This window comes from Zingiber officinale, chromosome 4B (assembly GCF_018446385.1).
Source record: "Zingiber officinale cultivar Zhangliang chromosome 4B, Zo_v1.1, whole genome shotgun sequence".
NCBI classification, from domain to species: domain Eukaryota; kingdom Viridiplantae; phylum Streptophyta; class Magnoliopsida; order Zingiberales; family Zingiberaceae; genus Zingiber; species Zingiber officinale.
In genome coordinates this window covers 124470794-124533772 of record NC_055993.1, presented here as the reverse complement: position 1 = coordinate 124533772, position 62979 = coordinate 124470794, and the positions used below count along the sequence as shown (strand labels likewise).

The window sequence follows — 62979 nt, the reverse complement described above, 5'->3', positions numbered from 1 at the left end:
GGATCGAACCGCGGGTGCCTGGGTGACAACCTGAATGTCCTACCGCGGCACCATGCCCCGGGGACACTAAGAGCTCTTTCACGATGGCATGGGTGGTGGTGTATGGTCGTTCTTAGTTGGTGAAGTGATTTATCTGGTTAATTTTGTTAACGAACGAGAACTCAGCCTGCTAAGTAGCTACACAGATGCATCCTTTCGTGGCTAGCTTCTTAGAGGGACTATGGCCTTTTCTTCCCTTTTTTGCATGCATGCATAACGTATGAATAATATTTTATAAGATTTAATTAATTTTTTATAACATTTTAATATATTTGGAGAAGTCAAAATAAATAACGGATAACATATTTGAACTCCTTGTAACACAAAAAATTCACAGGAACGGAAGTGGATGAAATCTGAGATCTCTAGGTTCATAAGTGAATTTTGACCGAAATCCACTGATGGACTTAAAGAACTCCGATTGCACCCATTTTAGTTCCTGTAGATTTTTGAGGTTACAAGGAATTCAAATATGCTATCCGTTATTTATTTTGGCTTCTCGGAGGTATTAAAATGTAATAAGGAAGAATCATAATAAATCTCTACGTTAAGTCTGATATGGAATTATATTAGACCTAATGTGGAGATTTTTGACGATTCTTCTTTATTATATTTTAACAACTTCGAAAAGTTAAAATAAATAATAGATAGCATATTTAAACTCCTTGTAACCCCAGAAATCTACAGGAACTGAAATGGGTGCAATCAGAGCTTTCTAAGTCCATTAGTGGATTTTGTTCAAAATTCATTGATGGACCTAGAGAGCTCCGATTGCACTCATTTCAGTTCTTATGAATTTTTAGGGTTGCAAGGAGTTTAAATATGCTATCCATTATTTATTTCGACTTCTCATATTTGTTTAAATGTAATAAAGAAGAATCACAAAAATTTTTCATGTTGGGCCTGATATGGAATCATATCAAACTCAACGTGAGTCTGCTATGGAATGATATCAAGTCCAACGTGACCATTTCAACTCTTTATTTTTTACTTTCAAATTGGTGCAAGGACGAGATAAGTGATGGAGGATTGCAGCAGAACTTGTTAACAATTAATAGCATGAAGTTCTCTGATCTTTTCTTCTTCCTCTTCTTTAATTTTCTACCCTAGGAATAAGGTTATGAAATATATAGATTTTGTCATCCCAAACAAAAAAAAAAAATGGTTCCAACTTAATTATATAGTATTATGAGATTTTGTAAATAAATTCCAACATTGTTAATGATGAATTAAAGTTGGAGTTATTGTTGATTCATTCACTTGCTGATCATTGTGCAGATAAATTCATAGTTATTGTTTTTGTTTTTTTTCATAAACAACTAGTTTTGGGAACTTTTAGTAAAAATTCTTGATTCTTATAAATATTTAATTTGGTATGGTAGAATTATTATTATATTATTAAATTAATGAAGAAAAATGTCAACTCTATTTTTAAATATTTTTTTAATATAATTCTTTAATTCATTGTCAACTTAATCATTGGACTAAATTTTATTATATTAAAAAATAGTGTTAATGCTTTATTTTTAGAAAATATCATTACTAATTTAGTATCAGATTTTGATATATAATCATTTAATAATTTATTTAATTGAAAGTGTTAATGGGTTAAAACAATAGTTCTGCTACTACTCGATAACAATATTTTATTAAAAATAGTTGTTGACAAATCGAATTACAATAATAAATAGCTATTAATACTTTTATTCCAATTAATTAATACATTAATGCTTAATTTATTTAAATATGATTATTAATTTTATTTAATTTATTCTTCATTAATTAAAATTGCATCCCATTTAATTAATTTACTCTCTTTTGTTGGTTGGTGTCAAGCATCAATGCAGTTGTGTGTGAATGTTTCAATTTCAACGTTAATATGTTTCATAAACACCGAATTTAAGTACCGTACGTGCTGATTGAGATTTAGACCAGTAAAAATATCGCCATGAAACAAACTCATGAGATGGAAGCTTCTCTGAGTTATTAAATGAAGATTGAATATAACACGGTTAATGGTCCCTTCAAAATTGATCCATGGGCCTGATATGTATCATATCAGACTCGCATGATATGATACATATCAGGCCCAACGTGAAGATTTTTTATGATTCTTGCTTATTACATTTTAACATCTTTGAGAAGTCGAAATAAATAATGGATAACATATTTAAATTCATTGCAATTCTATAAATCCACAAGAACAGAAATGAGTGCAATCAGAGCTCTCTAGGTCCATCAGTAGATTTTGATCAAAATCCACTGATAGACATAGAGAGTTCCGAGTGCCCATTTTAGTTTATATGGATTTCTGGGGTTGCAAGGAGTTCAAATATGTTATCCATTATTTATTTTGACTTCTCAGATGTGTTAAAATATAATAAGGAAAAATCGTCAAAGATTTTTACGTTGGGCCTGATATGATTTCATATCAGGTCGAACATCAAGCCTAAATTTTTTGCTTGATACATCTGGTGTATCTGTTAGTTTCAGAAAACTCTTAATTCTATAGGCCTTTTGCTCCAAAGGAGAAGAAGATTCTCTCTCATTTTATTTAGAGCAGGCACAAGAACAACCAAGAAAGATTGTGACTAGAGACATTAAGATAAATGCACTAAGTTGGCCTCAGATGTGTGTGATCCTGCTCATCAAAAACATCTCCTTCAGACCTCTGCAATGCCACAATCAATTGCAATAGTAGAACACCTATACATATTCCTGATGCAAGCTTATCTCATACTTCTAAAAAGTCGATTTCATCTCTTGGTATCAAATTATTTGAAGAGCACAATTACTACCCTTACCCTATCTAAGCATCTTTGTTGTAATCTGATAGTTGTTATGGATGAAATTGATTAAAACTTGTATAATTAATCAGCACTCCTTTGAACCATTATTCAAATTCGCTAAGATTCTTATATCTTGTTTTACAAAGCTAAGGGGGCGTTTGGTAGGCGCGTTTTCCGTTTTCATTTTCTGGAAAACACGCGTTTTCTGAAAAACGGTGTTTGGTTTGCGTTTTTCGCGCGCGTTTTCTAAAAAATTGGCTATCGTTTTCTAGAAAAATAGAGAATGACAAAAAGTTATTTTCTGTTTTCTAGAAAACGCGCGTTTTTTAGAAAATGAAAATGAAAACGGTGCAAACCAAACGCACCCTAAGTATTTGTGCTTTGTACTGCTACTTCACAATCTAGTGTGATATAGTTTTGAGACAATATGAGCTAAAAGGTAATTCCAATGAAGAATAGAGTTATACTTTGAGGTTCATTTTATGATTGAATGAATAAAACAGTGAGAGAATATAGGATTTATTACAATAGCCTATCTCCTGAGATTCAGTTTATAATAATCGAGGCTTGCTAGAAATAGTATAAATAAACAAATGAAATTGTTGCTAGTATTTGATTAAAAGTTAAAGTGATCAGTTGTCCATCCAAAGCCCTGCTGGATTGCTATGTACCATTAGGACAGACAAACATGAATGTTACGTTCTCCATGTTCATTTCAATTTCATATTGAAATGATTATGTACTTGGTTTGCTATGTGGAAATTGCACTTGTTCTTATGCCTCTTGATTCTAAAAACCTGCAAAATATGTAGGTATTTGATATGGCGAATCTGTCACATCCGCTAATCAAATTGTACAAATGTATATTTCACTGAACCCCTTAATTAAACAATAATGTTGTAGTAACGAGCCCAGGATCGATCCGAGGAACCAACGGTAGAATATAATTTAGGATTATCTTTTATTCCTATTTTTGGGGTTTTCAATATAAAAATGGAGTTGGGGGAGTTGAATACTTTGAATATAAATCTACAAAGGAAAACACAGCAGTAAAGAAATTAATCTAAAGCATAAGAGTGAACCCTAAACAAATGAAATCTACTTGTGTGCCAACAATCAAACCATAATGCATTGTCACCCTACATTATAATTAAATCATCAACACACATCAAACGAAGATTGAAATAACAAGACTCAAGTAAATCTGATCTACAGCAAAATGTAAACCCTAACTTAGAACTTAAACTCTAAACACTTAACCAAGCATCAAATTAAACTTAAACTAAGCTTCAATTAAGTAATGAAATACTAAATTACTGCTAAAAACATAGCAAACAATTAATGAATCCAATCTAAGCTGTAAAAAACAATAACAAAATGAAATAAACCCTAACCGATCCAACTCACAACCAATCTCACCAAACTTCACACTCAAGCCGTCACACAAGAGGCCGAAATCGTGACCACCCAATTTCGGACCTCAGTGGAGCATCTCAGCTGCGTCTCAGTTCAAGGTATACTCAGCAACGCCGACGGACCACCCCCGACGAGCTGGAAATAACCCAAAACCCCAAGAATGGTCGAAATCTGAAATATGGTCTCTAGATCTGATGGAAGGCTGTGGAACGCGGATGAACGTCGAGTGAAGCTCAGAAACACCGGAAGACCACCTCCGAATGTTGCTGATAGGAATTGGAGCCGTCGATTGGAAGACCACCTCCAAATCGAGCTGGAAAAGGGAGATGCCGCGAGCCAAATTCCACCGGAGAGAACACCCTCCAATGGCTCCAGAAGATCGGGATGATGCCGCCGTGAAGCTCTACAATGAAAGTTGAAGCTCGGGAAATTGATTGGAGAAGGAATGAGGCCGAAATCCGGAAGAAATGCGTCGCGGGACGAAGCTGCGCGTGGAGGAGTCTACGAAGAAGCTGGGCACTGTAGCTTCTCTGTTTTAAACAGATCTCAGATTTGAACGGACGGCTAGGAGCAATTTGGAGCTAAATCAACGGTAAAAGCTTGCCCAAAATCCGATCCGAAGGTACTGATCTTGATCTAGAGTCTGGATCTACCCTCCCTTAGGTCGGATCGATCAGTTCATCACTGGATGGCCCAGATCGGCCCAGTCTTCATTGAACGGCCCAGATTAATTCGGCTGGATCAATGGCTAGATGAACTCAGGTCTGGATCAAAACTTCTGGATATTCATCAATGGCTCATATCTGCTCCCCATTAGGTTGGATCGGCTTGATCTTCAACGGATGGTCCAGATCTGTCCTATTCTTGATAAACGGCCCAAATCGACCCAAAGCTTGATCTTGTCTTTTGAACTCCGATTCGAGCCCAATTTCGGTCCAAATAGATCCAAATCTAAGATCCTTTGATGCCTACAAAATAAGAATCAAATATTAGCATCAAATAACACCAAAAATAATATAATTTGCAATTAAGTCCAAAATATATGCAATGCACAAAAATGTAATGTAACCATGATTTAAACTATGAAACCAACATCAAAACCATGCATATATGAATCAAAATAATGCAGTAAAATCATGGTTATCAAATCCCCCACACTTAGCCTTGAACGTCCCGTGAAAGTAAAGAAAACTCAAAATCATCTCCATAGAAAATTCCCTAGCAATATCTAAAAGATAGTAAAAAGAATTTAACTAAGACCATCTAAAGATCACTAACAATCATGAATACAATCCAAACAATAATCAGTAGGTATGGTAGTTTCAATCCAATTGAAAAAATTAAGCAAGTTGCATCTCACAAGGAATTTACCTAATCTATCTCTAACACTCAAACATGTGTATAAGTGGAGCTCACTCAATGCAACTCACAACATTTCACTACCATAAGCTTGCTTATTTTCTAAATCTCCATCACTATAAACATAGCATACATGAATCAAAAGGATTTAATCATGAAGAATTTAAATAAAAGCAAAAAGAACAATTGAAATGGATGAAATAGGCAAAAGAAAAGTATTCAATGAAGAAAATGAGAAGATGAGAGTATTGGAGGAGTATACTTGATGAGTTGACCATTTTGATGTAAAAAGATGAATACCATTTGTCATTATCAATACAAGAGATCAAGCTAACCTCCCCTTCAATTTGATGGATATCCAAAAATTTTGATACTCTATCTTCACACTTGATACACTCTTGATTTGCCAATTTTTTTTCACTGTTTTTCCTCTTCAATTCTAACACTTGGAGACTAAAATAATCTCAATCAACTTATAAAGAAGAATAATTCCATCCCCCACACTTGAAACATTGGCCGTCTCGGACAATTCAACAATTTTTTTACTTGATACCAATCTTGCCACTGTTTTTTTCCTTCATTCTGCAGAATATCTTACTTGTTATGCTCCATTTTCAGCCATACATTCCCAGAAGCCAGCATCTTTATAAACAGAATTTCTACATTTCAATCAAATTCAGTAACTAGGCCAAAAAAAACTTAGAATTACAGATTTCAACAACTCTCGCTGGTTACAATCCATTTTCCAAATTGGCACATTATTCAGCAGAATTTTGGTAAATCTGAATTCTGAATTCTGGGAAGCCATTGCCAATGAGAAGATAAGAAGTTTGTGCAAGTGATATGAAGATATAGCTTCCTGGAGAAACTAAATTCAGAATACGGAAAGTTAAAGAATTTAAGCATTAACACTTATGCATTCTTGTTTCCAAAACTCAGTTCCAAATATTTGTTTATCTTGTCAAGTTTTAGGAACTTATCCAAAGGAATAAACACTAACAGCAACTTAATCGGTAAACCAACTGCTTCACTTCAGTATAAATTGTACAAAATTCAGCTTGGTCACGGATAGTATTTGATACTAAGCTAAACCAATGCAAGCTTCCAATTCAGAGCTCTTGTAGTTACAATTTCAGAATTCCTTTCTGAATTTGCAGATTGTAAATTTGCAAAAGTGTGAGAAAATACTGCTATGAATTCTGCACTTCTTAGTGCCAGATTGCAGATTGTACAAAATTTCAACAACAAAATCTAAATCCAGCAGCAACATTTTCAGGAATCTAAATTCAGTTAACACTATGCTATCAACAGCAGAATTGTTTTGATGCTGGATCACAATTTAGAAGGATATCATTAGCCAATGAATTCTGCAATTGTCAGAACTCGATCAGACCTCAAGTTTCTCAAACAGCAGTATTAATCACAGAATTCAGCAGCAACCAGCACAGCTCCAAAACCAGTAATTCAAATCTATATCTATACTCACAATTTTTCAAAGTTTGCCTATTGCAGGAACAAGCTGAAACAAGTGCAGCAAGGTGCAGATTTCAGCATTTTCTTTAGTCACAGAAAGGAAACCATTGTTTTCCTCGTATACATCATTGGCAAGATGATCATTACTAATGTTAGGCTTTCACACTCATTTCCATTGCTTCCTTATCAACATACAAGTTCAGTGTCATAGTTCCATCTGATAATCCCTACACTAACTTGTAAGCTCTGCTACTCATGAATTCAATTACCATATTTGGATAGAGCTCTTGGGATTTTAGTCTATTAAAAGTTCTCAGATATCCAGAATTCAAGTTTAGAAAACCGGCCAGAAGTGTTCAGAATTAAATCTGAAAGTTAATTCTGGTTTGAAATGCAAGATTTGTTTCATTCTGTTGCTTATTTAGCCCAACTTCTGATCTGCCCCTAACAACCTCATTTTAAAAACATGCTCCTCAAATTCTGGAATTCAGTTTATTAAATCAAGATTTCAAAGAAATTCCAGCTTAATCCATGAAGAGTCGAAATCAGGAAAAGTCTCATTCATCCTGTAATCTGGAATCATTGTTGCTAGCCAAGAACACCTTAGAGAACCAAGTAATTTCTGTAAATCATGGATTCATTAATCATGCTAAATTCATAAATACCACTGATTTCTGAACACAGGTTTCAAGATCCCAGTTCCAGACATTCACAGTTTTAGAACATGAGTATCATTGAGTTTCATGCATCTATTTACCTATAAATGGCATGGTAATGGTAAATCTGATCCTCTTGAACTCTTGCTGGTCAGCAGCTTGTAACAGAAATTTGGCACATACAGCTTGTAACAGAAGCTACCAAAGATGGTTACTAAAGCTTAGAAATCCAGTAATCTAGTTCTACTGCACTTATAAAACTTTCCAATTCCTTAACTGAATTTATCACATTTGCAAGGTTCAGCTGAAATCTGTGAATGGACTTTGATTTTTGCAATCTGCTGCTACAGATTCTAACATTACAAAATTTCAGCTCCATGAAGTACCAGTTCAACCCCATGCACTTGCAACAGCAAAGTAGAACCTGTTGTTCTATTAACAGCAGAATTCAGCTCAAAATTTCAGCTCCATGGATCCGAAATGTACAACAACAACTCCGCATGTAACAAGAACTGATTTTCTTAAGCAGTATTGAAGTTCAGTGAGCATACATAAACATCTCAGTTGCAATATCTGCAGGTCTCTGAATTTGTCATAAGACTTTTACTTACCAGCAACTTACATCAACAACTTGGCACACTAGAGACTTAAGTTAATCACTGATTCCAGCTCCAAAAACATAAAAATTCAGATTGGCACAACCTCCAAAATCCTATCAATTCTGTTTCTGTTTGAGTTCCAAAATAGCTCACAACAATGTCTCTCAACAAAACAATTTAGAAATTGGTAGACCTTGGTTAACTAGGATAGCACACTCACATCGTGTGATTGAAAATCCAAACAGAATTAATGCCCAACAGCAACACTCATAAATCCGCATATCTAATTCTGCACTTATTTTAGATTTTGGTAAATATAGATTCTGAATTATGGAAATACAGAAATAACATCTGAAACCATCAGTGACTTCTTCAGTTTTCAGCAATGCATATTGTTCAGAATTCAACACTGCCTATGTCTATATATCCAGTTGTTTTTGATCAGCAGCCACATAAAGAGACAACACTAAATAAGTTCCACTTCAGAATCCTAGAAATCCAATATATTCGTGCAAACTTTTGGTTCACAATTTGCCACATTTTGATATCTTGGAATTTAGGTAGCTCCCTTGAAGTTCTCGAACTCCTTTTCAATGAAACAATTCAGAAACATTTATTTGAAATTCAGATTGGGAGTTGTCTTTGTGCAGAAATTCCATAGAAGTTGGCACAAAATAATCTAAGTTGATACTTCAATTTCAGGAATGAACTTTACTGTTCTGATTCAGCATTCAGCTTCAAAACTTCATGATACACCAAACAATTTCTATTCCATACTCCATGTTCTCAACTTCACTGAAAACAATTCAGCTTTTACAATATCAAGAACTGCAAAATCTCTGAATTCCAACTTAAGCTCTGCACCCATTTCAGCAATCCATATTTCAGAATTTCAAAATCCGTACAGCTTTGATCTCTAAACAGATTCAACTTTTCATTTCTGAATTTCATCACTGTTTCTTCACTTATGAATCCAAAGATCACAAAAGGACATGTACTTCTTCCGAAGTATCATTAGAATAAAACGGCAATAGGGCTTGGCAAACATATGTTCAACTTGATACATACTTCACATCTCAAAAGTCTGAATCTGTTCATTCTAATTCGTTTGAGAATTACATTCAATGTAACAGGAATTGAAGTTCCATCTCTGAAGTCTTCCATTCCTTATCAACCATTAAAACACTAATAACCTGTAGCTTTGGCACAGTGGTATTATGAAACTGTTTTTAGTTTGCTCATACTAATTCTGCTTCAAGACATTTCATCCAAATTTCCCTAGCAAGTAAACCTTCGAAGATGGTTCATTTAATAATGGATCAAGATGGCTTAAACTCCATTCATTTTAGATTGGATTAGCTAGAAAACTTGGCACAAATCAGCAACTTTCCTATGACACCAAACTGTTCTGCATTTAAATCAGGACTTAGTTCCAATTGCATGTGCACACTTCTTTTACCTTAACATCCTCTTCAACAATTGCACGACTTCAAGACTCAACCTCTTCTCTTGCAATAACACAAAATTATAGCTCTAATTTTGACTTTCTCCTGCTGCAATAACAGTCCAAACCACTGCTGCAGTTTTGTTTCAGTTTCCAAATTTCAGCTTTGTTTCCCTGTTTGGTATCTAATTTCTCATCTAAAAATCTTGTAAACTCTGGAGAAGAAAGATAACCCTTTGTCAATACTGGATTAGTAGTTGAGTTTCAAAATTTTTAATGAACCAAATGCCTTGATTCCATTCTGCACAGCCACTGCTGATCCATTTCTGCACATTCTGGTATTTGTACCATTTGTCACTGTGTAGCCACAAGGAATTTCAATACTTCTTCATCTTGTCTCTTAAGGCCCTTTACAATGCATAACTGAGAAGTTTACAGGTTTCAGCAACTCTACATGCTACAATCCCTTTCCCAATTTGGCACAAAACTGTCATTTTTTTTCTGCAAATCTGCACTTTCTCAATTCCTGCACTATACTCATTCATGTCATTTCAGCAATCCTCCTCTTTGTTTTCATTGTTCAATTTCAGATCTGACACTACATTTCTTGGATTGAGTTTCAGAAACAGAATCAGAACATTGGCAGTGATACAAAATTTCCAGGCTTCTTGTTTCTGCTGTTGGAGTGTATACTGAAATCCTAAGCTTTGTAAATATTTATTATGAATAAAGAATCACATTTGGTCAAATTATCTACATTTGTTTGTAGTTGTTCAATTAATTTATATTGTAGATAACATAGTATGTGGTGTCACATACAGAAGATGATGTTATCAGTACCTTATAAATTATAAACAGTGGCTCACGACCAAAATGGAAAGGAACAAACCATTAGAAGGTCGTAGTGTAATTAAGTATCAGTTTATCTTGACTGTATAATTACACTAGTACACTCAGAGTGTATTGAGTAGGACCATTTGAGGTCGTTTCTTTTATACTGACTTTATAAAGAAACAAAGACCTCAGTTATTATGGAAGTGTGTGCTCTTAATCCTAATGTAATAACAAGCATATATATTTGATATTTATTTCTTTAATTTATCAATGGGTGAGATTTAGTTCGTTGAATCAATAAACCCGATAAGTTGAGAAATGATATCACTTATAGTGTGTGTTGTTGATTATAGAAGGAAACTGTGTCCTAGAGATACTAGGTTGATAATGTCCTCAAGAGGAGCTCATAAAGATTGTCATGTTAAACCCTGCAGGTGGACTTAGTCCGACATGATAATAAGGTTGAGTGGTACTACTCTTGGACTTAGATATTAATTAAATGAGTTGTCAGTAACTCACTTAATTAATGGACATTCGATATCTTAAACACAGGGAGACTAACACACTCATAATAAGAAGGAGTCCAAAAATGTAATTTGGGATTGGTGCGGTAGTTCAATGATAGTTCTCTAGTGGAATGAATTATCATTGATAAAATTAAGTTATGTGTTCGGGGCGAACACGGGATGCTTAATTTTATCGGGAGACCAAAACCAATTCCTCCTCTCGGTCCCTATCGTAGCCTCTTATTTGTAGAGTTCTATACCCACCTATACCCACCTTCTATACCCACCCAATAGGGGTCGGCCAAGCTAGCTTGGGAAACAAGCTAGGGCCGGCCTAGGTATAAGATTGGGTGGCCGGCCCTAGCTTGAACCCAAGCTAGTGGGGCCGGCCAAAATAAATTAAAAAGAATTTTAATTTTAATTTTTATTATGTGGAAGAAATAATTTATTAAAGAGAATTAAAATTAAATTATCTCTCTTGTAAAATTTACAAAAGATTAAAGGAAGAGATTAGATCTCTTTCCTTATTTGTAGATTGGTGAGATATTTTATTTCCTCTTTAAAAATTATTCACATGTTGATAAAATTAAAATTATAGAAATTTCTTTTATTAACCATGTAGAGATTTTTTAAGAGAAATTTTAATTTTAAAATTTCCGGAAACAAATTAGGAAGTTTTAATTGTTGATTAAAACTTGTCCAATTTGTTCTCCAATGATGTGGCCGGCCAATGTAGATTTAATTGGGAAATTTTATTTTATTTTTCTCAATTAAATCATGTCAAGGAAATTGAGGAAATTTTATTGTAATTAAATTTCCTAATTTGCCTAGGCCAAGGAATATAAAAGAAGGGGTGAGGGTGCCTTCAAGAGATACAATATCTATTATTTCTCTCCCTCTTTTGTTCCTTGGTGTGGCCGGTCATCCTCTCCCTCTCTTCCTCTTGTGGTGGCCGAATCTCCCTCTTCTATTGGAGCTCTTGTGGTGGCCGGATACTACTCGGAGAAGAAGAAGAAGAAGGAGAGAAAGCTAGCATCTCTTGGAGCTTGGTTAGTGCTTTGATTTTCTTCCTTGGTGAAGCTTTTCCTTTGTGGCCGAACCTAGCTAGGAGGAGAAGGTGGTTGGTGGTTTCTCATCTCGGAAGATCGTTGCCCACACAACGTCCGAGGTTAGAAGAGGAATACGGTAGAAGATCAAGAGGTTTTTCTACAAGGTATAACTAGTAATTTTTCTTTCCGCATCATACTAGTTATTTATGGAAATAATACCAAATACAAGAGGCTTACGTTCTAGAATTTCGAATATGTTTTTCGATGTTGTGTTCTTTTGTTTTTTATTTTCCTTGTGATTTGATTGTTCTCTTTGGTTAACCTAAAGTTATTTTAGGAAATTAAATATTAGATTTCTATAAAAGGTTTTGTCTAGTCGGTGGTGGTTGCTCCCATATCCAAGAAGGTCATGTGCCTCGCCACGTCAGTACTGGGAACCAATTATGGAAATTAATATTTAATGGAATTAATAACTTAAGGAGACTTGGGTCGAACGTGTTAAGTTCCGCAGGAGATCCAAGTCAAAACCTAAAAGAACAAATAGATTAAGTTTTGGATCAAACGTGTTAAGTTCCACAGGCGATCCAAAATTTAATTTAAAAGAACACATGGTAGCTAGTAAAATGTTCAGACATTTGTACAAAATTTTTGTACAGTGGAACCTATAGGTTTTCCAAGTAGCAACCAACAGCTGCAGTATTCTCTGCTGCACACTTTAACAGGTTCCATGTTCTACAAATTTTTAAAATTGAACTCAAGTTCAGAATTCACAATTCTAGGTGATGGATAGTTCCAGTATCCTGCTGCTCCAGAATTTCATAAACCCTTAAGTTGCTTAACTGACATTTCAGAGGGTGTTTTCGTGGTTCCAAATCCAGTCAATCCAACAAGTTAATAACCAAATCAGTTGATCAATTTGAAATCCTGTATAATTGATGCTAATTCTGAATTCTGAAGTTTGATTTCCATATTTCAGTATCAACTTTGGACTTAAAGAAAGATCTAGCTTAAGCCACGAAGAGTAAAACCCTGAAACAAGATGTCAATTGATACTAGGCTAGCAAGGGTTTAATTTGAAGTTACTGCTGATAAGAAAATTGCTAGATAGTTTGACATAATTCAGTTTGCAATTTGATTCCAGAATTCTTCTCTCAATTTCCCATTTCAGCAGCTACATAACTGTAGTGTCTATTTCTGCAGAATTCAACAAAACACAGCAACTCCAACAGAAAGTTGCATTTTGCATTTTTTCCACAGCAAAACCTAACAATACTCAGCTCAAATTATACCATCAATAATTACGGATTCAGCAATTTAACCAATCTGCAGAATGAGCAGCTTCTGTATCTGATTAAAGAACTGAAATCAGAATAGAAATCAAAACTGATTTTGGCACAAATAATCCATAAAATGGCACACACGCAACCCTTGTATTCTGATCTTCAAGTGCAGAATTTTTAGCTACATTCACATCTTCTTGACATGATAAATCATCCAGCAATTCCAATAAATCATACAAAGAAAACTCTTTTCACTTGCTCAAAAATCAAAGGTCTATTCTCATGAAGCCATCCAAAACCTTCAACATCTTCAAATGTATACCAATCCTCCCCCACATTTAAACCTTTACTCATCTTGCAAAATCTAACTCATCAAGAATTCAACCAAAACTCTAAATAAAATAGAGCAAGCAAAGATAATCAAAGGTTAAAAATGCTAGATGAGAATTAAAGAAAATTATGGGGAAAGAATTTGGAAATCATGAGGGAACAAGAATGAAGAATGTCCTTCATTTTCATGCATAATATGCTATTGTGACTTTAAAAAGAAATTAAGCAAGTTCTAGAGTTCAATTATTATGAGTACATGCCACACAAAAATATAATAGAGTTTAGGCTTGTGGTGGTCCTCACTAGGTATTTTATTGCAATCTACTTAATTAATCAAAATGGAATCCACCAATTTAACCAATATCATGTAAGTAGAGCATCAATCATATCCAATGACCTAAAATTGATGATCAAATTAAAGAGACTTTTACCATCTTAAAAGTATTACTTAGAAAATTTCTATGGAGATTTTTATTCAAATGACATGCTATGTATACTAAACAAAATGCAAAGTATGAAAATAAAATGCAAAATGCAAAGTATAAAACTAAAGAACGTATAAAGAATTTATTAGAGAAAAACTAAACATAAAGCATGAATTAAAATGCAAGAGCAAGCAAAATTGGAACTAACTCCCCTTTCATTCTCGGTGGTTGAAGAAGGTTTAGAAGAAGGAACCACCCCGGAAGTTGAATAATCATGGTTCCAATCAAATTCTTCTTATTACTCATTTTTCCTTTCAAAATTCTCTCTAGAGGTCTAAGTCGGTTCAGTGTAAGCATCCACTCCGGACGCTTATGTTCTCCTACAACATCAATCAAAGAAAACACCTCCCACAAGCATGTGGGATTAAAATAAAATAGGAGAAAATTAGTGTGGGTAAAACATATATCAAGAAATGCATCACATCTAATAAAATCAATAAATGGTACCTCTATGAAATTCTCTAATGAAAAATTACACAAAATTCTCACCTTGTCATCTTGAAAGGTACATGGAGTGGTGTTGGTTACCTCTTTCTCCTCAAATAAATGCTCATACTCCAGTTCTGGCAAATGTTCAACTTCATGTAGTGATTCTTGGGTGCTTGGCTCCATAGCACAAGTCCCTACACTTACATCCTCCATTCTTGGTGATTCTTGAGGTAATGCTTCCAGTAAGCACTCCCCTACACTTATATCATCTTCAACATTAATTCCTGCATCATTCACATCATCTAAAGCAACACTATTAGTAGAATCAGAAATCTGAACAACTACATCATCATCACAAATAAAACTAGATAATTCATGTGAATAAATGGGAATAGGGTCAGGCCTGACAAGAGCTCCACAATCCATCTCCTCACTGGCTCTTTGTTTTTGTAACTGATTAATGGATGATGCAATCTGATCTAACTGACTCTGAATATTCTGTATCCTTGCAAATTGTTGCTCTTGATGCTCTCTCATTTGTTGCATAACTTCATTGCATTTCCACATTGATTCTTCAATTTGTTCTTGTGCATCCTCATACCTATTCCGTTGCTCCATAGGTAGGTAGGACTGATATCCAAGCTGATAAAACTGAGTCTGAGGCTGAAAATAATAATTCTCCATCCCATCTCCAAAATACTGATAATATGGATCCATGGTTTCTGAATTTCCTGTTCGTACACTGAAACACTAACAAATAAAATCAGAAGACTCAGGAACAAATAAAATCAAACACATGGATATATAAACATGAAATCAATCAAAATAATCCTAAAATTACTAAACATTGCATTTTTTTCCCCGGCAACGGCGCCAAAATTTGATATGGCGAATCTGTCACATCCGCTAATCAAATTGTACAAATGTATATTTCACTGAACCCCTTAATTAAACAATAATGTTGTAGTAACGAGCCCAGGATCGATCCGAGGAACCAACGGTAGAATGTAATTTAGGATTGTCTTTTATTCCTATTTTTGGGGTTTTCGATATAAAAATGGAGTTGGGGGAGTTGAATGCTTTGAATATAAATCTACAAAGGAAAACACAACAGTAAAGAAATTAATCTAAAGCATAAGAGTGAACCCTAAACAAATGAAATCTACTTGTGTGCCAACAATCAAACCATAATGCATTGTCACCCTACATTATAATTAAATCATCAACACACATCAAACGAAGATTGAAATAACAAGACTCAAGTAAATCTGATCTACAGCAAAATGTAAACCCTAACTTAGAACTTAAACTCTAAACACTTAACCAAGCATCAAATTAAACTTAAACTAAGCTTCAATTAAGTAATGAAATACTAAATTACTGCTAAAAACATAGCAAACAATTAATGAATCCAATCTAAGCTGTAAAAAATAATAACAAACTGAAATAAACCCTAACCGATCCAATTCACAACCAATCTCACCAAACTTCACACTCAAGCCGTCACACAAGAGACCGAAATCGTGACCACCCAATTCCGGACCTCAGTGGAGCATCTCAGCTGCGTCTCAGTTCAAGGTATACTCAGCAACGCTGACAGACCACCCCTGACGAGCTGGAAATAACCCAAAACCCCAAGAATGGCCGAAATCTGAAATCTGGTCTCTGGATCTGATGGAAGGCTGTGGAACGCGGATGAACGTCGGGTGAAGCTCAGGAACACCGGAAGACCACCTCCGAATGTTGCTGATAGGAATCGGAGCCGTCGATTGGAAGACCACCTCCAAATCGAGCTGGAAAAGGGAGATGCCGCGAGCCAAATTCCACCGGAGAGAACACCCTCCAATGACTCCAGAAGATCGGGATGATGCCGCCGTGAAGCTCTACAATGAAGGTTGAAGCTCGGGAAATTGATTGGAGAAAGAATGGGGCTGAAATCTGGAAGAAATGCGTTGCGGGACGAAGCTGCACGTGGAGGAGTCGACGAAGAAGCTGGGCACTGTAGCTTCTCTATTTTAAACAGATCTCAGATTTGAATGGACGGCTAGGAGCAATTTGGAGCTAAATCAACGGTAAAAGCTTGCCCAAAATTCGATCCGAATGTACTGATCTTGATCTTGATCCAGAGTCTGGATCTACCCTCCCTTAGGTCGGATCGATCAGATCATCACTGGATGGCCCAGATCGGCCCAGTCTTCATTGAACGACCCAGATTAATTCGGCTGGATCAATGGCTAGATGAACTCAGGTCTGGATCAAAACTTCTGGATCTTCATCAATGGCTCATATCTGCTCCCCATTAGGTTGGATCGGCTAGATCTTCAACGGATGGTCTAGATCTGTCCTATTCTTGATAAACGGCCCAAATCGACCCAAAGCTTGATCTTGTCTTTTGAACTCCGATTCGAGCCCAATTCCGGTCCAAATAGATCCAAATCTAAGATCCTTTGATGCCTACAAAATAAGAATCAAATATTAGCATCAAATAACACCAAAAATAATATAATTTGTAATTAAGTCCAAAATCTATGCAATGCACAAAAATGTAATGTAACCATGATTTAAACTATGAAACCAACATCAAAATCATGCATATATGAATCAAAATAATACAATAAAATTATGATTATCAGTATTCCATTACAAAAGCTTACTGTGTTGCTTTTGTATTGACATTCTTAGTGTGCTTGACGTGCCCGTGTTTTGGCCTATTTTACTCCTTTACTAGTTAGTGCTGTTCGCAGCCACAATGAAGAGGTAAATTCTTCACATGGTTAAGTACAAATATGCCCCGTTAACCTTCGAGAAGCAAGTAAGCTTGAAACTTCCAACTATCGAAATCACTTTCATCTTTAGTTGTCTAATCAGTAGTCTTACTTATCTCAGCGTTACACTTGCAAGAAATCGGTTGAAGATGCATATCTTTCTAATAACTGAATACATGATTACTTTTGAAGACCATGTTAGAAGAGGACCCTTGTTTGAATCTTTCTATTTGACCATGCTCGAAGAGCTAATGCAGGTTTGCTGCCTCATACAAGGCTGAGTGAAAAAGATGCTTTTGATGTACATTAGCAACAAAAATTAATTATTATTTTTCCATATCAGGTCCATTTTGGATATCATGATATGATTATATATCAAGTCTATGTTGGGCACATATTAGGTTTAACATAGAGATTTTTGATGATTCTTCTTTATTATATTTTAACATTTTCGAAAAATCGAAATAAATAATTGATAGTATATTTAAACTCTTTGCAATCTCAGAAATCCATATGAAATGAAATGAATGCAATCGTAATTCTTTAGATCCATCAGTGAATTTCAATCAAAATCTACTAATGGACATAAAGATTTTAAATTGTACCTATTTTAGTTCCTATGAATTTTTGAGATTATAAAAAGTTTAAATATATTATCCAATATTTATTTCGATTTCTTCACATATATTAAAATGTTATAAAAAATCAATTAAATCTTATATAATGTTATCTATATTTTAGGCATGCATGCAAAAAAAAAAAAAAAAAAAAAAAAAAAAAAAATGAGAGGAAAAATAAGTGAGAAGTTGCATGCATAGGAGATAGGAAAATAAAAGAGAGAGATAAATGATAAAAAAAAAATTCAAAAAATTAAATTGGTTAGGTGGATAGAATAGGAACTACATTTGAAAAAGTGTACACTCTGATAAATACCAAATACTATGCGACTTTTAGTCAATTAAAAAATTTAGATGCGTCATGTGATATATTACTGAAAAAAAGTTACAAGATCAAATTTAAAAGCAACAAAGTAGCCCCAAATAAAAAATTCGTAAAATTGTTGTAAACGATCCCAAGCGGTCCCAATGATTGTGTTGACTACACCACAAAAGACGATTTCTAACCATCCAAAAGCAATTGAGTACTTCCAGATCACGATTTGCAAACCATGGAATCCACTGCACGTCACAACCAGGCTGAAGCAATAGCAAATGAACTGTATGTCAACCTCAACAATATGAAAAAACTTACATCAAAAACAATTTGAGGCAATAATTTACTTTACAGTTCTGAAAAAACTGTCGAGTTTATGCAAAAGCAATAATGGTTAATCATCAAAATGATCGTGTAAAACGAATGATATATTTTCAAAAGGAATATATTCTGTAGCAGATTAGTAGCAACACACTAAATAGTGCTAACTAATCTCTTGTTGGAGTCACGGGAGTTTCGCACTTTGCAGTCACTGTGAGCTTCATCTTCCAAGCCACTCTCTGACCTTGCTTGAGGAGATGAGAAATCTAGGCACATTCCATGTGTATCTAGTTCTTCGTCCGATGTCGATAGATCCTGAGATATCAATTTGTGATACTCGATCAGCTGGTGAAGGCACTGGTTCTCCCTCAGTAGATTAGCATTGTCATTTGCCAATCTGGACTTTTCAGCCAAAAGAGTCTCCAACTGCAGTCTAATCTACAAATGAGTAACATTACATGCTGAGAATAGAGCTCGAGATTTCATATGTCAGGACAGATACAACTGTTAATCGAGCATGGAAAGAAAAAAATTTAAGTATCAAAACCACATTGGGGATAGCACAGGGTTCTCCGATTTAGTCCAATAAAAAACACAAGCAAAACGCAGCAAAGTGATCTGGATCTTACCTCCATTAGATGCAACACGATACATTTATGTGACAGTGAGTAAAATTTGCATGAATACATTCAGTAATAAAGAAGAGTTCTTTCTTTCTGATTCTATGTAAGAAAAAGATTGACACAAATCCTCACCCACTAGAACATTAGCTCTTGCAAGGTCTCATCTTCTTACCATGTAGACCATTTAGGTCTCGCAAAGCCAAACTGTAGGTACACTCATTCCTCTCCCTATTGGTCTCCACTCCTTATGTTATCAGGCAAGTTGCTTATGCTCATCAAACTCGCTCCTCCTCTACCTAGCTTCAGTAATATCTAATTTTGTTTGAGATGGTATTGAACAAGCTTGAACATTTTTATGCTCAGTAAATAAACAAGTTTAACACAGAAACCAAACTCTGACTAATTAATTCATGAATGAACAATGTTGGGGAGTAAATCCATCTAAATTTGTCATTAGTTTGAAGATATATTTAGTAAGCATCTAGGATGTCATTTGAATGCTGAAAGCAAAGACATCTAGCATCCAATAAAGTCAATCAGTTGACCAGACTTTTCACAAACAGTAAGCAAAAGCCAGTGTGCTGGGTGAAGCCCTCCGTGATTGACCTCCTTGCCAAATCGCATGGGGCAATCTTGGAGGGCCCCCCGGGCGAGGGTTATCACCTTTTGCTGCAACAAATAGTAAGCAAAAAGACCAAGTTTCTATGCTTTCTACTTGGTATGCGATTCAACCAAGTAGGTTGATTAGGTGATCAGGCTGACATTGCCCTATATCAATTGTCTTTTGTGTGTGTCATATCTCCTTTTTTCTTAATCCTTTCAAAATTGTAAATTAGCATTTTGCTATGTTGTGCCTAGATATTATCATGGAGTTGCGTTTGCACTTAGATCAAGATGCAATAAGTTGACCTTTTGCTATACGTATAGCATCAAGCTGTTTTCTAGTATTTTTAAGTTCAAAGAGTTGTCATCATCATCAAGCCTCCGAGATTGAGTTCTATACAAAGCCATATCCACAGAATTCTATAATCTACCATTGAATTGGATCCAAATGGCATCACTTTCAATTTGGCCCATCTGACATTCCTAGTTACATGATGGTACGCTTTTGGGTTGGGTGCTTCATATTAGGCCAGTCGTATTTCATTTGGAAAACAAAGTTTGTGCTACATTTATCCTAATATAACCAAGAGTGTGAAACCTTATTTGGGTCAAAAGTAGGCCTTCCTATTTTACTTTAAAAGCATGCACAGAATTCGTTAATCCACAAAAGTTTGTAAAGCCTCCAATCATTTTGACCTATATATTTTAGATGTATGATTTCTGGGGATTTCACTTTATTGCTGAAAATTCTTAGGACCATGTTTGTTGATCTTATGGGAATTTTAATACCAAGAAATTTAATAGATGCAATAGAATGCAGTCTACAATAGCATGAATGGCAATATATTGTCTACCATCCTGACCATCAATATATTTTTTTCTTGTAATGCTACTAATGAAAAATGAAAGTAACGGGTTACTGTCTTACTGAGGATGATTTACAACATCGTCTACAGTAGCATGTATAGCAGTATATTGTCTACTATTCTGCAATATATTTTATTCTTGTACTGCTACTGAAAAATGAAAGTAATGGATTACTAAGGATGATTTACAATGAGCATTCACTGGTGCAGTTAAAGGCTCACAAGGCAAGATAATTAACTAGTGAAATTAAAGTAGAAATTGAGAGAGATATGCTGTCGTAATCAATCAAAGAAGTCAAATTAAAATGACTAAAATATGGGTGAATCTCCCAATCTTGTTGCCAAAGTTAAATTACAAAGTTAAAGCAAAGGAAATATCAGTGAAGTAGTACCAGGTCATCATCTTCAAGTCTAGCACCATTGTCAAATGACTCTCGGAGTCGTATATTCTCCTCTTCAAGCATATTGCATCTTTCCTGCATCAACCATAACTCCAACTTCATGTTTTTAAGTTCGCCCAAAAGGTATGATGTTTTAGTGACCATAGAAGTTGCAAGCTGCAAATGAGAAAAATCAAAAGAAGCTGATAAGAAGATGGTTCGTGAAGAATCTTTAAGACAAACTACACCAAAACTCAAATTATCTGTCCACTGACAGTTTTTGACTTGTCCAGTGCAGCAGTTTGGATTGCATTTGAAGAAATCTTGTCATCTTTCTCATCCAAAAATCCAGAAGAATCTCCTACTTTGTTGTTGTTGGCATAGCTTATCTCATCGCTTGATTTATTACAGGAAATAGCTTCACGCTTGTTCAAAAGTTTATCAGAACCACAAAGTCTCTTAGCCTTTGGCTCCTCACTTGTTGTCTTTCGACTCTCTCTTAGTTGTTTTTCTGAAACAGTGATTTTGGTAAGATCACTAGCTCTCTGTTGAACAAACACACTGGATTAGTCATGATTAAAAGAATTTGCATTCTATTGTCAATCTAAAGTAGCCAATCTCATTATGAAGAAATGTTTGACATCTAGATTGCAGAAATTAATATTCTGAAGTACCACAATAATAAATATATCTACATGACAGGAAGACAAAACTATAATATGCAGTTGGTAAACATGCATAACTACTGATTAAAATGAGAGAATAGTACTCTAGTGCATTGTGATTTTATCTCCTTAGTGAGAAGGCAGTGGATTAATAATCTCATGAATAGTAGTTTTCAAGAAAACTATTTAGTCATTTGTATAACTCGGTATCCATTTGTTACGTCCTAGTAGAGCTCTGCTAATGATAGACAAAGATTGTTATGTTGTCTAGAAGCCAACTGATCCTGTCTGAAATCGGAGAAGATGGTGCATTGAGCAGGTGACTTTGGTGTTGATCGTGAGAAGACTATGGGCTAGAACCAGAAGACGTGTTGATCGATCATGTGTGTCAAAAACAAAAAGTAGGGAAAAAAGTATCAGCAACCGGACCAGGGAAGGGTCCCCGACGCAGGTACTCCGACACTCAAGTCAAACAGGTGGCCGAGAGGAAATGCAATGAATAGTGGAATCCGAGTGCCTTAGGTTGCGTAGTGTTGCGTTGCCTGCGCCTGTAGATGGAGACCCCTTATATAGTATTACTTTTCTTTTCTGCATGAATCTCGATGTATTACAAAAATAAGATCAACCCCTATGACATTCTTAAACATTTCCAGAAAGGGACCCACCATGTTTGTGATTTGCAGAGTAGAAGCTTCCTTCATAAAGACAACACAAGAAATATTTATTTATTTCTCTGATAACCATTATGCAAATGCTAAAAGGGAATATTAAGCCATTGGATTGACGAGCCCTTAATATTCTTTGCTAGTAGACTGACCGAGTCCCCTTTGTAGCCCGATTGGCTCTTGTTTGCAGGCGTGATCGGGTCGGATAAAGGATGGATGTAACTCTTAAGGACTTGGTCTGCGCTCGGCCTCTACACTTGGATAAAGACTGGTCCGGTCAGGCCGTGTGTCTAGCATGTCTAATCAGACCTCCGGTCCAGGTCTGATCGATCAGATCACTGACTCAGTTCTGAATGACACTAATACACCTCAAGGTTTCATTGACTTTGAGGGACTCGAAATCCGATCGGACCAGGTCCGATCTGATAGATCACTTGTCCAAGACAAGTGATCGTTCTAGCCCCAACCTCCTTGACTTTGACCGCTAAGTCAGCCGACTTTATTGACTACGACCCCGACCACAAGGGCCCCACCTTATTCGCCATATCACCAACTGCTAGAGATGCAAGACTCTTTTTCATCTATATTAGGATGACAATTGATCAGTTTACACCTTGCAAAGGTTAGAAAAAAATAAAATGTTAAGAAGAGAAAACAAAAAAAAGGAATACAAGATTTTAGGTGGTTTGGTTAGCTTTGTTGTCAGTAGAAACACACAGATAAACACTTATTATATCATTGTATCTGAGATGGTTAACCTCCCCTTCTATAACCCCAGAACTCTAAGGCTCTTACACATAACAGATCCCGTGTATTTTGAATCATGCATATATCAAAGCATATACACTATAATTAAGACTGGTACTTAGCTTCTAGCTGATCAAGTTATCCAAGACTCCTGAGTACCAGGCTTAGTGAATATTGGATCGGTTCTTAAAAATCATATGACATCTTACATGGACCAATCATCTATGTTTCTTGTTGTCCTGCTCCGAGAAGCTCGAGGACGACTTCACTGGTGCACTGGCAAGAGAGTTGACATGACTGTAGCGATGCATGAACAAGTAAAGGTGGAGAGGAAGAAGAATAACCAAACACAAGGAGTAAAAAAAAAAAGGGCAGCTCGGTGCACGAAGCTTCCGCCATGCGAGGTCCCGGGAAGGATCCATTGTACACAGCCTTACCTTACTTTTTGCAAGAGGTTGTTTCCAGGATTCGAACCCGTGACCTTTTAGTCACAAAGCAACAACTTTACCATTGCACCAAGGCTCCCCTTCAACCAAATTTTATCTATCCTTTATCTTCTTATTACTATCCTTTTATAAATTTTTCCTGGACTTTTCATCTTCCTCCTCATTTACTAAGGCTATATTTATTAAAATGGAGTTAATGAACTGATGATTGGTATACTAATTACACAGGAACTTCGTTTTGTCTTCCTCTAGCTTTTAATGTAACCGCATTAATGAGAACATCCTAATTGAAGTAAATTCCCCTGATGATTCCTATTTCCCATGCATATACCTATGATGGGCATTTAATATGGGTGACACTGAGAATTTATTAAGGTAGGCAGCTTAAATGTTCGTTGAAGTGTTCCTCCCAAGCGATAGCTCCGTAGCTCATACACCTGAGCGATTATGTACTTAAGTGGGGATGTTGTCTGCCATAACCTATAAAGTGTACCCAAGCGGTATCCTAGAGGGTTGCCCAAGCAGTGCCATGAGGGCAAGGCAAATGAGTTCCCATTCTCGACTAGCTTGATTATCCCTCGAGTGGTACATCTTCCTTCACCGACCTTGACTTTGACTGACATACCACTTGCTACGTTGACCCTTAGACGCCACGTAACACCTTCTAGAAACGGTTACATAACAAGCCTCCCCCTTTGGTCCAGTCGAAGGAGGTGCCAAACTGGCTGACTAAGTAAAAAAGTGTTGAATGTTGTTGCCACGTGGAGGGAAAGAGAAGAGAAAATCTCTAGAATAATCTTCAGAGATTTGGTCATTTATAAGACGTGGCGCTCATTAATGATGCATTCCATGTTTGATGACGTGTACCCTGTTAGGATCTCTTCGTACGGCTAGAGAGGGGGGTGTGAATAGCCGACCCCAATTCGTCGCGTTTCTTTCTACAAATCAGGTTAGCGCAGCGGAAAATAAAACAAAGAAACAAAGCGGAGACTAGCAAACCTCAAACTCGTCGATGTAACGAGGTTCGGAGATGAAACTCCTACTCCTCGGCGTGTCCGTAAGGTGGACGAAGCCTACCAATCCGTCGGTGGATGAGACCCCGGAAACCCGGCTAATAATCACTCCTTCTGGGTGGAGAAACCTCACCACAATCTTTGCAACAGCAACAAGGAGTACAAGTAGAACAAGAAAACAAGAACAACAGGAATGTAAAAACACTTGCTTGCCTCTTATTGTCGATTGGAACCCAGGTGAAGCAGCAGCTTCTAGGATCCAACCTCAGCCAGAAAACCAGCAGGAAACTCACGCAGAGCTTCAGCAAACTGAGCTCAGCAAAGCTCGCAGAAGAACTCACAGCAGCAAGAAGAACAGCAGCTCCAGAAAAAAACGATCTCAAGAAAACGGTTCTCTTCTACATAGCCTTCGAACCTTTTATGTGTCCTGATATCCTCAGCCAACCTGCGAACCTGCAAGCAGAAAGAACAGAACACAGAAGCCCGAAATAGCCTAGCCGTTGTCTCACAACGGCTAGGGCCTGGACCGATCAGGCTTCAGCCCCAGTCTGATCGGTCCCTAGACCGATCAGACACTTTCACAGAGAGTTGTCCCAACTCTCTGTGCGTGTCCTGATTGGTCCCGGGGACCGATCAGGCTTCATTCTGATCGGTCCCTAGTCCGATCAGTAAACTTACAATGGTCTACTGATCGTTTTCTGATCGGTCTCCGGACCGATCAGGACCACTGTATCACTGGATCGGTCACCAGACCGATCCAGAGCTTGGTTTTTGTCCAAACCAAGTCCCAAACCTTCCAAACCAATATCCGGTCAACCTTGACCTATTGGTACATCATGCTTAGCATCCGGTCACTCCCTTGACCTGCTAAGACTCTCCACCAAGTGTCCGGTCAATCCCTTTGACCCACTTGGACTTTCCTCTTCGTGCCAAGTATCCGGTCACTCCTATGACCTACTTGGACTTCCCATCACCAGATGTCCGATCGCCCTTGATCCATCTGGATTTTCCCTTGCACGGCTTCACTCACCAGGACTTTCACCTAGCTTCACTCACTAGGGTTTTCACCTGGCTTCACTCACCAGGATTTTCCCGAATGCCTGGCTTCATTCACCAGGACTTTCACCTTCACCTAGCTTCACTCACTAGGATTTTCACCTGGATTCACTCACCAGGATTTCCCGACTGCCTGGCTTCACTCACCAGGACTTTCCACACTGCCTAACATCCCAGTTAGGACTTTTCCGTGCCAAGTCTCCATACTTGGACTTTTCCCGTGCCAAGTCTCCATACTTGGACTTTTCGCGTGCCAAGCTCCCTGCTTGGACTTTTCCAGTGCCAAGTCTCCATACTTGGACTTTTCTAGTGCCAAGCTCCCTGCTTGGACTTTTCCGTTGCCAAGTCTCCATACTTGGAGTCAGGTCAACCTTGACCTAAGGTTGCACCAACAATCTCCCAAACATCTATTCTCGTCCCATATCAAGAATACAACTCTTCCACGAGTGTCAAACATCAACATGCAACTCAACTAGGTCAACCTTGACCTAAGGTTGCACCAACAATCTTCCTAAGTCAAACATCAAAATACAACTCGAGTCAGGTCAACTCGAGTCAGGTCAACCAGGTCAACCTTGACCTAAGGTTGCACCAACATACCCATCGTTGGACTAATAGCATAATGAGCCGTCTCGTGTTGAGTTAAGGTCATATCGCTTGTTACATCAAGTGATGTGACCGGCTATTGCACATGCCACTCGGTGATTGTGCTAGATTCGACGGTTCAAACTAAATCCTGCCTTCCGTACCATCTTGCATCAGATGACTATTATAGAGGACTTGAAAGTATACCAGGGCTTCTTTTTTTTCTTCCTCCAACGTCCACCTTTGCCGTCTTTGTCTACATTTTCGTCGCACTCATCTTCTCTTTTACCTTCTGTGCTCTGTGTTTCCTCCCTCTCGTGTAAGTCCTCCTTTCTATTTACTCTTTTCTACCTGCCTCTTAGGATTTAGATTCCTCCTCAGCCCCAGTGTATCTATAACTCCCATGGCATTTGCTCCTTGGTATGAAATCATTCACTCGACTGTAACTGGAGAGCTTAGAAAAGAGCTTAGGATTGACTATGATATTTTAGACGATCATACAATCCGAGTACCCAGAAGGGATCAGGCACCTTCGATGCCTCCTTCCGGTTTTACCACTTTTTTCATAGCCAAATAGAGAGTGGTCTCCGATTTCCTATTCTTGAATTCTTCAGGGATATCTGCACCTATTTTGGGATTTCCCTACACCAACTAGCCTGAATGCCATTAAGATCCTGTGTGGGATGGCTGTGGTTTTCCGTCTATATAATATTCCTCTTACCCCCACTTGTTTTCATTACTTCTTTCATCCTAAGAGGGTCGAATTAGGAGCTTTCCATTTCATGTTCTGAGCGGGATGCAAGTTCTTAGAAGGCAACCCATCATCGCATAAAGGAGATGCCCTTCACATTCCCGACCGACTGAATAGGAGAGCTTTCGAATCCACCACCACTCAGGAAGTACAAGAAGAAGCCCGAGCATCTCCAGACCTTAGAGATACTCGTCGACATGTGCTTCAACTGTACCGCTATCATTCAAAATGAGGGTCTTCTATATCAACCCCGTCTAAGCCCCATCGCCGTCGAGCTGAAAAAGCCACTCGGCAAGTTCTTCTTTTTCTTCTTCTATGAAAGTTGACTTACCTTCTTGCTTGTTGGCAGAGGACACTATGTTGGGCACTTCAATGAGCAAGCTTCTGAAGGTAGATCGAGCAACCTTTTAGACTTTGACCACTCCCGAAGTTTCTTCAGACGTTGCTGGAGTGGCTTCTACTGAGGCTGATCTGCCACCCCCCGAGAATCCTTAGGTACCGTGATAGACATAAGCTCCTCCAGCCAAGTGATGTCAATAACTGAAGGAGCATCCCGAGCGACCTCTACTGCCACAGCAGTCGAGCGGGTTAACGATCTTGCTACTGTTGAGGATATGTCCAACACTTCGATCGGGGAGGCTACTAATGACCCGGTCGGGGAAGAAGAACCCGAGCCACCGACATCCCCTTTACGGATAAGGAGGCATAAATGCCCCGTGCCACCTATACTAGTAGGTCCTTTGCCGGAAAGACCCGTCTCTCGCCTAAGAAGGGGCGTTCTGATTACTGAGCCTCCCAGGGTGCAGTTAATGGGTTCCTTCTCCGCCTCTGAAACAACGTCGAGCATTTCGACGACCCTGGAGGAGAATCGACAACCGAATTGGAGGCTTCTGCAGGTTCTGCCTTCCCTCAGATTCCTCCCAGTCCCAGTCGATCAGAGGAGACCGCCCGACAGGCCAGCCTACTGCAACTGATAAAGTCCGACAATTATGCTAAGTCGCTGCATAGTTTAGAGGTGCTAGAAGTCAGCCGACATACTAACACCTCTATGCTTAAGGTGCGTAATTGTATGCCTGTTACCTCTGCTTTACCACTTGTGAAATTAGATTTATATAGGATTTTTTTACGCGGCTATGGACGAAGCATATGCAAATCCATAACTGAATCCGTGCTCTGGTGAAGCAGAACGGGCAACTACTGCAACAGGTCGTCGATCTGCAGGTGCATATATCGGAGGTTACTTGTGCAGCAGAAGAGGCTAAAGCAGAAGCCGCTCGGGCTAAGGAAGAAAGCCTTCTACAAGCAAACTTGGCGACTAGGTTGCGCAAAGATTTGGAACTCTTCGGGACACAAGTATCCTCCATCTAGACTGAGCTGAACAAAGCTATGGAGAGAGAAATCTTCGCAGTTCCAAGTCCACTCGCTGGAAGTCGTTCGGAATGAACTTTCCTCCCAACTCACTGCTCTAAGTCAACAAGTTGCGGATCTACAAAGCCAACTTACACAGGCCGAGGAGAGGCCAATTCCTACACCTGCAGATCAACGACTTATTACAGTAGTTGCGCGATCTGCTTCACTAGAGCGGGGATTCGGTTATGAACGTGCATATGCTCGGTCCATAGCTGCGTAAAAAATTTCTATATAAATCTAATTTCACGAGTGGTAAGACAGAGGTAATAGGCATACAATTACACACCTTAAGCATAGAGGCGTTGGTACGTCGGCTGACTTCCAACACGTCTAAACTATGCAACGACTTAGCATAATCGCCAGACTTTATCAGTTGTAGTAGGTTGGCATGTCGAGCAGTCTCCTCCGATCGACTGGGACCGGGAGGAATCCGAGGGAAGGCAGAACCTGCAGAAGCCTCCAATTCAGGTGTCAATTCTCCTTAATAGGGGCCGTCGGAATGCTCGACATTGTTTCAGAGGTGGAGGGGGAACCCACTAACTACACCCTGGGAGGCTCAATAATCAGAATGCCCGTTCTTGGGCGAGAGACGGGTCTTTCAAGCAAAGGACCTATTGGTATAGGTGGCTTGGGGCGTTTACGCCTCCTTATCCGTAAAGGGGATGTCGGTGGCTCGAATTCTTTCCATGACCGGTTCATTTGTCATCTCCCTGATCGGAGTGTCAGACATATCCTCAGCAGTAGCAGGATATGGTAGTAGAGGTCGCTCGGGATGCTCCTTCAGTTACTAACATCACTTGGTTGGAGTAGCTTATTTCTATCCCGGTACCTAAGGACTCTTGGGGGGTGGCAGATTAGAAGCCGCTCCAGTGGCATTTGAAGAAACTTTGGGAGTGGTCAAAGCCTAAAAAGTTGCTCGATCTGCCTTCAGAAGCTTGCTCATTGAAGTGCCCAACATAGTGCCCTCTGCCAATAAGCAAGAAAGGTAAGTCAGTTCTCACAGAAGAAGAAAAAGGACTTACGAAGCGACTTTTATAGCTCAGCGACAATGGGGCTTAGATGGGCTCGATATAGAAGGCCCTCATTTTGAACGAAAGCAGTACAGTTGAAGCACATACTGACTAAGGCCTGGAGATACTCGAGCTTCTTCTTCTACTTCCCAAGCGGCGGTGGGTCCGGAAGCTCTCCTATCCAACCGGTTGAGAATGTGAAGGGCACGCGACGGATTCAAATAAAAAAACTTACTTTTCCAACCTTTGTGGGATGATGGGTTGCCTTCCAAGAACTTGTATCTTGCTCGGGACATGAAGTGGAAGGCTCCTAACTCGACCCTCTTGGAATGAAAGAAGTAAGGAAAACAAGTGGGGGTAAGAGGACTATTATACAAACAAAAAACCACAACCACCTCACAAAAGATCCTACTGGCATTCGGGGCTAGTTGGTGTAGAGAAATCCCAAAATAGGTGCAGATATCCTTGAAGAACTCAGGGATAAGAAATCGGAGACCACTCTAAATTTGGCTATGAAAAAAGTGGTAAAATCGAAAGGAGGCATCAAAGGTACTTGATCCCTTCTGGGTATTCAAATTGTATAATCATCTGAAATACCATAGTCCATCCTAAGCTCTCTGGTTATAGTCGAGTGAATGGTTTCATACTAAGGAGTAAATGTCATGGGAGTTATAGATACATTGGGGTTGAGGAGGAATCTAAATCCTAGGAGGTAGGTAGAAAAGAGCAAATAGAAAGGAGGACTTACATGAGAGGGAGGAAACGCAGAGCACGGAAGGCAAAAGAGAAGCTGAGTGTGACAGAAATGCTGACAAAGACAGCAAAGGTGGGCATTGGAGGAAGAAGGAAAAAAACCCTAATATACCTTCGAGTCCTCTGTAATAGTCTTCCGATGCAAGATGGTACGAAAGGCGAGATTTAGTTTGAACCGTTAGATATAGCACGATCACCGTGTGGCACAGTAGCCAATCACATCACTTGATGTAACAAGCGATATGACCTTAACTCAATACGAGGCGGCCCGTTATGCTATTGGTCTAACGATGGGTACACGTCATCGAACATGACATGCATCATTAATGAGCACCACATCTCATAAATGACCAAATCTCTGAAGATTATTCTAGAGATTTTCTCTTCTCTTTTCCTCCACGTGGCAACAACATTCAACACTTTTTTACTTAGTCACACCTCTAGTCAGTTAGTTTGACACTTTTTTCAACTGGACCAAAAGGGGAGGCTTGTGTTGTGATCGTTCGTAGAAGGTGCCACGTGGAATCTAAGGGTTAACGTAGCAAGTGGTATGTTAGTCAAAGTCAAGGTCGGTGAAGGAAGAGATATACCGCTCGGGGATGGTCAAGCCAATCGAGAACGGGAACTCACTCGCCTGGCCCTCACGGTTCCTTAACCTTCCCGAGCGGGTATAATCACTGCTCGGGCAATCCTTCGGGATACCGCTTGGGTATACTTTATAGTCATGGCAAACAACATCCTCAGTTAAGTACATATCGCTCAGGTGTATGAGCTACCGCTTGGGAGGAACACTTCAACGGACATTTAAGCTGTTTGCCTTAATAAATTCTCAGTGTCACCCATATTAAATGGCCATCATAGGTATATGCATGAGAAATAGGAATCGTAAGGGGAATTTACTTCAGTTAGGATGTTCTCATCAATGAGGCTGTATTAAAAGTTAGAAGAAGAAAAAATGAAGATCCTATGTAATTAATGTACCAATTATCAGTTCATTAACTCCATTGTAATAAATATAGCCTCATTAAATGAGGAGGAAGATGAAACGTTCAGGAAAAATGTATAAAAGGATAGTAATAAGAAGATAAAAGGATAGATAAAAAATTTAGAATACTAAGTCTATTCCTTGTGTTTGGTTGTTCTTCTTCCTCTCCACCGTTAATTGTTCACACATCGCTATGGTCGCGTCAACTCTCTTGTCAGCGCACCGGTGAAGTCGTCCTTGAACTTCTCGAAGCAGGATCAATGGTGTTGCCCGAATCACCAGTAAAATGATAAGATCCCCTTTGCACTCTCAGGACATCAATCCCGAACGTCTATATAGTACATGAATCAAGCTGACCCTACATTATCATTGTCAGGAACTCGTTCCCAGAACCATTACATAGCACATAAATGAGGCTGCACTCCGGCAGAACATATTTCTCTACCAATTTCTATTTCTTGTTCATTGTTACAATTACCCATTCTGACAACCAATGCCCACATGCCTCCATGATTAGCAACTTACAATGGTGGTTCGAGGTTAGTACATCAAGTCAATATTAGGAGGCAATGGTCTGTTGATGTTAAAAAGACTAGAAGAAGTTCACACAGCATTTTCATATTGGTTATTGCTCTTAGGACATTACGAGGAAATTTGTGGTATTCCATTTCAGAGAGCCTGACAGTTTTCTGAAAACAAAAGTCAAGAAACCACAAATGAGATGTTGAAACTATCACGTCATGAGTAAAAAGGCACGAGAATCTAATTACGTGCACGCCAGAACTGAGTTAAGAGATAATGTATGTAGCTTCTAGCATCTGCTAGATCCTGTTATCCGATTAAATCTACTACTTCTAAGAATGCACAAAGAAAAAAAGATATTTTGCTCTCAACAAAGGTAACTAACTAAAACAACAACTCTTACCTGTCGCATGGTGATTAGAGTGCTAGAAAACTGGGACAAGGACGAGGAGACCGAGTCGAACCCGGTTATCAGAAGCTCAGAACCCTCCCGTAACCTCTTCCCACACTCGGATTCAGCCCTGAACTGCTAAAAATCTCAAAAAAAAAAAATGTTTCCAAAATTATTACTCACTGAAGAATCTAAAAAACAAAGAAGATGGAGAGATCCGTACGCGCGAGGAAGGCGAAGAGTGGAAGTCAGGATTCCGATCCAGGAGAATGCAATCGATGCTATCGTTGAGTCTGCTCCACAGCCGCTCGTCGGAGGAGGGACTGAGCGCAGGAGTTGGAGAGGCTGCCATGGATGGATGGATCGATCGGAAAGGGGGAAAAAAATGCGGCGAAAGATGAAGATCGAGAGGGGTTACAAGTTACAACGGCTAGCGGAGAGGCTTTAAATGGATCTCGGTTTTCCAACGTCTCGTCGCTCGCTGAGGTGCTCATCAGGCTGGACTCGTTTTTGGGTGACGCGTTGCGAACCCTACTGAGGCTGGGAAGACTGTCTACGTGAATCGATTCGGATTTTTTTTTTTTTTTGGTTTTGAAAAGATATGATTCGACCCAATTTGATCGAAGCCTGATATCGATGCTGAGTTGTTTGTAAAAGTGCAAAACTAGGGGGACGCTTTGTTTTTACCGAATAGTAAAGGGCTTTCTATATTGGTTATTTTTTTAATATAGGAAAAGGACATCTCATGCGGTAAAAATAATATAATTATTCTCTTTTTATTATTATCCCGTCTCTTATTTAATAAATCAGATGAATAGTCGTTTTAAAATCGTAGGTAATATATAATTATAAAAGTTATGATTTTATAATATTTTTTTAAAAATTATTTAAAACTTTTTAAAAAAAATTAAATAATATTTTTTAATTGTAGATTTTTAAATTAATTCTAATTTAATATATTATGTATTTCGTGATTTAATTTGAATTAAATTGATGATAATATTATTTTATAGTTGCTACATGAATTGATGACCGGATTTTAGGTTAAAAATATTATTTAAAGCCCAAATAGTTTATTTTAAAAAAATTTATGCGGGTTGTAACTATGATTTGTATTTGCTATAGGATGCAGATATAAAATTAAGAGATAATTATGTCATTTTACACTGATGAGATATTTTTTTTGATAAAAAAATAATATAGCCTTGGACGATCGAGTAAAAATAAAAGGGACATCTTTCTTACTTTTGCCCTTTTCTTAAAATAGGCCTTGATAGAGCTTCTCCTTAAAATAAAATTTTATTCTGGATGAAAATAAAAAGGTGTACAATTTTGGAAATGACTAGTAAAATTGGCTGTCTAAAAACATTAGGGAAAGCAAACAAAGAGAGTGAGAGACAAAGCGACGGCCACCAACAACGAGGACAGGCGACGGCTGAGGAGGGAGCGGGCGATCCTCTCTCTTCTCTTTTCTTCTCTTCGCTCAACCCACTTGCTCTCCTCATCGCCATCGCTCCTGCTTCTGCTGCCATGGCTGCCGCCGCCGCCTCCTCCACTGATCCTTCACCCTCCCCTTCCCCGCGCGCCGGCCGGGCCGCTCGCCAACCCTGGTCCCACGTCGTCCGCGGAGAGCCGGACGGATCATCCTCCTCCCCGCCCTTGATGCCGTCGCCGGATACTTCCGATCGCAAGCCTTCCCCTCCTGGCGGAGTCACACCCGAAGCCGCCGCCTCGCTCGGGAAGAAGCCCGCCTGGAACCGACCTTCCCTCAATGGCTCGACCGAGCCGGGCCCTTCCGTGATGGGAGGCTCCGCCTCCTGGCCTGCTCTCTCCGAGTCCGCCAAGCCCGTTGTCAAATCTCACGCCTCCGCTTCCGATGGAGTGCCGCTCGCTGCATCACCGGTGAGGGCTTCCGGATTAAGGAAAAAAATGATCTGAATCTGTGCGATCTGTTGTATTAGATTAATCTTGTTTCGTTTTTTCTGTGCTCAGGATCCTGCGACTTCGAGTTCTTTGCCGAAGCAGAACTTGATTCCACCTGGCAGTCCAAATTATGGGGCCTCTGAACACCAGAAATCGATTAAACGTGGCGGAAATATCAGCAATGGCGCGCTTCCTGTCGGTGTGGCGGCTGTCCCTTCCCCGCCACCAACTTTGGCAATCACTCCCCAGGCAAACACGGACGAGAAGACTCCTCGGGAGCAAACTCCCAAGATCAGTACCAGTTACGAGCATAATTCCAGGGGAAGCGGGTCGGATTCACAGGTCCATGATGGTGGTGGTGACCATCGTAGGACCTATAGCGGCAACAGGAGGTGGAACAATGGTGGTGGTCATGGATCTCACCATGGCAACTACAGTAACCGCCGCGATCAGGAGAATGATAGATCTCGTAGGAATGCTTTCGGAAGAGACATCCAGATGCAGCACCAAGGTGTCCGACCCTACCTCAGACCTCCACCGCCACCAATGCCACCTCCATTCCCTGGACATATTCCACAGGTTCGGCCTTTCGGGAATCCCGTTGTTTTCCCGGGTAAGTTTTATGGCTTTATTGGATGGATTGTCTACAGTTTGGTTTGCTCTTGACTGAATATTCATTTTTCATAAGGAGTCTCTTAATCTTCTTTCAGATATGCAATCTCCTTTCTTTTATTTTCATAACCAGCCACCTCCTGGCCCTCTTCCGTTCCCTGCTATGTATTTCCCAGCTATGGATGTGCAACGTGCTACTTTACTCAAGCAGATAAATTTCTATTTCAGGTGACTGAATGAATTGCTATGCAAGCATTAGTTATAAATGATGATCACATTGTGTTTAACTTTTTGGACTTTCTCAGCGATGAGAATCTGTGCAGAGATGTTTATTTAAGGCAGAACATGGATGAACAGGGATGGGTTCCAGTGTCCTTGATTGCAGGGTTCAATAGAGTAAGTTGGTTTATCTGCTATGCTCTTGTATGCTTATCCAAATTTATAATTGATGCTTGAAAATTGTCTGAAGAATGTCCTCTTTAACATCTGGGTAGATAAAATATATATTTTGTTCTCTTGTCTCTTTCTGGTGTTGATCCAGAGAATATAATTGACATTAAGAGATATTACATTTATTTCCCATCTAAATCTGTAATTTTAAATTTTAAATTTAAATTTCTTTGATCCACTTTGCAATGTTGCAGTTGGAACTATTGTTTGGTAGATTGTGAAAATGGCATTTTTACTAGTTTGCTATAGTATTGGCTTTTAATCAGTCACTTTGGTCTGTGCTCTGTGTTTTAAATGTTAGTCTGTGGACACATATTGGTGTAATTTTTGGATGCCATAACAAAGTTTGTGGAGATGCTTTTGGTTCATAAATTATGACCATCTAAACAATTATTTGTGTCATCCAAAAATAGAGAGAACAAGGACTATGAATTTGAATTATAGGACAAGATATTACATGGAACGGGCTGGAAAGCATGGAAAGATTTTATTTCCCTATTCTCTTATAACCTCTACTGTGTGTTGAACTTCAATTTCTTTGATGCTGCCAACACCAATGACATTCACGATAGCTTTTGCTGCTTCTATGCCATGCTACATTACAGCACTTTTGCACTACTATAACTTTTGTATCTGAACTTTTTTCTTCTAGGAATAGGACATTGCCCAGACTAGATGACAGTGCTATTTTTGTGGGAGTGAATTCTTTAAGTTGAGCATGTTTTGAAAACAAAGGCTCTTGATCCTTGTCACTTCTTGTAAATCAGTTAGTTATCTTTGTGACTTCATCTCCTTTTCCCTCAGTTTGATACTCCCAACACCTTGTAGAATATAAGATGTATTATCAATTGACATGAGCTAAACTGAAAAGGATAAGGATCAAGTTCCAGTAGTTGTCTGAAGATGCTCTTGGAGGTGTATGCAAACTTATGTACAACTAGTTTTTTCTTTCCTATAGTCATTGTTGGACAATCATGTAAAACTGCAGCTGTTTTCAAATTTGTCCCATGCTTCTGTGAAGTATTGAATTTCAACAGCAAATATTTCAAGATGCACCAGGCTGTTTGTTTTCTAGTTCTTGTGGTCACATTATGGTTATGCATTGACAACTTTGATTCTTGTTTGAAGTGGGTAATGATGACTATCACTCTACAATTATCTTACCATTTTGTGAATGCCCATCTTGGATAATAAGTAGTTTTAAATTCCAATTACATGTGATAGGGCAGAATTTCAACCTTGGATTGCTCAAAAACTGATTAGCCAAGTCTTATTCTTCACATTCTCCTTCGATCCACAGAGGATATTATTCTTAAAGGTGAAGGGTAGAGGGCGTTCGATGAATGCCACTCAATAAAACATAAAATTAATTTGGATTATCTTGGGCAGTGGACTCTTGTTATTACATGTGATACAGTTTTATGCAGAGTTCATTGGGAATATGGACTTTTATCTGACTCCAACTAGGTTGGACACAACTTCTCGTGATAGGTACTGAACTCTGATAAAGTTGCAGTGATATTCAGATACATAACTCTGTATAGATTAGATATCTCATGCTTATAAAGTCTAACTAGAGAGGCATTAGGAAATACGTCGATGTTGATATTGATGCTTCATATACATCTCGTTTGTGACGATAACTTTCTTGTCACATTGGTTGTTTCAATGGTGGATCAATCTTTATGATCTAGTATCGCTATTGTGGCTCATAGTTTATATGAGTGCCCATTGGCTTCTGGTTTGTCAAATCTTTCTAATTTAACTATTGAAGTATTATAGTTCAGTATGGTAAATTCTCGTATATATTTACAGGTTCGACAGATAACAAACAACATAGATTTCATACTAGACACATTGCCACTGTCCCCTGAAGTTGAAGTACAGGTACCTTGTCAATTTCTTTTTGGAATTTATCATCTGCAATGCTAAATGGAATAATAAAGTAGGTGACGTTTTCAGAATGAAAGATGAAACAACATTGTTGAGCCCCCAATTGTTTGCAACGACTAATTGGAACCATAAACTATTTCAAAGTTTCTTAGTGCCCTATGAACTTAACAAGTTAAACCCATGAAATCACACCGACTTATTTGTATGCTTTACTCATAGTGCAATTCATCATTACTGACACGACTTATCACAGGGCGATAGGATAAGGAAGCGTCAAGGCTGGATGAGTTATCTTCTCCTACCAAGTTCCAATCGGGCTGCTAATACTTCTGGTCAGTCACCAGTAGCACTGACACCTGATAATCTTGCTTCACAGTTGCAAGCTGTTGACTTGGAGGGGACAGCGTCACAGCCGAGAAGGACAATGATTCTCAATCAGTCTGCAGCTGGTGCATTGAATAATGAGTTACATGCTGCTACCGATCTTAGTGGCAGTGTTGATATTGAGCGAATGGGTCAAGAGTGACTTGTTTTTGAGTTCTTCACTAATGGAGAATCGAGAATGGAGAGAAAGCATTCCTTGTTCTGTGGGAGATTGCATTTAGCAATTGCTGTGCCATGCCAGAATCTCTAAGTACCATCTTAGGTTGCAGATGAAAGAGGGTGAAAAACAAAAACAACAGAAGAAAAAAAAATTAAAATCAAAAGAAAAGGCAAAGAAATCAAAAGTAAAGAAAGAGAAAGATAGAAGCTACAATTATGAGGTTCTATATAGATAGGCAGGTGAGATGAGCAGTTCCATGCCAATATTTATTTCCTTCGTGTTTATTTGTGGGTTTCCAGTTGTTTACTTTTGCGTACTGTTTCTTAGGAGCGTCTGAATTGTTCTCATTTTTGCATTTCGAGGATGATGTTTGTCACCCTGAGAACTTGTCAAGTGGATTTTTTCCGTTTTGTTTTCGTTCCTTGAATAAGAGACAACATTTCTCTTCATTTACTTGTGAGTAAATATTGCTTTGCGTCTCTGATGGATTGAGGTGCATGTTGGGTAAGTAGGATGAGGCAGTAGGACATTTTTGCCTTTCTTGAAGCTATTTATTGGCGAAAAAGTGCTATTTATTGAATTTGAGATGAAGAATTTTAGGTTTTTGCAAATTTATCATGATTTTTTGTTTTAATAAATTTTTAATATATTTTCATTTAAAAGATAAATGATATGTTTTTTTAATACATTTTGCATATTAATGTCCTCGGACTATAATGCGACGGTAAAAAAATGGGATGAGCTTTCTTGGCAATGAGAGTTCAAATCGCATATATATTTGGGAAGTTTAAAATTTTTTTCATGTTTTATCATTAGTTAGGATCCATCTGCTTCTCAATTTAATCAATAAAGATAAAAGATAAATGATACATTTTTGAATACATTGTGCATTTTAATTCGATGATTTCAAAAGTATCCTTTTATTCGTAAATATATATATTGTACCATTAAAAAAATCTAATAATGTGTCAAAAAATAAAATATCATGTGAATAACTTTATGAAGAATTTAATCAAAACTTGATCATACATTTTTCTAAATTATGCATAATGGGAAAGTGTATGATAAATTTATTAAAAAGTGAAAATATAGATATGTCAAACCTTCAACCTCTCCCTCTTCATTTGTTTTTCAGATGAACAATCAAATGTGATAGACGTTGAAGATGTAGTGCCCTTGTTGATCATGTGTGGACCTCCGATGAGATTAGCCTGCAAGCACAAAGTGTCAGTGTCGAGTCAGGGAGTGGTTCCCCAATGATGACCCTTCGACGTTCAAGTCAGATCTCTGACGAAAGCAGCAAGCAAGCAAAGAAACGAAAGTGACAGCATAACTGTAGCTATAGTAGGATGAACATACATTCATCGAAGCTTGGGGTCCTTTATATAGGGCTCTCAGGGGTGCGCGTGCATGCTCCTCGAGGCGTGCACACATCTCCAAACTTTCCCTGATATGACGTGTCAGAAAAGTGTACCTGATACCATACCTCAATAGTTCGAGCATATCCTGACAAGACAGTGGAAACTTCCGTCGTACGATTCTCTGCTTGATCATGCCGCTGACCATGCTGTCTGTCTATGGCATGGGTCTCGAGGAGGATATGAGTCGATCCTGCCTTTGTCTGCTAGTGGGTCGAGAGGGTGGGTCGCTTGGCTAATTCTGCTGTTTGGGTCGAGCGGGGTGGCCGCTTGGCTAATTCTGCTGTCTGGGTCGAGCGGGGTGGCCGCTCGGCTACTTCCATTGTCTAGGCTTATTGGGTCGTGTTTCCGTTTCGTTGGCTATGATATGATCTTTGGCCGATTGGGATGTCCGCCCGGCACATGTCCCGCCGCTCGGCATATGCCTGGCGGGTCGGCGCCTGATTTGGTGATAGTCTTTTGAGTGTCGGAAGCTCAGTGCGAGACTGAGCTGTAATAACGTCGGACCAGCCATTCCTTAGTCCAAGCGGTTGATGGGGTCGCCCGATCGGACACTAGCCTGGGGCATTGACCGCATTAACTTTGACCTTTCACGTGGCATTGACCTCTTGCGGGGCGGGGCCCGACCGTACCTTATCACCGGATCACATGTCTCCCCCTCAAGTCTAGTCGAAGGAGGCTGCAAGTCCGACTGACTGGACAAGGTAGTCTGGTGATTGGTTGGCCGATCGGCCAGTATGCTGGTTGGGCCCCGACCGGTCTATGTAGAAGCGCTATTCAAGACCGCTCGGCATTCTGAGGGTTTGCACTTGGAAGATTCTTCCTTCGGCGTCTTTGGATGAGTGCGAACTACGCGATCAATGCTGGCGTAATCCGAATCTCCTCGGAATTCATGCAAATCACCTCCATTAAGGTCAAGCATGCGTCCACGTTTAATAATGCCGCCAATTAAATGTTGTCCTATGAGAGCGTACCACGTGTCACCGCCGCGGTCGCCGCATGTTCGAGGTGATAGCCGCTCTGTGGGAGCCTGCCACGTGTCACCGCTGCGGTCGCCGCATGTCCGAGGCGATAGCCACCCTGTGGGAGCCTGCCATGTGTCACCGCAGCACGTCGGAGGTGACAGCTGCTGATGTGACGCCTAGCGGTTTGAATTCAACGGTTGGATTTGCACTTCGATGTTTGTGACCTAGATCGGATGACTCCGATCGGCCGAGCCCAACCTATAAAAAACCGCAGCACCGCCTTCGTCCCCACTTTCCTTCTCCTTTTCCAGCGGCTGTCGGCGACCTCGAGTGACTAGTGCTCCGGCGACATTGCGCTCCTCGACGGCGATCCGCTGTTCTCTATGACCCCCTTTCTCTTCCTTGTAAGCCTCCCAAACATTTCTATTGTTGATCTTCAACTGTTCTTTCTTTGCCACGCCACTGTTCCTGTGTCCGTTTTGCGTTTCTCCTTCCTTTCGCCCGTCGAGCTTTCTATTTTTCAATTTTTCGGTTTTCCGATGATGGCGAGCTCTTCTCAGTCATCTGACCCCACTTTCGGTCTTTGGTACAACACCATGGAGACTCAGTTTGATGTGGGCGACACTGCGAGCCTTATAAATACCTTTGACCTTCCTTTTGACCACGAAATAATCTTGGCCTCCTCGTCCGATCGACCCCATAACCCGTCGACTGGCACAGTTTGTTTCTTCTAAGACCAATTCATGGCTGGTCTTCGCTTCCTCATCCATCCTTTCATAACTGAGGTCTATAATTACTTCCGTGTCCCTTTAGCACAGCTCATCCCCAATTCCTTTCGCCTCTTGTGCAGTGTGGTCGTTCTGTTCAAGGTGCACAGTATTCCCCTAACACCTTAGGTATTCCATTACTTCTATTATCCCAAGAAATCCGAGCTGGGCACCTACTTCTTCCAATCCCGGGTCGATCTAGTCTTTTTCAATAAAATGCCGACTTCAAATAAACATTGGAAGGATTATTTTTTCTATATGCGACTCCCCGAGCGGCCGAGCTTCCGTACCAAGTGACAGGTCGGACTTCCACCTCAACCGGACCTGCAAAAGTATCAGGGCCGGCCAGACTACCTTCACGCGGCTAACCTGCTGGCCGGCCAAAAGTTCGACATTCACAAGCTGCTGCCAGAGGGGGTGATGTATATATTCGGGCTGAGCCCCATCCGAACGAAGCTCCCGAGCAGCTTAGGTACGAAATTTCTCAACCTTCTTCTCTTGAGTTTAATTGATTCTTTCTTTCTTTTGCAGCTGACATAATGATGTACGCTTGGGCAACCGGTCTGATGAAGCTGAAGAACGCTGAGATAGAGGCGGCGGCGGCGGCAAAGGAGATGGCGAGCCTTGGCCTGACTCCGTCGGCTCTCATGAAGGCGAGAGCGAGGCGATGCCAACTGAAGGAGAAGGCGCCGCCGATCGGACGCCCCACACTGAACCGACTGTAGACCCACTCCCTCTTGAGTCGCAGTTTGCCACCTAGGTCGAAGGCTCGGGGTCCTCGGGTGAGGTTCCTCTATCCAGGCGCAAGAGACACCGCACGACCACCCTGTCCCATTCGGCTACTTCGGTAGTGCGTTCTCCTGAGTAGGGTGGCGCCACTTCTCCGATCGTTCCCAAGACAGTGGAAGTCATTTCTTTCAATCGGACCCCCTCGCTAGCCAATCTGCCTTCGGATCTGATCGCAGCCCAGCCAATCGCGTCTCTTCCTCCAGCTCGCCGCAGGATTCTACGATCCGGCATTCTTCCAGCTTCAGCCGGTCAGTCTTCTGGTCCTGCGGCGTTGGCTCAATTGGCCCCGAGCGGCCGCCGATCCGTGACGGCCATTCTCCACCTCCCAATGGAGGAGTTCCTAGCGGCGGGCGATTAACCGCAAACTCCCGAACATCAGATACTCATCCGCGGGCCACTTGCTAAGGTTTGGGAGGAGGCTAGAGCACGCACCGCAACAATGCCGCCCGGGCTGCTCGCCAACAACCACCTGCAAATGTCCACCGAGGTATGTATGCAATGATCAATTTGTGGTTTTACCTCCGTTCGGTACTAACATTTTTCAGCTCGGCAACAGTACTGGGTGGAGAGCGTGGCGATGTGCAACCGCCTGGCGTTTGTTGAGGAGGAGCTGAAGAAGCTCAAGATTTCTGGGGGAGCTTCTTCCTCCTAGGGGCCATCCGTTGCCCAATTGCAGGTCGATCTGGAGAAAGCCACTAAACTATTGGAGGCCGAGCGGAAGAAGTCTGCCGATCAGACCATCATGCTGGATCGGCTCGAGACTCAGGTGAAAACTTACGACCACAAGATCGAGCTGACCACCAACAGGAAGAACCGCGCTATAGCTGACCTGGAGCTAAAGAACCAGGAGGCTCAGAATTTAGCCGAGAAGCTCAGGGAGGCGGAGAAATTTCTGATTGCTGAACGGGACAGTCGTTCGGCTAGGGAGGCTGATCTTCAAGGGCAAGTGAGGACCCTTGAAGATGCTCTAGAGTCTTCCCGCGCTGCCCTGAAGACTTACCAGAACGCTGAACCGAGCCGCTTCGAGACCATGAAGCAAGAATACCTCCGCTCGGAGAAATTTACTGACAAAGTTGTTAATCGGGTCGTCCGGAGTTTCGAGCTGGCCATAACTAGGACGTTCAACCAGTTGCATGCAAACAGGCATATCTCAGGCTCTCTGACTGACGACATCATCGACCGGGCTCAACTAAACGACTCGATGCCGAATGTAGTCTTCGACTATCTTAAGTGAGGAGAGATTTTGTAACCTTTGAATGTTTGACTGCCGCTCGACAACTTTTGGTTTGTTATTAATGAAGTTATCTTGTAATTCCTCCTCGCATGTTTGCTTGTCTATCACAAAGCTTTTGACTAATAGCCCCGAATGAGCGTCATGTTTGCATTTCAATGATAAATTCATCAAGGTCATACCTCTAGGTTTTAAGGTCGTCGCTCGACCCTTGGGTTTATAGTGGCCGCTCGACTCTGGAGTTTATAGTCGTCGCTCGACTCTGGAGTTTAACGTCGCCGCTCGACTATTTGGTAAAAGCCGGAGTTTAAGGTCGTCGCTCAACCGTCGGTGGAGACCTGGGTTTAACGTCGCCGCTCGACGATTTGGTGAACGCCGGAGTTTAAGGTCGCTGCTCAACCGTCGGGGGAGACCTGACTTTAACGTCACTGCTCGACGATTTGGTGAAGGCCGGAGTTTAAGGTCGCCGCTCGACCGTCGGTGGAGACCTGAGTTTAACGTTGTCGCTCGACGATTTGGTGAAGGCCGGAGATTAAGGTTGCCGCTCGATCGTTGGTCGAGACCTGAGTTTAACGTTGTCGCTCGACGATTTGGTGAAGTCAGGCATTTAAGGTCGTCGCTCGACCGTCGATGGAGACCTGGGTTTAACGTCACCGCTCGACGATTTGATGGAGTCTCGGGTTTAATGTCGCCGCTCGACCGTCGATGGAGACCTGGTTTAATGTCGTCGCTCGACGATTTATGTTACTGTTCGACAAAGACTTTAGCAAACATGTGCTTTTGATTTCAGTCCTACACTTCAAAGGGTGCAGGGATATAGAAAATACATTAATTAGATCAACGCACCTTTCATCCGGCTCGGTATGGCTGGAGTTGGTGCGCGCTCCATGGACGCTCGAGTCGCCTCCCGTCCTCATCCTCCAAGTACTAGGCGCCTGAGCGGAGCTTTTCCACGACCTTGAAGGGTCCGACCCACGGGGCTTCCAACTTGGTGACGTCGCCAACCGACTTCACCTTCTTCCATACGAGGTCGCCAACCTGGAACGACATCGGGATCACCCGCCGATTGTAGTTCTGCCTCATTCTCTGCCTATAGGCCATCAGCCGAACGACTGCTTTATCGCGCGCCTCATCCACCAAGTCCAGCTCCAGAAGCCTTCGCTCGGTGTTGTCTTCGCTATAGTGCTATATCCGATCGGACTCGGCTGCTACTTCCACAAGGACGACCGCTTCGCCGCCGTACACTAGGCGGAACGGGGTTGCTCCGATCCCTTCCTTAGGAGTTGTGCGGATCACCCATAGCACACTGGGAAGTTCATCGACCCAGCTTCCTCCGACATGGTCGAGCCAAGCCCATAGGATTCACAGGATCTCCCGATTGGCAACCTCGGTCTGTCCATTACTCTGATGGTATGCTACTAAGGTGAATGCTTGCTGGATGTCATACTCTTCACACCACTCCTTGAGCTTCCGATCGATGAACTGCCTCCCATTATCCGAGACAAGTCGGCGAGGGATGTCGAACCAACAAATGATGTGCTGCGAAATAAATTTTTGAATCATTTACTTGGTTATTCTTGCTAGCGGCTCAGCTTCAACCCACTTGGAGAAGTAGTCCACTACAACAAGCAGGAACTTCCGCTGACCGGTCGTCATAGGGAAGGGCCCCACGATGTCCATTCCTCATTGGTCGAACGGGCACGATACCGTGGAAACCTTCATTTCTTCGGTCGACCGATGGGAGAGGTTGTGGTACTTCTGGCAGGACAGGCAGGTGACAACCGTCCGAGCGGCGTCTTCCTGTAAGGTCGGCCAACAGAATCTTCCTTGCCAATGACCGGCCGTCCGGATGTCCTCCACATGAGCCTTGATGTACTTCTTGCAGTATGTAGTCGACGTTTTCTGCCCCGACGCACTTGAGTAGAGGTCGGGAGAAAACTTTTTTGTAGAATTGATCCCTGATCACGATGAATCAACTAACCCTTTTGCTTAGCAGTCAGGCTTCCTCCCAATCGGATGATGTACCCCATCGCAAAAAAATATATTTGTCAAACCTTCGCCCTCTCCCTCTCCCTCTCCCTCTCCCTCTCCCTTTTCAGATGAACAATCAAATAGATGTAGCAATGAAATAATTATTATTCCTGTGAACCTCACGCGCCTTCACATCCAGGAAGCCATGCTCGTCGTTGCAAGATCTCCAGTTAAGGCTGTAATCGAGTAGCTCGAGCTCATGCCAGCTAGCCTGACTTGGAAAATAAATTAAACATCTATGCAAAAATACATGAAAAAATAAATTAAAAATCTGTGCAAAATACATTAAATGACAAACTCTTTAATTTTAAAATAATAATAATTTTAATTATTAAAATATTAAATTAATCTGACTTCACAAGCTCTCGAGTCTCGAACCATTAAATGAGCTCAGCAAACCAATTCGAACTAAATCAAATTCAAACTCGAACAGCAGAGCTCATTTGTACTCCTAATCTTCATTTCATCGTTTCAGAATAATAAAAACTATAATATCTACACCAACAGATAGCCATCACACTGCGGCAAAACCCGTGAAAACAGTTTTAAGAAAAAAAAAGTGTTTTCTTTTTGTTGCTATTACAGGGGGGAACAACTGTCGAAAGCGTGTAATCGTCGATGACAAGAGAGTAAAAAAGGGGAAAAAAGAGGAAAGAAATGAAATCTCATTTGCTAATTTCATGCCTCTTGGGTCTAAAACGGGACTACGTATGGTAGCTGATACATGTTGAACTCAGGAAGGTAGCAAGCTAGAGGTTGCACTGAAGGAACTGCATGATTTTCCTGGATAGATCCTGTTGCGTTGCTAGCGGTGCTGTCTTTTGCAGGACATCGTTGTTGCCTTGGAGCAGCAGCTAACCAATCATCATCCTCACAGCGAGCAGAAGTTTCGAAGCGTTCCATTGCAGCTGGTGGATTCCAGTTTGCTACCAAAATTTCATACTGTTCCTTTTGCCATGTTCTGCCGCCGACTCTTTTTTTCCGGGAAGATTTAGTTGTAGCTGCAGCTGAGGCTGCTTCTGAAGGCCTGCTGGAGGAACACGGCTGCTCAGTGACTGCAGCAGGCTTCTTATCGAGTCTCAGCTTTTCTGTTTTCAAGTCTAATGGCTGTGGACAAATTTGTGTTGGCAATGGCACCTGCTGCTGCAGGGTTGTTTGCTTTGAGGAAGAAAGCAATGAGGCCCTGACTTGCCCTGTTGGCAGCAATGGTGGCTTCTGCTTTGTTTGCGTTGGCAAAGGCCTTGCTAGCTCGACTGGCTCCGGTTTTGGCAATGGTGGCTGCAGCTTTTGCCTTGGCAAAGGCATTGCTTGCTCCACTCGCCGTGATGGTGGTACTGGTGGCTGCAGCTTTTGCCTTGGCAAAGGCATTGCTTGCTCCACTTGCCGTGATGGTGGTAATGGTGGCTGTAGCTTTGTTTGTCTTGACAAAGGCAGAGGCAACTCCACTCGCCTTGATGGTGGCAACAAGGGCACTGTTGAATCTACTTGATCAGATGGTAGCAATTGTGTCTGCACCTTAATTTGCCTTGATACTGCTATCTTCCCAAGCTTTGACTGCGGCAGTGATGGTTGAGGCTTAATTTGCCTTGATGAAGCAGGTGGTAGTTTTACTTTCCCTGCTGAGGTTGACGGTGCTGGCTGGGGCTTTATCTGCCTTGATGACGGAGAGGCAAGTTCTACTTGCCCTGATGGTGGAAATGGCGGCTGCAACTCTGTTTGCCTTGACAAAGGTGGAGGCTGCGGTTCTGTTTGCCTTGACAAAGGTAATGGTGATGGCTCCACAGCTCTTTGCCTGAAGGATGGCAACTTGATTCGAAGAGTACTACCTACATGATAATAATAGTCAACGTTCAGAACAAAATAAAGATCAATAAAGATCAACCAAAAGTGATAATCAAATGCTGGAAGTACCTTGAGTTTCATGGATAGAAGAGAGCACCAATTTCCTTCTCTTACTGCTGTCCTGAGAGCTCTCAGGAGAGTCAAGCTTATGCTGGATAGAACAAGGATGCTCATGTTCTTCTGTGAGGCCACTTTTCTCCAGTTGCTCAATTCTCTCGTTTGTCTTCTGGCTGCAAAGGTTCGAAACCAGTGGGAGCTGCTTCTTTTCAGACTTCTGCTTTTTGTGGCTCCTTTCATCTTCAGATTTCTCCTGATGCTTCCTCTTTTTATGCTGCTTTCCGTCATGATTTGAGTTTAGAGACTTCTCTTTCTGATGGCTTTTCTGCCTCTTTGCCTTTTCGTTATGCTTCTTTGCCTTTTCTTCCTTTAGGAGCTTCATCGCATTATAAGAATTGTCAACCCCAGCACAGAGGATTCACAAGTAAGGAGAAATAGCCAAAGATGCTGAGATTAGCTATACCAACTTAATCATAGTGTCACATATCAAGGCTCAATTTGTAGACCACAATAATCAAAGATGCCTATTCCCTATTCCCAAACCAGAGCCTTATCCAAAATTTCACGAGTAATGACATTCTCAGTCCATGGTACCATCTTATTATGATAACTAAAGGATTCTGCCTAATATCTCGATAAGAAACTCAAAACCAATTTACAACAAAAGCATCTGGAGAGGGTTTCTATTAATAAATATGGGGCGTCACCTTAATAAGACCAGAAATTCTATTAACAAAAGTCCAACAACTTAAGGAGCTAAAAACTCTATAAAGGTAACCAACCACCCAACACCCCAATGCTAATGAAAATAATTACTGAAACAAATTGCTCACCTACTCTGTAGTTATATTTATAGACAGCACCACAAGAAGAAATTAAACCTAAAGAACACAATTAAATGTCCAGATTGGAGCAGGCTAAGTTATTCCCACAGCCATTTGAGAGAATACAAGGGGCAAAATCATATGCCGATTAGGAGGGACTTTAACTAAGGTCACATAATGTCTTGGGTCCATAGTCAATATTGACCTAACGATATTTCACAAGAAATGTGGATCAATCATTATCATCAATCAAAGGCTAGGATTGCATAATAAAACTTGAACAAATGTTTCAAATTATAAGGTTCAACATATATGAAATCCATTGCTTCATTACAGTGTATATGAAAGGTCAGGGCTCTTTTTAACTTCACCATCCTAATAAAGATGATATCCATGGGATCAATCACATTGGCCTGCCTCTTGGCTTGGTTTCAACATGCATAGAAACAAAGTTTTAAAAAAACTGTGACAGATGGTCCACCACATTGCTATCGCTTGAAGCCTATTAGCAACTCACATAACCTTGTCTGTCTCAAAATCCCAAAACTGGGATTTATGAGAATCCAAAGTAGCATGTAAACAACATGATATTTAGAAAATTTTGCCTTCAAATCCCAGTCCCATGGAGCATAGTGAGAACATTCAACAAAAGAAACATATTCTGGCTAGTAGAGATTTTCATCGTCTCTCAAACTTCCTTCCTTTCCATAATATGACTAATACACAGCTTATCTTGAATTCACTCAATAAAGATATTATAACTTGTAATCCATTTAAAATTCCAGAATCAGCCAAGCACAGATGTTATCCATACACACTCCTTAGCACAATACAATGGTATTACACTTGCACTAAATTCTTATGATATCTCATCCCATTTTAATTCCTTGACCAACCTACAAACCTAGGATTTACAAATTTACTACCATCTGATTCAACTAAAATTCACAATACCATATCCATCCGTTCTTGACAATAGTACCACTCCATGAATAGATGGTGGACCGCTATCATTCTAGACGTTTGTAACATAAGACTCACAGATTTGTTTAGATCCAGTTAGCAATAACCTTATTTAACCATTCCCTCACAGCTCATCAACACATAAGCTTATCTCTAATCACAAACAAAACATAAGGCTAATAACCACCACCATCTTCATCTTCTTTGTTAAGAATCAATCAATGGATCAGGACCTAGACAATTACAATGAATTTCATTTTTTTGTCATATTGATACAAAAAACGTATACATATATTTCCTTTACACGAACGCCACCTAAACGTAGACTTCTTGGTAGAATCTTTAATCTCTGTCCGCTCCTAAAGAAAGATCAAAAGATGATCCGAGCAACCGATCCATCACCGATAAAGGAAGCCGAGCAAGAATGCAAGAAATCAACCACAGCAAGCATCGATGCTCAACAAACCTTAATGGATTCGATCTCGGCCTGCCCGAAATAAGGCGGTGGGTACGGAAAGCAACGCGACATGGCAAGATCTCTTCCCCCTCCCTTTCCCCTCGATCAAGAGGCCACTCGGTGGGAAAAGAAGAGGAAGAGAAGTCGATCAAGAAAAAACTAGGGTTAGGGTTACGCCGCAGACAAGAACAAAGGGAAAAGAAAAGGTCTTGGTCTCGATTGCCATGAGGCCGAGGGGGCGTATTTATAGAGGCGTGTTAGAGGCGTACCGGATTGGTTAAAGCGGTGCGTTGCCCCGCGGTAGTTAAAAGGATCCTGTTTCTGTGCGCTGCTATTGGGTTTTGGAGCGGGCCCCACACGGCTTCTGGGTCAATAAGTCATCGACGGCCAATTGGCCAGTAACATAGGATGATGTGGATCCCGTGTTCTATTATTTTGTTCATATTTAATAATTTATAATACAAGTATTTATCAAAGCGCGCAATTTCGAATTGACAAAAAAAAAAAAAAAACACTATCATTTGATATTTATCAAAGGGTGGAATCAATTTCTGCAATTCCCCTTCTATTTCTTCCACTAATCTTCCCTTTCCATACATATTTTTTTAAGGTATCCGAATCACATATTAAGAAATTCTAATTTAAAAGTAATTTATGTGGTTAAGATGCATGCCACCTTATCAGTCTCGTCCTCTATTTTCATCCCTATCTCTTCATATTCTTATAAATACAACGTCATTATAAACCTCTTTATTTACCATATCTTTTCTTGCAGTTTGACAGGATCACAAAATAGTAAGTACAAAAGTTGGAGTATTATCATAAGACATTCAAGAGATAACTTCGAAGGATAACGCCGTTCAAGAACAACATTGTTAAAGAACATTGACATTAAAGGATAAATTTCAAATAAGATTGAATTTGATAGAAGAAGACTGATAAAAAATTTAGTGTTGTACGTATTAATTTATTATTGTAAAATTGAACTATAATGTCAAAAAAATAATGTACTCTTTTATAGAAAAAGATGATTATACAAATTGTGTTTATATTGTACGTTGATGTACGAGGAAGATTTATGGAATAACGCCAATAATATGGTATCTTGATGCGTGATAAATATGCAAGTGTATAGAGATATCATCAAATAATAAAGACATTAAACCTACAAGAACTGATGATCGAGTACTAGTTTACTAATCAAATTAAATTATCTAGACTAATCAATGGTATAAAGTGTCAATAATGAGAAAATTAAAAAACTAGGGTGAAGAGAAAAGAGAGAAAGAAGACTTGATCAAGAAGACAGTAGAAAGGCAGAGTGAATCTAGAGAAATTGATTGGTAAAGGCATTATAGGACTTCAGTTTCATCACTATGTTAGAAAACACTTTCTAATTCATCGCCTACAATTCAGAACGGTTGAAATTATGGATCACTTTCTTAAAAAGATCTTGTCACGAGATCCCACAACTCCCAAATAACCTTTCTCCTACTTTGTGACAATATATTGGGATTGATCCATTAAAATCAATGGCAACTCATTATTCTTCGCAGCATACCAATTTACTTTCGTAGTCAACTCTCCGCATCTCAATTTTCTACGGGTCAGAGGATTGTATTCTTCTTTTGGTTCAACCCCAAATCTTCATGGGATATGAATCTTGTGTTTTTGACATCGAGATCATGTTTACATAGTAGATCCAAACCACAAATCAACTCATCATTGAATAAAAAAGATCAAACATTCATAAATCAATTAAAAGAGTGTTCACATCACAAAGAGTTAATCCCTAATCTTAGAATTAAGAATCTACTACATAGATATGAACTTACAACCAGAAATCATGTTTAGATGGCAACAATTCAAATACAAATTAAAAAATTCAGAAATCGAGAAGAAAAGCTTAGGCTTGTCACGAGATTTTTCCTTTGGACGCTCCCGATCTCTCTTCCAAGCATAAACGGTGTCAAATCCCTTCCAAATCGTCTTCTTAGATCCCCTTGGAGCCCTAGGGTGACTCCAAATCGGGATCCCCTTCCAAGGCATTGAAATCAATCTTTTATAGTTAAAGGGCGGGTGTTGTGACATGGGTAGTGCCGGCGAGCATGAACGCTCACGTCACATTCAGTGGGCATATATGCATACACAATAGGTTAAAAGGTGCATTAAAACATATCAAAAACCCTTTTTAAAATACACAAATCATGTTCTCCATTATATATTCGGCCTCTCTGGAGGTGCTCCACTGTGATGCTAAATTTCAGCTAGACCCTGGTCTTGATATCTAGGATACTAGGTCACGTTGAGCCTGATATGATATCTATCAGGCTCACATTGGGCCTGATATCCTGATACTCGGCCCACTTAGTTTTTTGATCATAAGTTTGGTTTGACACCATACCTACATTCTCCTCGTTCAATCCTTATTACAAGTTTACAAAAATCCAAATACCCTAGGTCAATTAGTGGATTTTGACCAAAACTCACTGATAGATGTAGACATGTTCGATTGCACCTATTTCAAGTCTTGTGAGTTTCTGGTATTGCAAGGATTCCAGCAGTGCCATTCATTGCTTATTAGGACTCTCTAGAGGTACTCCAACGTTACGATAAGTTTCAGCTTGAATATGGGTCTGATATGATCTTGATCAAATGATTTGATATTATATCTACCTTCTCCTCACTCAACATTTCCTAGTGTTTGCAAGTTTCTAGAAATACAAAACCTAGGTCTATCAATGAGTTTCAGTTAAAACCCATTGATTAATTATGAAAATATAGTATGTACATTATATTTATCATTGCTTGCTCTTTGAATTACAACACCACTTGATTATAAAGTTGTAACTTTGCTAACTTAGTTTATAATTTATTTTTCAGGGATAATGCTCATGTTGCGGAAGAAATTCTCTCTGAGATATAAAATATGCTCAATACAAATTCTGTCGTGGGATAGGGAACTAATGTAGTAGAAGTATCCAAAACTAATATTTCATCGTCTTCTGAATATACTGGTGTGGGAAACACAAATAGAAATATAAGCAATTTGACATTTGATCTAAATGGAAAAACAAGTAACATAGAAGATGAGATTCTGAATCCTTGTACGACACTTGTTGAATACTTTGAGCCTACTTGAGTGAGGAAAAAGAATATTATATCTGGATTGTAGAGAAATTATAACGCAATATAGATGCACAAGAATTCTTAGCTGATGATATACATATTGAATAATATGAATTTCCTCTAGAGTAATACAATGGCTTAGAGGAGGAGTTCTCGATAAATGATGATCCATATATTATGAATTTTCTATTGCTATAAAGGCTAATTAGAGAGGCAACAGTTGAGCATAATTTTTTTGTTGGATAGATTTTTTTTGTCTCGACAAGAGTTCAAGAATGAACTTGTAAGTATATTGTGATTAAACATATGATAGATAACCCAATTGATACTCGGATAAATAGAGTTAAAGTAGTCTGCTTCAATCAACCATATACATGGAGAGTAGTTGGCCGATGGATGTGGAGTTCACTGTTATGAAATATGTAAAGGAACACAAATGTGGTATCATTAGGGAAAGTTATGATCATCAAGTATGCTTTTCCTCATTTATAGCATCTATTGTTGAAGAACAATTTAGTTCTAATGAACAGTACAAACCAAATATTGTTAGGACCAAAAGTGAGCTAGAGGGGGGGGGGGGGGGGGGAATAGCTCGTCGCGTGCTCGGTGCTTGGCGTTGCTTGTTTCTTCAAGGATGCGCAGCGGAAATACAAAGAAACAAATACAAACACGCTAACACTTGGATTTTACTTGGTATCCACCTCCAAGGGAGGTGACTAATCCAAGGATCCACACAACGCACGCACCCTCCACTAATGAAACTCTCCTTTATGGTAACTACCAAGGGCGGAGAAGCCCTACAAGACTCAATACAAGAAGAAGAAAGGGTAGTAAAGAAATACAAGCTTACAATGAGTGCACAAACTCTAACCCTAGTTTCTTCTTCTTGCTTTGATCCGCCTCTTGACTTGGAAGAGCCTCCAAGAACCTTCAAGAACTGGCGATCTCGAGCTTGAGAAGAGCTGTGGAGGAGCTGGTGAAGATCTGAAATGAATCTGTGAAGAGATGCCGAAGACAACGCTCGCCTGCGGCTCAAATATGACGCAACGGTCGGATCCCAATCGATTCGATTATTCCCAATCAATCGGGGAGGCTTTGGATCGATCCACGGATCGATCCAGAGCGCCTTTGTGCTCTGGAAAAATGCCTGGATCGATCCACGGATCGATCCAGCACTTATCGCGCGAAGCAGCATCGTCCCAATCGATCCACTGATCGATTGGGACCTCTGGATCGATCCACTAATCGATCCAGAGGCTTTCTGTTCGCTAGGAAAGGTCTAGATCGATCCACTGATCGATCCAGCACTTGGTTTTTGCCCAAAACTAAGTCCCAAACCTCCCAAACCAACATCCGATCAACCTTAACCTATTGGTACGTCATGCCTAGTATCTAGTCACACCCTTGATCTGCTAGGACTCCCTCACCAAGTGTCCGGCCAATCCCTTTGACCCACTTGGACTTTTCTTTCATGCCAAGTATCCGGTCACTCTCTTGACCTACTTGGACTTTCACCTAGCTTCACTCACTAGGGTTTTCAATCTGCCTAGCTTCACTCACTAGGTCTTTCACCTGGCTTCACTCACCAGGACTTTCAATCTGCCTAGCTTCACTCACTAGGTCTTTCACCTGGCTTCACTCACCAGGACTTTCATACTGCCTAGCTTCACTCACTAGGACTTCCACAGTCAAGTATCCGGTCAACCTTGACCTACTTGACTCTTCTGCAATCAACCTTTCATTTGTCAAACATCGAAATCCAAACCAAGACTCAAGCTTGGTCAACCAGGTCAACCTTGACCTAAGGGATATTGCACCAACAAATATATCATATATAAAAGTTAGGTTTGGAGTGACCATATCATACAAAAAAACATACATAGCCTCTGAGAAAATAATGAAGAAGATCATTGGAAATTATGATAAGCATATAGAGATCTTTCACTATATCTGGGTGAGTTAAGAGTCAGGGATCCTAAAACTTATGTGACACTACATAGTAATGGTAACAATTAGTTCCAATGTTGTTTTTGGATTTTTAATACTTGTCGAAGACTATTCAGGTCATATCTACACAAACGGATCGGAATTGATGTCACATAATTAAGAGGGAAGTATCTGGGTGTGTTGTTGATGGCTACATCGATCGATGGTAATGGCAATATCATCCCTGCTTTTGAAATCACTAAAGTTGAATGTGGGTCTGCATGAGAGTGGTTTTTGGATCATACGAAGAGATTTGTTATTATCAATGCATAGTCAATGAGCATAGTGTCAGATAGACATCGCGATATTATGTCAGCAGTTAGGAAAGTCTGTTGGTGCAGGGAGCACCAGACGATCGAACTTGAGTTTTGATTATGACAAAGGATATAAAAGTTAAGATGTCTTGTGATCTAATAAGTATAATTGAGCTTGCAGGAAAGTCCTAAGTGTACTTAGGCAAAAGTCCTAGTGGATTCTAGGCAGGTGGAAAACCCTAAGGAGAGGTAACCCTAGGTTATGGAAAATCCTAGTTGTGGTTAGGCAACGAAGTCCTGGTCCAAGGGACTGAGCAGAGTCTTGGTAGGTCAAGGATGTTAGGAGAAATCTTATAGTCGAGGACTCTAGGTGAAAATCTTGGGGGTCGCAGACACCAGATGAAAGACTGGATGGGTCGGGGATCAAACGTTCAGCAGAAAAGTTCTGAAGTCTCGGATGCTAAGCAAAAGTTCAGTCGGTCTAGAGGACCGGTCTAGTAAAATGTAAACTCTCTTGAAAGGAGTAGGTGAGGACGCATCCCCCGTTGAGGGAACAGTAAGCGTCAGTTTGACCTAGGATTTTCGGAAAATCAGAAAGTCAGAATCGGACAGTCCAAAGACTATCAAAATATCTTTTTGCCTATTATTCTAACTTTGTTTTGCAGATAACTAACATTTTACAGGTTGAAGTTTGTGGCCTTGATCGGTCGACCGAACCTTCAGATCGATCGACCGAACCTTCGGATCGGTCGACCGAACCTTCGGATCGGTCGACCGAACCCTAGAGATCAAATCAGCTTGCGACTAAGTTTCGACCAAGGATCGGTCGACCGAACGTCGGGTTCGGTTGACCGAACGTTGGGTTTAGTCGACCGATCAATGGATAACAAGCGGGTTGATCGAGCCGAGTTGATTAGACTAGATAAGCTGAGGAGCAATGGAAAATCGATTGACCGAATGACGGGATCGGCCAACTGAACGAAGACTCATCTGAAGCGGCAGAATCTAGATGGGAAGATGGACCGATTCAGGCAGGATTGGTCGGCTGATCAAAGTCGAGTCAAACCTGATCCTGAGATCAGTGGATTTGAATCAGGCTCAACTTGGCTATAAAAAGAGGTCTCGACCCAACACTTTAGGACAATGAATTCCAAGCATCTTTAGTTTCTCCGCACTACTCCGAAAATCTCTCTACAACGTCAAAACTCTACTCTGACAATGACTACACAAAAGCTCCAACTTTCTAAGTCATCGGTATTCTTTTAAGTTACTTATATTCAAAGTGTAATCATTTTTGTAACTTTATGAATCTATAATGATTGCCCAACGAAAGTGATTAACGATCGCGAGCCCTGGAGTAGGAGTCATCACAGGAACCAAGTAAAAGAAACGTGTTAGCATTGTATTTTTACTTTTCTTTCTTTATTCCATTGCATTTATCTCCAATTGTTTTAAAAACGTACGAAATAACCATGAGTGTTATTCACCCCCCTCTAGCACATCTCGATCCTACAAAGTCTACCTAACCACTCATCATGTTTTATGTTGCTACCACATGTCTTGCAATATGGTAACAGATATTAGCAGTAAGTCAGCTTAAGGCTTGTTTTAGGAGGTAGCATGAGAAAACACAACACTTCAATATTATCTCATAATACAATCCATGCTTGGAAAACATTCAGATGTTAATAATGTTGGAGCAATATCCCTTAGGTCAAGATTGACCTGGTTGACTAAGCTTGAGTCTTGGTCATGGTTTTGATGTTTGCCAATACATACAGACGACACATGAACAATGCAGGTGCAGTTGTTCATGTGGAGAGATTGTTGGTGCAATTCACCACTGATCGGGGCTTAATCAGTTTGGTTGAAGAAGAGTCAAGTAGGTCAAGGTTGACCAGATACTTGACTAGGAAGTCCTAACTGGGATGTTAGGCAGTTGGAAGTCCTGGTGAGTGAAGTTAGGCAGTGAGAAAATCCTGGTGAGTGAAGCCAGGTGAAAGTCCTAGTGAGTGAAGCTAGGCAGTGAGAAAATCCTGGTGAGTGAAGCCAGGTGAAAGTCCTAGTGAGTGAAGCTAGGCAGTTGGAAGTCCTGGTGAGTGAAGCCAGGCAGATGAGAAGTCCTGGTGAGTGAAGCCAGGCATGGGGAAAATTCAGATGGGTCAAGGTTGACCAGACATCTGGTAAAAGTCCAAGTAGGTCAAGGGATTGACCGGATACTTGGCACGAGGAGAAAGGTCCAAGTGGGTCAAATGGATTGACCAGACACTTGGTGAGGGAGTCTTAGCAGGTCAAGGGTGACCAGATGCTAGGCATGATGTATCAATAGGTCATGGATTGACCGGATGTTGGTTTGGAGGACTTAGGACTTGGTTTTGGGCAAAAACCAGCATCTGGATCGATCAGCCAATTGATTGGATGATTCCCAATCGATCAGCCGATCGATCGGGTGAGTCCCTGTGACAGAGCTCCTCCCAATCGATCAACCGATCAATTGGGAAGAAATGTCACGCGCACAGAACGCCTCTGGATCGATCAGTCGATCGATCCAGAGCTCCCAATCGATCAGTGGATCGATTGGGAGATGGCGATGTTGCGCATAAGCCCTGGATTGATCAGCCGATCGATCTAGGCATTTCCCGAGAGCACAGAGACGCTCTAGATCGATCAGTGGATCGATCCAAAGCCTCCCCGATCGATTGGGAGCAATCCAATCGATCGGGATCCGACCGTTGGCGCAGATAAAGGCTGCAGGCGTGCGATTCCTTCGACAGAACTCTCGGCCACTTCTCCTGATCTTCACCAGCGATCACAGAGCTTCTCCACACGATTCTCACCGCCAGTTCTTGAAGCTCTTGGAGGTTTTTCCAAGTCAAGAGGCGGATCCACAGCAAGAGGAAGAAAGCTAGGGTTAGGGTTTTCTATACTCATTGTAAGCTTTTGCTTGTATTTGTGTATCCTTTCCCTTTCTTCTTGTAGCGTGAACTTGTAGGGCTTCTCCACCTTCGATAGTTACCGAAAATGAGTATTTATTAGTGGAGGTGTGTGTGAGTGTGTAGATCCTTGGACTAGTCACCTCCTTTGGAGGTGGATACCAAGTAAATCTACTTGTTAGCGTTGTGTGTGTTGTTTTTTTGTATATTTCTGCTGCACATCTTTGAATAAACAAGCAACGCCGACCACGAGCACACGGCGAGCTATTCACCCCCCTCTAGCTACATTTCGGTCTCAACAAGTGGTATCAGAGCGAGGTCGCTCTTCACCGAAATCATCGCCGGAAGGGGCAAGCGTAACAAGAAGAGCTAGAGGGTGAAGAAGTTGGAGCAAAATTATCAAAGTCAAAGAATTCAAGAAACTCAACTTCAAGATGCAATTCCAAGATAGACTTGGATTTGTCACAAAGATGGCTCCACCATACGCTTCAACAAGCTTCGATATTTGGAAATCAATGATCGAGAATTTCTTAATGGTGGAGATAGAGCAATGGTTTGCTCTCATGGAAGGTTTCGAAGCTCCAAAGAACTCCAAGGGAAAAGTCCTCAAGAAAAGCAAATGGAGCAAAGAGCAGATTCAAAGGAGCGAGGCAAATGATAAAGTGACCAAGCTTTTGGTCAACTTATTGCCTAGCCACATTTTGGCTCAAATTGGAGAATTCAAGGATGCCAAGGAGCTTTGGAGCAAGTTGGCAAGTATTCATGAGATCCCCTCCACTATACCAATCCAAGAAAAATCCAAAGAGGGTGACTCATTGGAGCAAGACCAAGAGGAGGAGAATTCCGAAGTTGAGAGATGCTCAACTTCCGTAGAAGAGGTCCAAGAATCCTCATCCTCAAAGAAGTGCAATCAAAAGAGCAAGGAAGAAGCATATTCCTTGTTTCATGCACAAGAGGATGAAGAAGAAGGTGAATCCTCCACCTCTAGGATTGAGGGGGAGCGACCTTCGATGACACCGGATCAAGAAGAAGGAGAAGCTTCTACATCCGGGTCAAATGGAGAAGAAGCTTCCACCTCCACAAGTCAAGCAAAATCAAATGGAGGAGTATCATCTTCGGATCAAGAGGAAGCCTCTACTTCCAAGTCAAATGGAGGAGCAAGTGCCACCCCTACACAAGAAGGTATAAATAGTTCATTTAAAAATAAAAATCATATCATATGTTTTGAATGTAGGGAACATGGGCATTACAAGAGCAAATGCCCTAAATTGGCCAAGAAGAAGGGCCAAGTGGCACAAAAGGGCAAGAAGAAGCCCAAGGAGACCATCCCCAATACAAAGAAGAGCAAGGAACACATTGTATGTTTCTCTTGCAATCAAAAGGGGCATTACCGAAGTCAATGCCCTAAGGGGAAGAAGGCGGTCAAGGCTCAAGGAGGAAGCTCAACTCAAGGGGGAGCCTCCAAGGTAAAAAGGAATGTATCATTCATTGAGCATATCCCCTTAAATAATGGTAAAAAGCATGATAGTTCTATTTTATATCATTTCAATGCTATTTACCATGAAAATAGGAAGCATGAGAGCTTTAAAGAAAAACATATGGCTCTACATGCTAAAACTACCACACCTACGTTTAGGAAGATAGATAAGAATTTATGCAATAACACTAAGGACCATAGTTATAAGCCTAAAAATAAAAATGCTCATGGACTTAGTGATAAATAAAAAACTAAGGACTTATGGAAAGAAAATTAAGTCTTAAGGTCAAGACTTGATGAGATGGAAAAGACCCTGAAAAAGATGGAAAATATCCTAAAAGGGCAAACTGAGCAAAACCTAGGTCTAGGAGTACAACAAGGGTCATCCAATGGCCATAGAGGTTTGGGATACAAACCTAAAACCAAAAGGGATGTACCTACTTACCATAGAGTTCCATATAGTTATGGAACAAACCCTAGGTCTAGTGGTCAAGTCAAGAATACTAGGGAGGAAATTCCTAAGAGTATTTTTGCAACAAATGTGATTAAGACTTCTAAGAAGTCCAAGAAAGTCACAAGGGAAGCAATCCCTAGGGTTGACCTAGAAAATGTGACAAAGGCTTCTAAGAAGCCAAACAAAGTCACTAGGAAGGTATCTAGGGAGGTTATCCCTAGCGAGTACCTAGAGCATCCAAGGAGCACCAATAGGTTTTGGGTTCCTAGGAGCATCTTCTCTACCTCATAGATGGGTTAGAGAATGTCAACTCTAAGTGAAAGGGTAGTTAACCTAATCATGAAGAAGTTGACACTCAAGGAGCATTTTCAAGGTTATTATCAACCTTTGAAAATGAAATGGATTTATGATTTACTCTTTGAAAGAGTAAAATGTGCCAAATTTTGAGAAGTATTGATTTTATTTTAAAATGACACATATTGGGAAAATATAAGGAAATACCAAGTTGGGATTTTGGTATTTTCTTAGTGTTACTCTTGTGGAAGAACGAAATATGTCAACATTTGAGGAATAAGGTTAATTTCAATTGGCATAAGTTAATCAAGAGAACTAGAAATGCCAATTTAGGTTTTGGCATTTTCTTGGCACGTTAATCTAGGTTTAAATTTTATTTTAGCTAAGGTTTAAGGACACTTAGATAGGTAATCTATGTATTTTACTTATGCTAAACCTTGCCATGATTGTTTGCCCATTATATTCCATGACATCATGATTATTTTTGCATTCATACCTTATGATGAAAAACATAAAAATACCATATCATGACATACATACATCATGTAGTTATAGGAAATTTTCTTTTGAAAATTATTTCCTTTTGATGTATGCCATAACATTATCATGCATTATGTTTATCTCCTTAAAATTAAGGAAAAATGACATTTATACAGGTGGTGTTAACAAGTGACATTCTAGGTGGATGTTCAATATCCACAAAATGCCTAGATAGATATGCATGATCCCTAGATTAGGGCAAAATCAAATTTTACATCTCACAAAGACCCATAAGGTGACTTGTATGTATTTTAGTGCACATTAGATACAAGTGAGATGTTAGGATAATGAACAAAACTCAAGATGTTAATTTAGTGCATTCTTTTGAGTTTTAAGGTCTGTTTTCCCATCATTGGGAAAACTAATGTACAAGTCATGTGCATTGAGCCCAAGGAACATGGTGGGATATTGGTTTTGAAAATATTTTTAAAATAATTTTGAAAAACCTTGGTGAAGGCTATCTTTAGATAATAATCATCATTGAATAGTAAGACACAAACTTGAAGAAAACACTAAAATTTTTGTAAGTTTTCAAGTTTGTGTCAATCTTTGAAAATATGATGTATTTTCATAGAAAACTATTTTTCCATGATAAAGGATACCCTAAATAATGTCTACACAAATTTTCATAATTTTTTGAAATTTGTAGAATTTTTGGGGAGTTTCTGAAATTGACTGAAATTATATTTCAGCCTTTTCAGAGCTTCAATTGATCAGTGGATCGATTGGAGTGCCTCAATCGATCAGTCGATCGATTGAGAAGGTCATTCTCACGAGCAGAAGCTCGCTGGATCGATCAGTCGATCGATCCAGACTGGCTGAATCGATCAGTGGATCGATTCAAGGCAATGAAATCAATTGGGACCCAACTCCAATCGATTGGGGAACCTGATTTCAGCTGGGAAAGCTGATTTTCAGTGGTTTGACCCTTGTTTAGTCTAGGAAATCATTCCTAACCCCTCAAAATATATTTGTATACATAAAAAGGGTATTTTCATGTTGAAAACAAGGATGGATTGGTTGAGGAAGACTAAATTGAAGTTTAGGTTGAGGTTTGGTTTCAATATTGAATTTTTGAACCTCAAAACTTCTAAATTTGAGTTTTCTAAAGGTTTAGGGATTCCAAGTCATTGTTGGTGCAATGACAGAAGGTACGACCATGTCTTTAGGGGGAGTTACTCTTTAAGGACATGAAAACTATTTTTCATGAATCTTGGAAGGTGGTTAACCTTCTTTTAAGAACATGCTCAAGGTTGAACGTTTGAACTTTAATGGGGGGTGGGGGTGGATATCCTCATTATTCAAGTGGTTTAAGTTGGTATATGCTCATGGATGAGCATTCGATACAAATGAAGGGTATGAGACCTTCATTTGGGTTATTGGACCTTGTTAATGCTCAAGGGCGAGCATTGATAATAATGAAGGGTATGAGACTTTCATTATCGTGTTGATCACAACGAGTGAAGTTGTGAACAACGATGAGCAACTCTTCAGGGGGAGAGTCTCAAAGGGGAGAGTTTTTCAACAAGTAAATTTGTTGATGTGTGCCAATAGGGGGAGAATGTAGGGTTTAAGTTAGGCCTTCATTATCTAAGAGGGAGTCTGCCTTCTTAGAGGGAGAATGTAGGTTGTAACTTACACCCTCATTACCTAGTGGCATGAGAAAGAAGTTTGAGGCTATGGGACTAGCCTAACTTAAAGGTATTGTCAAACATCAAAAATGGAGAGATTGTTGGAGCAATATCCCTTAGGTCAAGGTTGACCTGGTTGACCAAGCTTGAGTCTTGGTCATGGTTTCGATGTTTGCCAATACATACAGACGACACATGAACAATGCAGGTGCAGTTGTTCATGTGGGGAGATTGTTGGTGCAATTCACCACTGATCGAGGCTTGATCAGTTTGGTTGATGAAGAGTCAAGTAGGTCAAAGTTGACCAGATACTTGACTTGAAAGTCCTAACTGGGATGTTAGGCAGTTGGAAGTCCTGGTGAGTGAAGTTAGGCAGTGAGAAAATCCTGGTAAGTGAAGCCAGGTGAAAGTCCTAGTGAGTGAAGCTAGGTAGTTGGAAGTCCTGGTGAGTGAAGCCAGGCAGATGAGAAGTCCTGGTGAGTGAAGCCAGGCATGGGGAAAATTCAGATGGGTCAAGGTTGACCAGACATCTGGTGAAAGTCCAAGTAGGTCAAGGGATTGATTGGATACTTGGCACGAGGAGAAAAGTCCAAGTGGGTCAAATGGATTGACCAGACACTTGGTGAGGGAGTCCTAGTAGGTCAAGGGTGACCAGATGCTAGACATGATGTATCAATAGGTCATGGATTGACCGGATGTTGGTTTGGAGTACTTCGGACTTGATTTTGGGTAAAAACCAGCATCTGAATCGATCAGCCAATCGATTGGATGATTCCCAATCAATCAGCCGATCGATCGGGTGAGTCCCTGTGACAGAGCTCCTCCCAATCGATCAGCCGATCGATTGCGAAGAAATGTCGCGCGCACAGAATGCCTCTGGATCGATCAGTCGATCGATCCAGAGCTCCCAATCGATCAGTGGATCGATTGGGAGATGGCGATGTTGCGCGATAAGCCCTGGATCGATCAGCCGATCGATCCAGGCATTTCCCGAGAGCACAGAGGTGCTCTAGATCGATCAGTGGATCGATCCAAAGCCTCCCCGATCGATTGGGAGCAATCCAATCGATCGGGATCCGACCGTTGGCGCAGATAAAGGCTGCATGCGTGCGATTCCTTCGACAGAACTCTCGACCACTTCTCCCGATCTTCACCAGCGATCACAGAGCTTCTCCACAGGGTTCTCACCGCCAGTTCTTGAAGCTCTTGGAGGTTTTTCCAAGTCAAGAGGCGGATCCACAGCAAGAGGAAGAAAGCTAGGGTTAGGGTTTTCTATACTCATTGTAAGTTTTTGCTTGTATTTGTGTATCCTTTCCCTTTCTTCTTGTAGCGTGAAC

At 40.3% G+C, this 62979-nt stretch overlaps 3 protein-coding genes across 6 annotated transcripts; 1 reads left to right on the top strand and 2 right to left on the bottom strand.

The window, feature by feature from the left end:
* Positions 1–18650: 18650 nt before the first annotated feature.
* On the bottom strand, positions 18651–32772 carry LOC121976440. Of its 4 annotated transcripts, none has more exons than XM_042528597.1 (6): positions 32597–32772; positions 32402–32523; positions 32191–32316; positions 21455–21724; positions 21192–21356; positions 18651–19145 (listed from the first exon to the last, which is right to left on the bottom strand). In XM_042528597.1, the coding sequence occupies exons 1-6, from the start codon at positions 32670–32672 to the stop codon at positions 18861–18863; spliced, it is 1044 nt and encodes a 347-aa protein (XP_042384531.1). In that variant the 5' UTR covers positions 32673–32772; the 3' UTR covers positions 18651–18860. The 4 variants fall into 4 exon arrangements, with proteins under 4 accessions (XP_042384531.1, XP_042384532.1, XP_042384533.1 ...); XM_042528598.1 differs by having other exon boundaries at positions 32191–32313; positions 32597–32771; XM_042528599.1 differs by having other exon boundaries at positions 32402–32732.
* A 744-nt stretch (positions 32773–33516) lies between these two features.
* LOC121978637 (la-related protein 1B-like) lies at positions 33517–38049 on the top strand. Its single transcript, XM_042530955.1, has 6 exons — positions 33517–34080; positions 34171–34714; positions 34812–34941; positions 35019–35109; positions 36979–37050; positions 37310–38049. Exons 1-6 carry the CDS (start codon positions 33517–33519, stop codon positions 37580–37582), a joined length of 1674 nt encoding a protein of 557 aa, XP_042386889.1. The 3' UTR covers positions 37583–38049.
* Positions 38050–45450: 7401 nt separating this feature from the next.
* On the bottom strand, positions 45451–49189 carry LOC121976438 (nuclear pore complex-interacting protein family member B13-like). The gene is made up of 3 exons (XM_042528596.1): positions 48954–49189; positions 46713–47076; positions 45451–46627 (listed from the first exon to the last, which is right to left on the bottom strand). The coding sequence occupies exons 1-3, from the start codon at positions 49014–49016 to the stop codon at positions 45495–45497; spliced, it is 1560 nt and encodes a 519-aa protein (XP_042384530.1). The 5' UTR covers positions 49017–49189; the 3' UTR covers positions 45451–45494.
* Positions 49190–62979: the final 13790 nt, after the last annotated feature.

Excerpts from the sequence above, each read along its gene's own strand:
- LOC121978637 (XM_042530955.1), top strand. The coding sequence starts at position 33,517 with ATGACTAGTAAAATTGGCTGTCTAAAAACATTAGGGAAAGCAAACAAA. Across the intron at positions 34,942-35,018 it reads CAGATAAATTTCTATTTCAG|CGATGAGAATCTGTGCAGAG; the intron begins GTGACTGAATGA and ends GGACTTTCTCAG. Across the intron at positions 37,051-37,309 it reads CCCCTGAAGTTGAAGTACAG|GGCGATAGGATAAGGAAGCG; the intron begins GTACCTTGTCAA and ends GACTTATCACAG.
- LOC121976440 (XM_042528597.1), bottom strand. The coding sequence starts at position 32,672 with ATGAGCACCTCAGCGAGCGACGAGACGTTGGAAAACCGAGATCCATTT. Across the intron at positions 32,524-32,596 it reads TCCGCTAGCCGTTGTAACTT|CCTCTCCAACTCCTGCGCTC; the intron begins GTAACCCCTCTC and ends CATCCATGGCAG. Across the intron at positions 21,357-21,454 it reads CACTGGACAAGTCAAAAACT|CTTGCAACTTCTATGGTCAC; the intron begins GTCAGTGGACAG and ends TCTCATTTGCAG.
- LOC121976438 (XM_042528596.1), bottom strand. The coding sequence starts at position 49,016 with ATGTCGCGTTGCTTTCCGTACCCACCGCCTTATTTCGGGCAGGCCGAG. Across the intron at positions 47,077-48,953 it reads CCGAGATCGAATCCATTAAG|CTCCTAAAGGAAGAAAAGGC; the intron begins GTTTGTTGAGCA and ends AATGCGATGAAG. Across the intron at positions 46,628-46,712 it reads TTCTATCCATGAAACTCAAG|GTAGTACTCTTCGAATCAAG; the intron begins GTACTTCCAGCA and ends ATTATCATGTAG.